The sequence below is a fragment of the Apodemus sylvaticus genome, chromosome 5 (assembly GCF_947179515.1).
Source record: "Apodemus sylvaticus chromosome 5, mApoSyl1.1, whole genome shotgun sequence".
Lineage (NCBI taxonomy): Eukaryota > Metazoa > Chordata > Mammalia > Rodentia > Muridae > Apodemus > Apodemus sylvaticus.
The window spans coordinates 53,591,607-53,652,974 of record NC_067476.1 but is presented as its reverse complement, the minus strand read 5'-3'; the positions used below and the strand labels follow the sequence as shown (position 1 = coordinate 53,652,974).

The 61,368-nt window shown below is 41.7% G+C and overlaps 2 protein-coding genes across 6 annotated transcripts; one reads left to right on the top strand and one right to left on the bottom strand.

Annotated features, from left to right (window-relative positions):
- Positions 1-1,135: 1,135 nt before the first annotated feature.
- Positions 1,136-22,553, bottom strand: Scrn3 (secernin 3). Of its 5 annotated transcripts, none has more exons than XM_052182704.1 (8): positions 22,468-22,552; positions 19,274-19,434; positions 17,311-17,492; positions 15,719-15,915; positions 12,564-12,773; positions 6,363-6,525; positions 5,148-5,322; positions 1,136-1,312 (listed from the first exon to the last, which is right to left on the bottom strand). In XM_052182704.1, exons 2-8 carry the CDS (start codon positions 19,430-19,432, stop codon positions 1,142-1,144), a joined length of 1,257 nt encoding a protein of 418 aa, XP_052038664.1. In that variant the 5' UTR covers positions 19,433-19,434; positions 22,468-22,552; the 3' UTR covers positions 1,136-1,141. The 5 variants fall into 5 exon arrangements, with proteins under 5 accessions (XP_052038664.1, XP_052038665.1, XP_052038667.1 ...); XM_052182705.1 differs by lacking the exon at positions 22,468-22,552 and adding an exon at positions 22,276-22,426; XM_052182707.1 differs by lacking the exon at positions 6,363-6,525 and having other exon boundaries at positions 22,468-22,553.
- A 66-nt stretch (positions 22,554-22,619) lies between these two features.
- Cir1 (corepressor interacting with RBPJ, CIR1) lies at positions 22,620-54,185 on the top strand. Its single transcript, XM_052182709.1, has 10 exons — positions 22,620-22,761; positions 24,551-24,645; positions 27,915-27,988; positions 28,416-28,426; positions 28,519-28,583; positions 28,932-28,980; positions 31,075-31,192; positions 50,546-50,652; positions 51,813-51,898; positions 53,155-54,185. The coding sequence occupies exons 1-10, from the start codon at positions 22,690-22,692 to the stop codon at positions 53,807-53,809; spliced, it is 1,332 nt and encodes a 443-aa protein (XP_052038669.1). The 5' UTR covers positions 22,620-22,689; the 3' UTR covers positions 53,810-54,185.
- Positions 54,186-61,368: the final 7,183 nt, after the last annotated feature.

Here is a 61,368-nt window from a genome sequence, read left to right as displayed (position 1 = left end):
CCCACATGATGGCTCACAGCCATCTATAACTCCAGTTCAAGAGGATCTCACACCAGGCGTGTGCTTACGTACAGACATACATGGAGGCAAAACACTCATAGACATAAAAAACAATTTGAAATTAGAGAAAAAAGTTCCAACTCCTTAGTAAGATAAAATAAATAAAAAGCACCAGATTAAAGAATGGGCCAAGATCTAGATACCACATCAAAGATAGTATACAAATGGAAAATAAGCATACAAAAAGAACCTTAACATCAAATGCCGTCTGGAACTGAAAAACAAAATGCAAGGCCATCGCTTCAATCCCTGTAACTTACATAGATGAGAAGCCACACTCAGAATCCAAATCCAGACACGCTGACCATTGGCCACAGTGCTGCAACAGGGTGTAGACGACAGTGCAGAGGTTTCTCACACACCCCATAGGATCTGAAGCACCTCAGTTCCATCCCACATGAGGTGAACGCTTAGAGCTACACAACAACTGGCAAGTGGCTGCTTACTCACAGTTGCCAGGAGGCTCTCTAGTAATGACACACCCAACTGAAAGCACGATTCACGTTAAAAGAAAGGAGCCATCGTGGCACACAGAGGCGTGGCGAAAGCTGTGCATGGAAGAATCCAGTCCCCCACAGACCTACTGTGAGGTAACTACCCCGCATTCTGGAAAAAGGAAAACTACCCAGATAACAAAAAGACCAATAGTTTTTGAGGGGACCAGGGAGAGAAAAAGCCAAGCAATTAGAGCCATAAGTTCGCTTGCAGTGCAGCCAAATCTTGACAAAGGTCACTTTTGAGTTTCATAAAAGGGCTTCTGCAGAATGTGTGTCAGTGTCAGCATAAATCTAGACATTTGTCTTGTTGAAGCTTGCTGATATTTGCCTAAAGCACAAAAAACGCACTTGACATACTTTCACTGCTTAGGAAAAAAAGCCTCGAGCTTTCTTAGTAATACATAATGAGAGCACAGCCCGTGCATCGTGTTTATGTTTCATGCTTTATGCAACCGAATACTAATTATCGTGCTTTATCAGACAAAATACCACTTAATACTATGAGAAAATAACCAGATCTCCTTGAAGTAGCTTTGCATCATTACTAGGGCAGTGAGGAAGATTTTTAACCACTTAAATGATCATTAAGAACTAATATTTGACTGATAAATTTTAATTTCATCTTTTACATATTGAGGAAAGAGATTAACAGTTTTCTCTACGTCAAGATGTCTGTTCTGGAGGATTGATTCAATCTCTTCAGACACTGCTCTTTCCAGCTTCCTCATGTTGTCCAATATTGTCTTGCCTTTTTCCTAATGAAAATAATAAAAGTCAATATGCATATATGAACCTAACAAAATCCAATCCCCTGGCAAGGTTTGTTCATTCTGTTTCTACTGGTTTTGGTTACTTTCCTATTCTGTAGATGCAAAAGGAATGAAAAAGAAATAAAAGAAAGAAAACAAAAAGGAATGGTTTTCTTTGGGGAAAAAATCATTTCTGTAGATTCAGTTAATGCAGAAATAACAAAACAGTTATTTTAGCTGAAAATTCAGGAACAATCACATGGTACCGATAAACAGGAAGCTTAGAACACGACAACTGAAAATTCACTTAGGGTATGAAGAAGTGTGCTAAAAATCAAGACTGAGATGCTTCTGTGGACTTAGAGCCTGTATATCTCAAGCCAATTCTATCAGGTAGGGGATGGGCCCGGAGGCCATCTCAGTGACAGACTATTTGCCCAGCATGCTTGAGGACCCGAGTTCAACACCTACCTCACACTGAGAAAACAGGTTATATATACCCAAGATAGTAAATAAATGAATGCCCTTCATACTAGGGAAACAAAAAGGTAATGTTCAAGAGGAAAAGTAAAAAGACATTTTCTTCTTGTTTCTGGGAAGTGGGAGTGTGTCCAGGCATCAGAGAAAGAAGCATTTTCCTATGTGTGCTGCTGGGGATTGAACCCAGGACCTTGGACATGCTAGGTGTCTTAGGGTTTCTATTCCTGCACAAACATCATGACCAAGAAGCAAGTTGGGGAGGAAAGGGTTTATTCAGCTTACAGTTCCACACTGCTGTTCATCACTAAAGGAAGTCAGGACTGCAACGAAGCAGGTCAGGAAGCAGGAGCTGATGCAGAGGCCATGGAGGGATGTTTGTTTCTTACTGGCTTGCTCCCCTGGCTTGCTCAACTTGCTCTCTTATAGAACCCAGGACTACCAGCCTAGGGATGGCACCACCCACAAGGGGCCCTCACGCCTTGATCCCTAATTGAGAAAATGCCTTACAGCTGGATTGCATGAAGGCATTTCCTCAAGGGAGGCTCCTTTCTAGTGATACCTCGAGCTTGTGCCAAGTTGACACAAAACCAGCCAGTACACTAGGTAAAGGCTCTACCTCTGAACCCATGTTTCCAACCTAAAAAGGAATAATTTTTAATAGTTGAAAAGCTATCAACTTTTGAGTCTAGAGGAAAGAACGAACACTATATGCAAGTGAGCACCATTTAGAACTTCTGAATAATTATGGGACAGAGTACCGCGAAACAGTGATTCCCAACATGAAGTTGCATGCAGTGCCCCTGCCCCGGAAGCACTGCATTTTGTAATAATAGGAGGAAAATAACTTTGTTAATAAACAATATTTAAGTAATTGATCACCTTCTTGGGAAACAGGCTGAAAATTCCTGCCTTCCTGATATATAAAACAGATTCAAGATGGATTTGAGAACTAAATGTTGTTACATTTTATTTATTTATTTGTGTTCGTGTGTGTGTGTGTGTGTGTGTGTGTGTGTGTGTGTATGAGTGAGCCTCCATACTTTGGAAGTCAGAGGGCAACTTGTAGGAGCCAGTTCTCTCCTTTGACCATGCAGGTACTGCTCAGCCATTTCAGCAGTCCTAGAGAATTAAATACTTAAAAAAAAAAAAAAAAGTACACATATTTGGGACAGTAAGATGGCCCAGTGAGTAAAGGGCTTGCTACCAAGTCTGATGACCTGAGTTCTATCCCCAGGACCTACATGATCAAAGGAGAGAACCAACTCCTGAAAACAGTCTTCTAAATTAACACACACACACACACACACACACACACACACACACACGCGCGCACTGTGGCATATGCATTGCTAATATATATCTATATCTACATATAGATATAGATATATACACATATATACATACATACATATATATGTGTATATATATATGTATATATTTATATACATATTAATAAACACTTAAAAACCATATATAACCAAGAGAAAAATATAGAAAATTAAATATAGAAAATTATTTTTTATGAAGCAAGGGAAGTATTTTGAAGAATGAAATCAAGATATTTTAAGAAAACAACAAATACAACTAACTAAAGAAAATGTTTTTGGCCAGGCAGTGGTGGCACACACCTTTAATTTCAGCACTTGGGAGGCAGAGGCAGGCAGATTTCTGAGTTTGAGGCCAGCCTGGTCTACAGAGTGTGTTCCAGGACAGCCAGGGCTATACAGAGAAACCCTGTCTCGAAACACCTAAATAAATAAATAAATAAATAAATAAATAAATAAATAAATAAAATGTTTTTGTCATAAATGTGTAATGTCAGCTGACATTAGAGACCGGTGACATGAGCTGGAACAGGGGCGACCAACTGTAGTCTCAGTAGTTGGAAGCTGAGGCATGAGGACCACTTAATCTCAAGGGTAGGCAATATGGCAAGAACCTGTCTTTAAATATATAGATGTGTGTGTGTGTGTGTGTGTGTGTGTGTGTGTGTGTGTGTGTGTATGTGTGAAGAGAGCAGCAATGTACTCATATACATAAAATAAATTAATAATTCTTTTTAAAAAATTTAACTTTTGATCTGTTCCACAAAATAAATTCATGTCTATTTCTGGAGATGCTATTTCAAGTGATATATTGCTTTTCTAAATTGCTTCAAGTTTTAAAATCATGAGGATCTATTATTATTATAACAACAACAATGAAAACAAACCACAAACCTAGCTGGGCGTGGTGGTACACACCTTCAATCTCAACACTCAGGAGGCAGAGGCAAGCAGATACCTGTGAGTACAAAGCCAGCCTTGTCTACACTGCAAATTCTGGGCTAGTCAGGAATATACAATGAGACCCTTTCTGAAAACTATAAGCCAAAGCCCAAACAAAAACCTCAGCTCCTTATTTCAAGTCTACAGAAACTGGCTGCTTTTTCTAGGTGTGTGTGCTTGTTGGCAGGACTGTGGGTGGGGACTTAGATGTGCCAGCTAAGCATGCCCTCCCTGGCTTCCAGCCCCTGGAATCACTGCAATTCTAATGTGGGGCTGTGGGATTAAGAACATTATAGAAAAGGCCAGGTAAGGCGCCCTTCAGAGACTTTGTAGTACTCAGTGTGGAAAGTATGCAGAGCAGATTAGGCAACTTTCCCAAGCCTCAGAATCTTTATCAGAATAATAAAATAATATTAATACCTTCCTCATAAAATGCTCATAAAGATTAAATGAGACATCCAAAACTATATATCACAAGTGGTCAGTAATTGTCAGCTATTATTACTACGTTCAAAATTTAAATTTTTCTAAAAGAGTCAACACACATACTCTTTGTTTTTGTTTTACAAGACATGGTCTCTCTCTCTCTCTGTAGACCAGGCTGGCCTCCAACTCACAGAGATCCACCTGCTTCTGCCTCCCAAGTGCTAGCACTAAAGGCGTGCGGCCCACATACATACTCTCTCTTTTTTCTTGTTTTTCTTATTTTTCTTTTTTCCCCTTTCCCTTCTCCTTCTTGCTCAGGCCTGGCTCACTCTAGCCCCTTCCCTGGTTTTTCGAGAAAGGGTTTTTCTGTGTAACCCTGGCTATCCTAGAACTCACTTCATAGACCAGGCTGTCCTTGAACTCAGAGATCCACCTGCCTCTACCTTCCAAGTGCTTGGATTAAAGAAGGTGTGTTCTACCCCACTGGCTTCATGCTCTTAAAGAAAGGAAAAGCTACATTGCCCCATCAGTCTGAGAGTAACTATTTCTAACCCTATTTTTTACATGAAGGACAAAAAGAAAGCTAACACTCCAAAATTCAAAATACGAATTGAATTACATCTTAAACTATTCTTAATGCTATAATAAACGCTATAACTTAACCATACCTTATTGTTACTTATCATTTCCAAGGCCTGTTGATGGTTTTGGTAGAGCAGGTGTCTTCTGTCAGGCTTGACATATGGCTTCTTTGCCTTTGGCCTTTTAAGTTCAAATGTTGGTGATTTCGTATCCAACAGTGGTGAAATATGTGGCACAAATATGAAAGGCTTAAAAACTGACCTAGAAGAAAGGGTCTTTGTTGAATTTGCATGTCAAAAGATAAAACAATTATTTTGTCTTTGTAGATTCCTTCTACTTGGGGCATCTACTAACAATGCTTGTGCTGTGATTGGCTCCTGCCACATTAGTTATTCTCAGGATCATCTCCCTTGTGCACGTAGGCAAGGAGACGATGCTTTACTTAGCTTTGTATTCCCAAAGGCCCACCAGTTGGTCCACACACTAAGAATATCAGAAAATGAAAAGTCTATCATTTGCCAGGGTAAAAGCAATCCCCAGTGTCACAGTGGTTATGACTTAATGGAAAAAATCAGCACCATGTTAATAATAGGAAAAACTGTAATGCTGGAAAAGAATAAAGATAAAATTGTTCCTAATGTAACATACATTAAACACTATAAGAGATTCTAATGACTTAAATCAAGACATGTGAAGGAAACCCTAAGGACACTTAACTAGGACCAATAATATTTTAAAGTGTGCAGTATGTGTTTTCTAAATAGGGTACATTAGCGTATCTGGTATAAGATCACTTAAGCTGTTCACTGTGTCTGAAATCAGTAAGAAACACGATCTACTTCTTTTCTTGACAATGTTAAATACACTTGTAGGGAAAGGGATAACCACACATGGCCAGGAGCCTTTTCTTCTCATAAAAATGACAATGATTATGCACACAGAGAAAGTGAAAATTAGAATCCAAACAGATAATATATTAAAAGCTATTGTTTTATTTATGTAAAGATTTACACTGAGGAACTGAGAGATAATTCGGTGGTAGTACTCTTGCAGAAGACTTGCATTCAATTCCCAGCACCTACCTTGGACAGCTCACAAACCCCTGTAAATCCAGCCCCAGGTAAGTCAATGCCTCGGGTCTCTGCACATTCATGACACACGCATGCACAATTTAAAATAATACATAAAACTTTCAAAAGACGTAATTGCTCATAAAAATCGTTCTGACAAAATCAGGCACACACTAATGATTGTACCCCGGACTATGACCTCTCAGTAGTTACAGTGTTGGAAGACTTTACCTCTCAGGGTGCGGAGTCCCCGTAAAGAGGTGAATGCAAGGAAGGCTGGGATCTTGAGGTAAGACAGAAACCATGCTTGCTGTGGTCAGGAATTCTCCCTTCATGTTAATGCCACTGGGTCTGTCTCGAAGAATTTCCATCATTGTTTCAAAAGTTATGTTTCCTGAGGAAATAATTTAAAAACCTACCAAATAATGCATATATTTTACAAGCATAAGCTTTTTTTCTGATAATAAGATACAATGATACATTGTATTGGTGTTGATTCTGCAGCATCAAGAGGGGGAGGGCAAGTGGTGAAGAGTATGTTCATTACTGATCTGTGTCTCGGCATTTATATCAGTCACAAAACCAAATGGCAGATTAGTCATGTATGTTACTGTGTCCCCATGTCTATCTAGCAAGAGCAAATTCCAGTGTGGAGGACATGATGTGATAAAGCTATGGACCCTGTTTAGGGACCTGGGGAGAGAGCTCAGTGGCTAAGAGCGCCTGTTGCTCTTGCTCTTTGTTAAAAAACAAACAAACAAAGAACAAAAAAAACACATTTATTTATTATATACAGTGTTCTGCCTGCATATATACCTACACACCAGAAGAGGGTGCCAGATCCCATTACAGATGGTTGTGAGCCACCAAGTGGTTGCTGGAAATTGAACTCAGAACCTCAGAACCATCTTTCCAGTCCCCACATTTGAGTTCTGTCTTTTTGTTTGTTTTTGCACAGAGTGTTTGCTTTCTTATACAGAGGATTTAAGGATCTTACGAACATAAATAAGATGCAGAGAGAGACTTGCACTTGGCTGAGGTGGCTCTGCTCTGTTCATTCTCTCCTGTGAAGACTGCAGAATTCTGGGATCTCAACTGGACACTTAGACCACTTTCCACTCCTGCCTCTCAGCTGATCCTCAAATAAAGATGTCTTAAGGCCCATGGCACTCGTGGGATCTCTGGTTTGCTTTTAAAGGCCTTGATAACTACTTTCTGATTAATTACACTGTGTTTCATAATGCCTTTCAATCAGAAATTGCTTTAAGAACCAATTGTATCATAGAAAGTCAGGTTCTGGGTTAGGGATGTATCTCAGTGTCTGGGAGGTACAGGGTCCTGGATTCACTATTCAAATGAAAGACTGAACAGGAAGAGAAAGGAAGGCCCGTGCACAGTACTAGAACATTCTCTCTTCATCGCTTTCGTCTGGTGGTTTAGGGGTGGTGATCCATGCCTTCAAGCAGTGGGCTTTCCTTCTCAGATCTCAAGGAGGTTCCCTTAGGAGAGCAATCGGTACTGGAGAGATGGCTTAGTGGTTAAGAGCACTGGCTGCTCTTCCAGAGGTCCTGAGTTCAATTCCCAGCAACCACATGGTGGCTCACAACCATCTGTAATGGAATCTGATGCCCTCTTCTGGTGTGTCTGAAGACAGTGAGAGTGTGCATAAAATGAATTAAAAAAAGGTTAAAAAAAAAAAAAAAAAAAAAAAAAAAAAAAAAAAAAGGAGAGCAGCCTAATGCCAGGGGTTTCTTTACAGCCAGCAGTAAGTTTTAACCCATTCCACCACTATGCCTCTCGTTTATCAAATATGTCAGCCTCCTGTTACCCTAAAGCAGTACTGGTTTCTTAGTAACAGACATGGTCAGTCTATAACAAGAATAGCTTTAAATTAATTTAAAAAATCCTCTCAAGAGCCACAGACTATTTAACAAACAAACAAACAAACAAACAAAAACCCATACCAGTAGCAAGTATGAGAGACCTCCTTTCAAGTTGTTGGGCAGGGCAGTACACGACTCCCAAAATAATACAGCCTATTGCTGCTGGCATTGGTTGCCTCCAGAAGTTGAAAATCAAGTTCCTAATGCCAGAGACAACACACATTTTGGACACAGGACTCGGCAGATTTGAGCTGGAACTAATTCAAAGGCTTCCTCCCTGAGGACAAGTGTTCAGAGCACCACAAGGTCCAATCAAGCTGCTGAGGGCATGAAGCAGTCAAATGAACGCTGGTATCCCAATACAGATGAAGGGTCACTGGCAAGCAACAACTGCTGAGCAAGCAGTCAGAAGTCCTCCCCAGCTATGATGCCCGTGAACCACAACGACCAGCATGGCCATATCCCTAAAAGTGTAGTAGTGGCACTTAACATCAGGATGGTAACCAACAGCTATCTAATCAGACTCAAAGCCTACTCAGCAGGAGGGAAATCGTGCCTGCTACTATAAATTTACCAAGCACATACTGCTGCTGAGGCAATGGATATTAGAGGACCCACTATCACCACTTCCTAAACTAGTATAAAGCCTAACCGCATGTTATATAGTTATATTTATACCCACAGATAAGTAAGAATTCCATCCCTCATCAAAAAAGATACTTTTTGCGGCAAGAGACCATTATAGAAAACTGCAACTAATCAAAATGGAGAGAACAACAGAACGTGGGGTGCCCAGCCTGAGTTGATACATCTAAAACACAGCTCTTACACCCAAGGCTCAGGATATATCACAAATGGGAGGGGGGAAGATTGTAGTCAGAGGACCAAGAAATCTGCTGTGCGACTGTGAACTTTATCTGTAACAGGGAAGCTATTCCGTGAAATATCAACAATATGGCTGCCGAAACACGACCTGAGCAATTCAAACGGATGCTGACATCCCAATATGGATGGAGAGTCACTGGCATGGCAATCAAGAACTGCTGAGAGAAAAAGAGGGGGTGGAGTGGAGTGGGGTGTTTGTGGGGATGGGGGTGGGATTAAATCTTCCCTGGGAATGAGCCCTAACTACTTATCCAATACTAAGTGGTCAGTCTTAGAAACACACATGCAGGTGACATCAAATGAGCTCAGCAGGCTGTAAATGTGTGTGTGTGTGTGTGTGTGTGTGTGTGGTAACAACAAAGGTACAGAGGAGGCCATAAACAGGAGGGTTAGGAGACAAATAAAATCATAAATGTATATATTTTGTTTCTCTTTGCTTGTTTTCAAGATAGCGTTATTTTCTGTGTAGCCCTTGCTATCCTGGAACTTGCTCTGTAGACCAGGCTGGCCTTGAACTCAGAGATCCACCTGCCTCTGCCTCTGGAGTCCTGAGATTAAAGGTGTGCACCAAAACCATCCAGCTATGGAATTATATTTTAATTACATTTTTAAAAAATTGAGAAAAGTAAAATATAATTTCTGCCATTAGATACACTAGGATATCTTATGTGGAAATGTTTATTGTCCTAAAGTTAGCTCTAAAGAAACAAATAACCGTTACATACCTATGACTGACTAACTAGAGGTTTTTCTTTCCTCAAAAAACCCTACAACAATTGGGCCTGGAAGCATATTATAATACAGTGTATGTGCTTACTAGACACCAGGCCCTGGATTAACTCAGAAAGGCAATCTAAAAGGTGATATCCCCCTCTTCCTCTTCTTTAATATGGGGTTCACAAGAGAAGTTCACAGCAAGTCTGTATCCAAATTATGATCTTTTGATGCTTCAATGAAAAGGAAAATTAACTTTCATATGGAAGAATTTAAAGTGCTGCTGATAAAGATACATGCTACCAGCCATTTTATATTAACATCAACAGATTTGATGTACATATACAGGCTCTACCTAGTTCCTTCATGGTATAGCATGATTCAAATTCAAAAAGTACCTTACTGAATTTACAAATAACTTGTTAGCGGAGCTTATCTTTCAGTAAATCTTGAATAACAGTGAGGAGAAAAGAGGGCCACATCTACACTGAGCCCTTGATATTAAACTCAACAATAAAGCAAAGCCCTACCATTCACACCTACCTATCAGGCACCAAGCTTCAACATCTAGTGAGATTTAAAACGATTCAGGTCTAAATTCCTATAAACGGCAAGTTTTAATAAAAAACAGTGTCAGAACTGTAACACTGTGATAATACAGGTATTATAAAAATGTTTTCAGGATTGGAAACCTACAATTCTCAAAATGAAAGGAGGGTTTACATGATCCCTTGAGTAGGACAGCTATAAGTAACCCACTAGCAAGCATTGGATAAGTACCGAGACCGAGGTGGCAGGTTCCGCAAAGTGAACGGAAACCGCAGGGTGCAATTTCACAGCAATTTCAACTGGCTACTTAGAATACACGCATGGATATAGACAGAATTTGATATACATGCAGCACACTTAATAGCCACCAGCTAGGAACGGATGGAAGGAAGGAGGTAGGCTCTTTATCTAGAAAAAAATCATAGCAAAATTTAAACATAATATGCTGGTAGACTATTTCATATGGGAACTATTGGAAAGACATTTATGCTTTAGGCAAAGCACTGAAAACTGGACGAGTTGTGCATTACACTTGAAAAACTGAAGTCTGTGTCACCTGTGTCCACTGCTATATTCAGGCATGCATTTAAGGTCTGCAATCATGGTCATCCTGTAGTTAAATATGACAATTATTTCAATGTAATAGCTTATTAATTTATACTATTCTGTGTGGTTGTCTTCCTTTTGTCTGGTTACCCTCAACCTTGGGATTATCAATGTTTTTGCCTCGATCACGTTTGCTGAGACAGTCTTACTACATCGCCCAGACTGGTATTGAATGTGTGTCTCAGCTCCCAAATGGTGAGTCCTCACACCTGGTTCATTCCTCTCCATTTTAATTATGTATTGCTGATCGCCTACTGTGTGAGGGTGGGTCGGTGTGCAGAAGCATGCGTGTACATGCACACCCAGATGGAGGTCAGAGGTCAACATCAAGTCTCTTCCTGTCTTCTTCTCCACCCCATGTTTAGAGACTGATTCAGCTAGACCGGTGGTTCTAATCTGTGGGTGGAGACTCCTGTGGGAGTCAACCAACCTTGCCACAGGGGTCGCCTAAGACAATCAGTCCTCTTTGGAAAGGATCGAGCAGTGTGCCTTGTTGGAGATGTCACACTAGGAGTGGGCTTTGAGGTTCCCAGGGTGTGTCTGTCCCTCTCTGTGTCTTTTCTCTCTCTCCTTCTCTTTTCTCTGTCTCTGTTTCTGTCTTTCTCTGCTTGCTACCTGGGGATTCTAATAAAGCTCTCAACTACTTCCCCAGTATCATGCCTGGCTGTATGCTGCTATGCTCCCACCATGATGATAATGGACTGACACCCTGAAACTGTAGGCAAATCCCCAATAAATGCCTTCTTTTACAAGGGCTGCCTTGATCACGGTGTCTCTTCACAGCAATAGAACACTGACTAAGACACATGGGCTGGGGAAGAGGCTCACTGGGGAGCACTTGCTGACAGCTGTGAGTTTGGATCCCAGAGGTGGCAACTCACACCTGTAACCCCAGTGCTGGGGTGCAGAGACAGGGTCTCGGGAGCTTGCTAGCCAGCTTCCCTCACTGAGGTGGTGAGCTCCAGGTTCAATGAGAGACTGTCTCAAAAACTCAGGGGGAGTGTAACTAAGGAAGACATTAAACATCAAACCTCAGGCCTCCAAATGCACAATCGTGGGTGTGCACGCCTAAACATGTACGTGTGCATATACAAAGCCACACACAAACGAAAGGGATAAAAACATATAAACAAACAAAAATACCACTGTTAAAAAATTATTGAAAAAGTAACAGTTTAGGGCGATGGTGGTGCACACCTTTAATCCCAGCACTTGGGAAGCAGAGGCAGGCATATTTCTGAGTTCGAGGCCAGCCTGGTCTACAGAGCGAGTTCCAGGACTATACAGAGAAACCCTGTCTTGAAAAACCAAAAAAAAGTAACAGTTTAGCTAGGTGCGGCACATGCCTTTAGTCCCAGCACCAGGAAGACAGAGGCACACAGTTCTCTATGAGTTGAAGGCCAGCCTGGTCTACACAGTGACTACTAGGCCAGTCAGGACTATATATATATATAAATATATATATATATATATATATATATATATATATATATATATTAAGACTCTAATTTTTATTTATTTATGTATTTATTTATTTTTTATTCATCTAACTCAAATTCTTTTTTTTTAAAAAAAAAAAAATAGGAAGTTTCTTGAGGATTGAGAATTTGAACTTAACCCTGAAAGGGATCAGTATTTTCTTACAATGATTTAATACTATACACGTATCAAAACAGCTTATACTATCCTAATATTTTGCTTTATTTAAATCATATTTTTACTAGGTATGAGATCATTCCCACATTAAATCTACACAAATTTCAATGTTTAAATTTTATCTAAATGCTAAACTTACCTTTGTGTTTATCCAGAAGCCTGTAGCCCTGACAGTATCTGCTTGGTGATGTCATCATGGCAGCCGTGTTGATATAAGAATAGGCCGCAGTAAAGTCAAACTCCTCTGTGCCGTCCCACCAGCCCCTCTGCTTAGCATAGTTTCTCATGTCTGGATGTTCCTTGTCAATCTTGGTTGTTATGGAAAACTGATTGGAAATATTACGAACTCCTATTTGTGAAGGATGGAAAGGAGAAGAAACGCTACCTTTAATATAAAGTATTATATTACAGTATGATTCTCGGCCACTATGGCAGCATAAGATTGGCCATGCACATTTACTGCAGATTCTAAACAATTAATTAATTTAAAATCAAGCTTTGAGATAACTGTGGACTCAGATGCAGTTATATGAAATAATCCAGAGAGATAGTATATGCTTCACTATTTCTACCCCATCACATTTTTAAAAATATAGATTATCACAACAAGAACATTGGTATTGAGAATGTCAAGAAAAAGAATCCTTGGACCATCCACCATCTTTCCCTTTCATAACAGAGCTGTGCACCTCCCAGTCCTAATAACTCATTAGCTCTAGGTATACTTGGTATATAAAACCACCCGTACATGAGAACGCATGCACACATACACACACACACACACTCGTGCACGCACACGCACTCGTGCACACACACACTCTTGTGCACTTGTGCACACACGTGCACACACTCGTGCGTGTACACATACATGCGCACATCTTGAGTTTATATATATTGGGTAAAGGCACATGCTACAAGCTGACCCATCTGAGTTCTATCCCCAGAGCCCACATGATGGAAAAAGAAAACTGATTCTCAAGGTTGTCCTCTGACCGCCACAACCGCCACAGCACATATGCCCACATACACACTTTTTTAAAAAAATGTTATATACGTAGAATTGTACAGTAAATAGCCTTCTGGCTTTAAAAAATTATTTAAAAAATTTTAAATGTCCATTTGTTTTCTCATGTGTCTGCATGTAGAGGTCACCCTTTCACCTTGTAGAGCATTCTGGGCATCACACAGGTTGTCCGGCTAGCAGCAAGCATCCTTACCTGCTGAGCTATCTTGCTGCCCTGCCTTCTGGCCTTTCAAACTCAGCCCAATTTTAGAAGACCCGTCGTGTTATCAGCAGTTCATTTGTATCTCATATGATGCATGACACTTTTTTATCATTTCAATACATGTATATAATGCTCAATGGCCAGATGCAGGTGGCTAGCAATCTATCAGAGATATATCGTTTCTGTGTTGGAGATACTCAAAGCAACAATCGAGTTCTTAAGAGGACTGAGAAAGCACTAGCAAGGCTATCTCAACAGGATGATCACACCCAGGAAGGCATTCGTTTTGCACGACCAGGTAAGACGTTTTTTCAATAGTATTTATATTCCTTTGCCTTTCAGGTAGAATGTTTAATAAAAGAAAAAGTGGTCATTGATATAATCAAGCCAATCAGTATAATAATAAAATGGATTAAATTTAATTTTATATATTTTATTAATACATAGAAAATGTCAAACTTAAAATATAAAAACAGCATTTCTAAAGCTGATGAAAATAGCTGGCAATAACCTGTCTTGAAAGGTAACGCTCAAATCTTACAGCACAGGCTCCCTGTGAAATCCTTCTGAACTCCTACAGAAGCTCACAATGACTTTCCTTCCTCTAATGTTCATAGCACCCCCAGGTCCACATCTTCACCCTGTTAGTTAACTATCCAGACAGGTTCTCCTGAGTCCACACGGACTCACACTCCGTGGAGTAGACAATGATCTTTAGCTTCTGCGATCCCTTCCTCCATCCCTCCCAGAGGGCAGGATCACAGCTGGGTACCACTGGTCTCAGTTTTACACACTGCTGGTGATCAAACCGGGACTTGTGTGTGCTAGACAAGCACACTACCAACTGGGCTAACCTCTGCTAGTATTTTTACAGGTATCTCTTATCTCCTTTGTAAAACTAGGAGATTCAAGATGTCAGTGCACAGGAAGCACGTGACTATATTTGCACACAGGGCTGCGCTCTGCAGAAGGAGGAATGGGGATGAAGACTTTCACTCGGCACACAAAGTGACTTTCTATCTCCGGATTTCTTCACTTGAAATTAAGAGGACTGGCTGTGGAGACAGCTTACTGGGCTATGTGAATTCAAATCCCAGGATTCAGGTCAAGTCAGGGATGATGGTACAGTCCCAGAGCTTCTGTGGTGAGACGGAATGCAAAGGTGGGAAAATCCCCAGAAGCACGTAGATCCCACAGTCAAGTACACTGCAGGGGCAGTAAACCACGGGGACCATGAGTCACCACAAGTTGTCCTCTGACCTCCACTTGTATGCAGTGGTCGTGCATGCCTCCCCCCATATACATACATGCACACATGTCACAAAGAAATACACGCACTGGGTGGTGGTGGTACATGCCTTTAATCCCAGCACTTGAGAGGCAGAGGCAGGAGGATTTCTGAGTTTGAGGCCAGCCTGGTCTACAAAGTGAGTTCCAGAACAGCCAGGGCTACACAGAGAAACAGAGAAACCCTGTCTGGGGGGGGGGGGGGGAGAAGAAAGAAAAGAAACACAGGCAGCAAGAAGAAATAAGACAAATATATGAGCACAAATGAATCACCTGGAGAAATCAATTCCAAAGCAATCAAATTGCATTTACTCAATGACATCCAATTCTAAACACTGACCCAAAGCCACCTATCCTTAGCCAAACTCCATTTCTTTACCTCTATATTTACTCATGACACAATTCTGGAATTGAGTCCATAGTTAGAAAAGGAAGAAGTAACAAGGAATGGTTAAAAAGAGAGAAAAAACAAAAACAAAAAACCCCAAAAATCAAAAAGAAACAAAAACACAAAACAAAACAAAAAAAATCCACCACCAGCAGCACCACTATAAGCAGCCACAGGCTGCTGGAGATAATGGTACCTGGTAACTTTTTGGACGAATGCTCACTGTGGTTCTCGTTCCCCCTCTGTTCTTTCCAATTTAACTTTGTTCTGCAGTTTACCCATTAATGTATGGATGATAAATCTCAAAAGGCAAGTGAATGTATTTTCTACAGTTACAGTAGATTTTATTAATTACAAAATTATATAATCTAAATTTCGAATAGTTGTTCTTACCTTGGACCTTTTCTGCTGCCCAGTACTTCCCTGAAGTCTCCAGAATCCAGGCTTCATTCCTATCAGCTATCAGGAAACTGTTGTAATAGCTCAATTCTTCACCTTCTGCACAGTTTCCACCTTGGCCATATTTTTCTAATAAGTCAACAATGACATCCAGAGCTTTCTCAGCTGTGTCAGCTCTTTCAAGGCCAAGCCTAAAATAAAAATGTTGAAGCTCTCGGATTAAAAATAATTTCCTTTATTCATCTTAACTTCATATTAAAAAACCACTGTTTTAACTATTCTCAAAATAAGAAAATGCAAGTTAAAAGTGTTGTGGGTGGGCCTGGTGCTGTTTGTATTTTGATGCTACCTCTGCTCTCCTGGATGGGGCTACACTTCTTGTGAACCAATCCCCTAATGATTAAAAAAGCCAATCACTGGGTGAGTAGGGAGGACTTCTGGGTTTCAGGGAGGAAGAGAGGAAGCAGGAGAGTTAGGTCGTAAGGACAAGATGTAGCTACGAGTCAAGACTTGCCACCAGAGGATTTAGATTCAACATGGCTTACAAGGTTAGGATTTGAGTTGCTGCGCCCAGCGACTGAGTTACCCTCATTTCTGACCTAAGTTTGTGTTGTGTTTTCCTTCGCATGGTGGCTCGTCTGGGTTCAAGGGAGAAAGGTATTGTGGCAAAGTGTGGGTTTGCCTGAGGTGCTCCACAAAGGCCATGGGGGTTTTGAAGCACAGAGCTGGCGAGGTAGCCACCCGTCAGTGGGAACTTAGCAAGCTGGGTGGAGATGTTTCAGGAGCTCCAGGTCAGAGAGTCTCCATGAGATAAGAACAGGTCGGCCATTGCCGCCAATGCATTGCTGGCCAGGTCTCCAGGGCAGAGAGTTGCCAGAGGGAACGTGTCAGTGCCATTTTAATATTTTCCACAACAAATAGGTAAAATAAAATCTGTAAAAGTCTTACTTCTAAAGGCATTTCCAGTCAATGAAAATGTTTTTGAAGTCAAGTTCCATCTTGGCAATTGCAAAGTTATTTTTATTTCTAAGACTGAGATATTCCTTTGTAAAACGAAGATATTAATCAACCAGGTGATAAAACAATTCAGGCATTTCTGATGTATAATTTCTAATTTGGCCCCTCTCTCCCAGTTAGTCATATGTATGGGTGTGCATGAGTGCTTGTAGGTGTCTGTATGGTACATATAGGAGTGTACGTGGGTGTGCATCTGCGGGTGTGCAGACCTGTAAGCAAGCATGCAGAAGCCAGAAGTCCGCCAGATCCCTCAATTGCGCTCCACCTTATTTTACAAGACAGCGTCTCTCAGCGGACTGGAACTTACCCATTAAGATAGAACAGCTGCCCAGCAAGCCTAGGAATCTGTGTGCTTCTGCTTCCCCCATGCTGGGGTTGTTACAGATGCACATGAGATGAAACTCAGTTTCTCATGCTTATGAAGTGAGGATTATGTGGACTGAGCCCTGCGCTTAGACTAATTAGTGACACTGAAGAGTCATTAAGTTTTGTGCTGGTGTGAAAATCGATGCAGGTTGGTATTTACCATTTTTCATGTCATCTACAGTGAGAAAGCAGAGAACTGTTACCTGACGAGGTCCATGCCCAAAAGTGCTTCCTCCTTAGAAATATCTTCCCTTCCCCACACAGCCTCGTTTCCAATGCAGACTCCATGCTCATTGGCACCCATTTCTGCCCCCCACAGCCAAGCCGGACGACTAAGGACAACAGCGTATGTTTCTGGAACTTGATCAACTTCTATATAAGTACACTGCAAAAAGAAAAAGCCATAACTATATAAACAAAAATGAAAAATGACCAAATCCCAGAATTTAAAACACCATTGGGAAGAGATGATCACTATGAGGGTAGGTAAAATAGTACATTAAAATTTTCCATAATAAAACTCTATGCAGAACTGACTCTATAGCATTTACCATTTAAGTATTTTATGAGTGTGTCCTATTATACCCTGCTAAGACAGGTCAGTTCCCAGGAGAAAATAAGACAGAGCTTCATTCAAAAAAGCAAAGACTTCCCCATTAACTAAGATACAACAAACATTAAGTGTTAAGGCCAGGAAGAGGATGAACAGAGCTGCTTTGGAAGCTTAGGAGTGGTGGCTACCAATCTTCAAATTGTTTCATGGAGAATGATTAATATGAGTTGAAGAGCAAGAAAGCAGTCCTTGAGTTCAATGTCTAGCCTGTCCTGACTAGTGACATATGTATTATAGGTACATGAGACCCCCAGTCAGGTGAGAATGGCCGGGGACCCACATTTCTGGTGTCAGTGACCCCAAGACATCTCTACTGCAGTGGAAAGAGTGAGAACCTGACCTACGTGACAGGCTAAATTTAAACATATGGATATAGAATACAAAAAGTCTTATATTTAATGTATATCAGTGTTAGAACATCAAGAATCCAAAAAGTTCATAACAATAGAAGATAATATAACCTTTAAGTTCCATGTAAATATACTCTTTAAACAGAAAATTTAAAGGAAATGTGGCTCAACTGCTAGAAATATGTGCCTACCATACAAGAGGCCATAGGTTTGATCCCCAACACTATGAAAAAGAAACAAAAACATGTTATTTATAAAACCTGGAATAGTTTTTCTAATCTATTTCAAGCAGAATCCTTTTGATCTGTCAACTGAAACCCCAGCTATAAATAAATAATTTTTGAGAGATTTACTTATTTTGCGAGTAGTTTGTTTGCACGTATTTCTGTGCACATATGCGCCTGGAGACCACAGAAGCCAGAAGCCAGCTTTGGATCTCATGCAACTGGAGTTATTGTGAACCACCACGTGGGTGCTGGGAATCACACCTGGGTCCCCTGCAGGAGCTGCAAGCACTCTTGACCACGGAGCCAACTCTCCATCCCATTGTTTAATCTGACCTAGATGTTCCTTCTCTGATGCCCCAGTCACTACTCCTACTTAAGGCCCCCATTTAAACCATCCTATGCTATTGTGAGTTTAGCTGCATCCATAGTCCATTTGTATATTCTTAGCATCTGTAAGATATTGCCCAGATTTTAATAAACTAATTTAAAAATCCCTTATCACATCCAACCTATATAACATATAGAAAGTATTCAAATATTTGATCAAAGAGACAGGTTTTATTATTTTAGCAGCTTCATCTAAATTACAGAAATAAAAGACCAGAAGTCTATGTTTGATTCAAATTATTTTCAACCTTAAATGCTTGAATTTTAACTTCAGTGGTCTTCTGTCAATTGGTAGCTAATGAAAGAAATAACCATTTATGGGGCTGGAGAAATTTCTCAATGCTTAAGAGCACTTGCTGCTTTTATAGAGGACCAGGGCTCAATTCATGACATCCACATGACAGCTCACAACTGTCTAGAACTGTAGTTCCAGGAGATCCAACACCCTCTCCTGGCCTTCTTGGGCACCAGGCACACACATGTGGTACCCAAGCACACATACAGTTAAAACAGTCATACATATAAAATAAAACTATCCATGCATATTTTGAACAGTAGATATTGCTAGCACAACATGTACTTCACCTACCTTGAGACCTTTTTTCAAATCATTATGAACTGCAGCTGGAAAATAAATTACTTCTTGTACTTCATCAAAGAGCCTGTCTGAATTTTTTCCAAAAATAACCCTATTCCCAACTGTTGCTGGAGGTAATGCCACAAAAGTGTCACAAGAAGAGGGTTCCATTTCTTAGAGAGAAAAAAAGTGAAAGCATATATAAGTTTCAAAATAAAAAGAGGAAACACTTTTAAGTACACATAAAACAAAGAGCTTTTCTCTGTGACCAAGGGATATGCACCTAAGAAAGGTGCATAGTAAAGTTTCAAATATCATATTATTTCTGTGCATTCCAGGGCAGTCAGGTGAAAACAGAAAGACCTGTCTTAAACAAATAAACCAGTAATATAAACTACAAAAGATAGACTATGATTTAGTAATTAACCATGTCCTACTATAATAACATGGCAGTAAGAGCTGCTTTCTTGTAGTCTATGCAAGGTTCCTCTGTAAACCTCTCTATTGAAACCTTCTTACTCCTCTCACTACGTCCACAGCTGCCGTTCATGTCATGGGCCACTGTCTGTGTATGCATGAGGCCTCTTACTGGACAGTGGGATCCTTGAGAGCTGCAGGACTTCTTGTTAGTTTTTCTATCAGTACTGAAAATATGTGAAGGTTGGGTGGTGGTGGCACACACCAGGAGTTGGGAGGCAGAGGCAGGTAGATCTCAAGTTGGAGGCCAGCCTGGTCTACAGAGTGAGTGCTAGGAACAGCCAGGGCTACATAGAGATACCCCTCCCCCAAACATAAGCCACAACAACAAAACCAACCAAAAAACCAAACCAAAAAACAAAAAGGAACTTATGTAAACAAACAAGTGTTCCCATATTGCTATGGAGAAAAATCTCCTTTGGCTTAAGGGAAAAATGCACACAGAAACTATAATATCGAAGACAGAAATTTTGAAGCAGACCCAGTACTTTGGAGAAATACAACAAAGATTCTCACAGTTGGAGGCAGAGGCAGGTGGATCTCTGAGTTTGAGGCCAGCCCTGTGTTCCAGGACAGCCAGGGGGTAGTGTCTCAAAAAACAAAACAAACAAAATCCCAACTTTAATGTGTTCAGGAAGTTCACATTTGTAACTTAGAAATCCTGATTGTAGAACTGACATATATGAATTCTCTTCATTTGTGATCTGGAAAATCTTAAATTCTAGTTTGTAGAACCATTCAAAATTTCCTGTTTTTATTTTGCTTTCAGAACAGGCATAGTTTGTTTCCTTCTTTTATTTATCTTTTTTAAGGTTTATTTTTACTATTTATATGTCTCTGTGTGTGTATCTGTTTACCATAAGAATCAGGATGCCCTAGAAGGCTAGAAGTGGGCCTCAAACACCCCCCCACACACACACAGAGCTGGAGTTAGAGGCTGTAAGGCATCATGCATGAGCACTTGTGTGTTAGGAACTGAACTCAAGTCTTTGGAGAAAGCAATGAACTATCTTAACCACTGAGCTCTCTGTCTAACCCAGTTTCCTTCTTTTATAAGAACCAAATCTACTGGGCAGTGGTGATGCACACCTGTAATCTCGAAAAAAAAAAACAAAAACAAAACAAAACAAAAACAAAAAAATGAAAAGAACCAAATCTTAGCAGGACAGCAGTGGCACATGCCTTTAATCCCAGCACTTGGGAGGCAGAGGCAGGTGGATTTTTTAGTTCGAGGCCAGCCTGGTCTACAGAGCAAGTTCCAGGACATCCGGGGCTATACAGAGAAACCCAGTCTCGGAAAAAAAATAATAAAAATAAAAAACAAAAACAAATACAAAGTTTTGCTGGGGGGTGGTGGTGCACACCTTGATCCTAGCACTTGGGAAGCAGAGGCAGACAGATCTCTGAGTTCCAGGACACCCTAGACTACACAGTGAGTTCCAGGACATCCAGGGCTACACAGAGAAACCCTGTCTTGAAAGCAAACAAGAAGAACCAATTCTTAGTATAGTTTTATATGGGAGCATTCTACTTTAAAACAAAATAAAAAATGTAATATAAATACAATAAATGTTTTGTTGGAAGGAAAGCAGAGCAGGCTATGGTAGCACACCCGTAATCTCAGGACCCGTAATCGCAGGATAAACTAGGGTTTAAGGCTAGCCTATGTTTCAAAATGAACAAAATGACTCAAGACACAAGTTCACCATGGGACGAGTAAAGGGTCTTCTCCATCTCAAAGACGGGAAGAGGAACTACTGTTTTTCTTTTGTGTCACCCCTTTAAAATTTTTTTGATCTCCTGCATACAGTGCTCCAAAGTTAGCTACCCCAATACATAACTTAGGCAGGCTATTAATTCTCCTTTTTTCCAGGCTCATCAGTATTAAAATAAATAAATAAATAAATAAATAAATAAACATTAAAAGACCACCTAGTAGGGCTGTTTCGAAGATTCGGTAAAACCCCGAAGGTGAAAACCCAGCTTGGTGGTGCACGCGTGTAACCCAAGCTTGAGCTCTACGTGGACCGTGTCACGAATAACACAAGATAAAAAACCTGGAACACAGCCAACCTGCAAACGAAAGCTATCATCTGTTGTACCTTGGCACATTCTTATCTTCGCTAGAGATGACTAAGCCTTGCCTACACGAACTGGGATAGCGGCAACAACTAAGAAACCAGCACCCGGGGAGAAAGCCCTTGGCCCTAACGTGCTCTCATCATTCACGATGTTTGCTGAACATATTTCTGCAAGGCTAGAAATAACCGAAGGAAGCTAGGTGCAATGATGCAGGCCTTTCATCCCCAGTACCGGGGAGGCAAAGGCAGGTGGATCTGTTAGTTCAAGGACAGCCATGGTGAAACGCTGTCTCAAAGATTATTAATATTAATAATATTAATAATTTTAATACATTAATTGGAAAGGAAGAGCTGTTCCTGAAGCGCTAACAGTCTATTCCCGTGCTTTTTGTAGCACCAATCTTCCGAGTCTCACAAACGTCCTACAGTTGGCGTGAGACTATCTCCATGACCTACATGGGAACTCCGCTGCAAAAGAAAAATTTTGCAACTGGAGTCAGCGTTGCCAGAAAGTGCTGGGCTCGAACTTCAATACGTCGCTTGCTCGGGCTGCCTGCGCTCGGAACGAAGCCGACGCAGCAGAGCCCGCCGCCGCTCGCGACTCTTGCCGAGAGCGAGCAACACGCAGAGGGGGCTCCCAGAGCTTACCTCAGCTGCGCACGCGCGGCCACCGGGTAAGCCGCGGCAGCTACAGGAAGCATCTGCCGGAAGAGATGAAGAGGGCGGCCCTAAGTGTCAAATCACGGAAGTAGTCACCTCTGACCTCGGAAGTTCTCGCCCATACTCGCCTAACAGTTCCGGTGACGCGCCCGGAGTTTGTTTACGTTCCTAGTAGATCCAGCGGTTGGCTTCTCCGTCTCAGACGCCAAGATGGGGAAGTCATTCGCCAATTTCATGTGTAAAAAGGACTTTCATCCTGCGTCCAAATCCAACATCAAGAAGGTGAGTCAAGGGATCCGGAGAGGGCAGCGATGTACTCAGCTCCCTGGGAGGGTCGATCCTCTACATGCCCTCCATGCTAACACAACAGACGACCTCCCAAGTCCGGCCTGTCAGTCAGTGTGGAGACCGACAGGGTCCATCTCCTACAGCCCCTGAGCTCTCCTCCTCTGGATCGAGACTCCTGCTTAACAGATCTTCTGAGAGAAACCCTTCCCTACTTTCACTCTCCATCCAGAAGTATGGTCTCTGGTGGCCGCGTTGAAGTTTAGCGTTTTAAATAATCACAGGTCAACCAGTTGCTGGACACAGAAGGGCCGTGACGAGAATTAAGCGCCAAAGAATGTCGACGGAGAGTGTCTGGGCTTTGAACTCAGACCAGGATTAATTAGTTCAGCACAGTCGCATATAGCCCCGAAGCCTCGCACAAAATAGTCAAGGATACACTCATTAGCCTCCTACCCTGTTAAGTGTCAGTTGCCCTAGTTTGTAAAAATTTTAAGGAAGACTAGATGAGATGATATGGGAAAAGACTAGAAACGCAAAATGAAGGCTTAGCACTGTGTGTTAGGAAAAGTACTCAAAAGTACACAAACTTGTGAGAATATATTACACTTTTAGTTGTTTCTAAATTAGTTGTGTTCCTGTATGTTACCATGCATCTAAAGAATGTATATATTAGCATACATGTGCATTAAGATATCTGTGGAAGAATGTACAAGAAATGCTAACACTGGTTATCTGACGATATAATTACTAAAGTTTTTAAGCCACTTTGGGGGTAGGGGGAACTTGTCAGATCTTTCTATCTCAGCCTTACTCCTTGACCCCAAAAGTCTTGTTTGGTTTCTTTTGTACGTACTCCTAATCCCCACTAGTCTATTTCTTCACATGTTTCATAGCCTCTTTTCTTGAGGTGGGATCTCCTGCAGTCTAAGCTGGCTTCAAGGGGAGGATGGCCCTGAACTTTTCATCATTCTGACTCTACCTCCCATATGCTGGGATTACAGGTGGAAGCCACTACACTCAACCTTCTTTTCTCCTAAGTCATAAAAGCAGTTTATAATATTGCAGAGGAATCATTGGGAGCACTTTGACAATGGAACTGTGTCTTATTTTTAATTTGGTTAATGGAATATAAGTTCTTGAGCAGTCAAGACTAATGAAAATAACAATCTATAGTAAGATACACGGTAATTTTTCTGTTTTGGTTGGGGTTTTCCTGTGTAGTTCTGGCTGGTCTGGAATACTTAGTAGTCCTACCTCAGCCTCTTGAATTCTGGGATTATGGACATGAGCCAACACGCCCAGCTAAACACAGTGAAAACAGCTACAGGGCAGGAGCCACCCTGGAAGAAGCCAGTGAGCTCTAACCACAATGCACAGGTCAAAGACACCAGGCCTTTCTTTTAACTGTTTGAGCATCCTTTCATTTCAGTGTATTAGATGTGTGTCTTTACAGAAGACCAGTGGGCTGGAGGGCTGTCAAAATTGCTAGTGGCTAAAGCACTTGTTGCACAAGTGTATTGCATCCACACCTTCCCTTGGTCATCCTAGCCTTTATGAGAAGAAGACAGGAGTTCCTCTGTGCAAGCTGGTAGCTGGGCTAGTAGAATTGTTGATCTCTACATTCAGTGAGAGACCTTGCCTCAATAAATGAAGGGGAGAGTGACTAAAGATAGTTTGTTTTAAACCCTGGATCCCACACTCACATACTTGCAAACACACACACACACAAATACTCCTTAATTTGAATCCAATTGTTAAATTATATTTTGCTTCATTAATATAGGTATGGATGGCAGAACAGAAAATATCATATGATAAAAAGAAACAAGAAGAATTAATGCAACAGTACCTTAAAGAACAAGAGTCATATGATAACAGGTAAGTTGGTGTTGCTTGTCATCCTGTAACCACCTCGTTATTTTTAGAATAATCAGTTATAGAGTCAGCCCCATAATTATCCATCCCAACTTGACCTTTTCTTCACATGAAATACAGCCTCATTCGACTCATCTAGCCTGGGAGCAAATCCTCCATGAGGCAGGGTTTCAGAGGTGATAAACATTGCATGTTCCCTACTTTAATAATTGAAATAAAAGGATGTTCAGGGCACTTAGAAGAGAAGCCAGGTATCTTTCACCTGTGTGTTTTGGGAGTCCACGGGCTTGATCTAGGCTAGTTCCTGCCTTTTGGCTACTTTCATTGTGTTTATGTTTGGTTAATTAATTGAGTAGTTGTATCTTGGGTCTCTAGACTGTACTCTGATGCAGCACTTATCTTTGGAACATTTACATTTGAAACTTGAGACATTCATCAGTTTCTGGATAATTGGGTTATACTATTAACATTGACATAGAGGTATCTGCTCAATGCTGTTTTCAGTTGCTTATCTTATGTGCTTAGGAGCAGAATTGCTGCATCTCTAGGTAATTCTTGGTTTAGCTTTTTAAGGAGCCACCAAACTTTTCCATAGTAACTGCTCTATAAATACATTTCTGACTATTAATGCAGAACATTTCCTTTTCCTACTTGCTTGGTATTTGTAATTTTATGATTTTCCCTTTTTTTTTAAATCCTTACTGTCACTGTTATTTTCTTGAGACAGGGTCTCACACAGCCTAAGCTGGGTTTGAACTCCCGATGTAGCTAAGGATGACCTAAAACTCTAGAGTCTCCTGCCTTGAATTCACAAATGCTCACATGTGCTATACTATACCTGGGTTATGTGCTGCTAGGAAGCAAACACAGGCCAGACCAGCACTCTCCCGACTGAGTTATCTTTCAGCCCATATATTAGTAACCAAGCTGATCAGTATGAAGTGGTAACTTGCAGTTTTGATTTGTATTTCTCAATGTCTAGTGTAACTAACCTTTTCACGTACTTGATTTAAAAATGTTGAATGGTGTTAAGACAAAATTCATAGATATTTAAAACACACCTAAATTTTTAAGTTTGTTTAGTGTTTGTAATCCATCACCATATCAACTTTTAAAACATTTTGTCACCTGAAGAAGAAATTGTATGCTCATTAGTAGCTGTTTAGTTAGGGTTTTATTGCTGTGAAGAGACGTGAGCAATGCAACTCTTAGAGAGGAGAATACTTAATTGGGGCTGGCTTACAGTGTCAGAGTCCATTATTGTCATTGTCATGGTGGGGAACATGGCAACGTGTAGGCAGACATGGTGCTGGAGAAGAAGCTGCAAGTTCTACATCTTGGTCAGAAAGAGTCTTGTGTACCCCATTGGGTGTGGCTTGAGCATCTAAGACCTCAAAGCCCACCTCCATAGTGACACACTTCCTCCATCTAGGCCACACCTACTCTAACAAGGCCATACCTCTTAATATCTTCACTCCCTGTGACCAAGCATTCAAAGGCATGACTATGGGGCCATTCCTATTCAAACCACCACAGGAGTCATTCCCCTTTTCCTAATTTAATCCCATTTCTGCCTCTTACAAATAATCACCATTTTACTTTATACCTATAAAAGTGTAGGGTTTAAAATTATGGACACATAAGGCAAAGTGTCTTTTGTGACTGGTTTGTTATTTTAATTTTTAAAATACATTTATGTGTGTGCGTGCGTGTGTGTGTGTGTGTGTGTGTGTGTGTGTGTGTGTGTGTGTAGTGGCATAAAAGGACTTTGGTCCACATGTGGAAGTCAGAGGACAACTCAGTGGAGAGCAGCTCCCTGTCTTCATGTGTAGGTCACAGGGATTGAACTCAGGTCAGCAAACCTGGGTGGTGGCAACTTTACCCACTGCGCCACGTTATAGCTCCTGATTTCTTTCCTTTAGCCTGTCTTGAAGATCATTTACCACTTAAATTAGTGCACATTCCTTTGGATTAAAATAATATTCTACAATAAAGATGTGTATTATGTTCTTCTGTTTGTTTTTTAACAGATTTTTTTTTTTGTATAGAATGCAATGGAGAAAAGAGAATTACACACAATAATGTAGTATATCCTTTGGATTGCCTTTTCCAAATACAAAGACATTCTATACTTTAGCTTTTTCTAATACTTACCTTGGAGTTTAGGGATTTATCTTTAACTCAGCATAGTCATCCTGTTTGCAGTGGATTTTTTTTCCTACAGAACCCAACAACATGCTGTACACAGAACCTATGGAAGGAGATTTCAGTAGCTACCAAAAAAAAAAAATCTAAGAACATTTGAGACTTTCATTGTATTGCTCTGATATAGAATTTTGTTTAACTTCATCTTTTTTTTCATATTAAAGAATTTGGTTCTCAAGGCTGGGAAGTTAACTCAGTTTGTAAAGTGTTTGTCATGCAGGCTTGAGGACCTGAGTTTAGATTCCCAGTCCCCACATAAAAATCCAGATGTATAGTAGGTGCCTTTGATCCCACTTCTCTAGAGGTAGAGGCAGGAAGATCCCTGGGCCCTGCTGGTTAACTGTTCTAGTCCAATCAGTGAACCCTAGGCTTATTGAGAGACCTTGTCTAAAAAATAATATGGAGGGCTGGCCAGATGGGTAAAGGCAGGTGTAGTCTCTGAGATCCATGTAGAGGCAGAGAACTGTTCCCACAGATCTGCCCATGACCTTCATGTACATGCAGACATGCTTCTACACACCACACACGGTTACTTAAGGTGAAGGGTTGAGGAAAGCACCTCACCTTAGTGTCAGGCCTCCACGTGCATGCACATTTACACACACACACACACACACCACAATTAAAAATACTAAAATAGCTGACCATGGTGGTGTACGCCTTTAATCCCAGCAGAAGCAGGTAGATCTCTGTGAGTTCGAGATTGGTCTACAACTTGAGTTCCCAGACAGCCAGAGCTACACAGAGAAACCCTGTCTCAAAAAGCAGGAAAGAAAAAAAAAACTAATAAAAAATTAAAGTTTTCTGCACCAAAATATCTGATAACATACAAGATTTCAAAACTATTTCAGCAGCAGTTCACAGTTTTGAAGAAAGTTCTGTTACAGTAGCCATATCATCCTTTTCCTTTCTTACTGAGAGAACTGGAGGGAGGAGCCTCAGGTTGACAACAAGTTTCTAATACTGTAGCACTGTTCAGGGTTTGTCTTAATTCTTCAGGGTTCCTTCCGAGAGATAATGTGCTGTCCTGTTCTTCTCGACTTAAACTTTTATGTTATTTTATTCAGATTGCTTATGGGAGATGAGCGTGTTAAGAATGGCCTGAATTTCATGTACGAGGCCCCACCAGGAGTTAAAAAAGGTACCTGTCTTATTTCCTTTGAGCTTTGATGTAATTACCTGTAAAGATCTAGAAGAGGGGACAGTATTTTCCAAGGTTATTTGTATTTTCTATTGCCGTTGCTCTGAGAATGTTGTTCCGAGCAATGTAAGATAAACAGTTCCTAATGTAGCGGCCTATGTCCTGGGGGATGCTCAATACCAACAGAGGCACAGTCGGCCCTTTCATATTGTAAACATATCTGTAGCCCTTATTAAAATACTCTTTCAAATGGAAAGTCTGTTCACTGCCAGTGAAAACATAAAAGCTTAAAAATTAAGAATTAACATGCCTGTTCTGAATGATATTCCAATGTTGTATTATATCGTTCAGTAAAAAATAGTAGACTTTTCTGCTGACATTTCTAACTTGTCCTGCTTCCCCCCTGTGCTTTGAATATGCAATCAAGAAAACAAAGAGGTAAAGTACTTTTCTCTGTTTGAATTGATTTATTATAGTTGATTGTGATTTTATGGACAATTGACAGATTTTTTTTTTCCTGACTGTTGTAGAAAGAAGAAACGGAAGGAGAGACAGAGTACAAGTTCGAATGGCAGAAAGGCGCTCCGAGGGAGAGGTAAGGCTGCTTTGTTATGGGGAAGCTCATGGCTGTCTGCGTCCTTGCCTCCTGCTTGATAAGGTTCACTCAGCAGGGCGAGAGACTAATGCGAAAGGGTGGTTTAATGACTTAGCTCGTGCACACAGTGTGCTTCATTCAAGCCTGGATTTATGTGCTTGCTCATTCTTTAAAGGGTATGTTATCAGACTGTACAGACACTTGATAATTGATGCTGGTTTTATATTTCATAGTAATAATACAGTTTATAATGTCTCTAAAACTATAACCTTTGTTCAGGTTAACTGTTAGTGAATTTGTTAAATTGTTCTTAATATTATAGTCATACATTTGTTTTGTACTTAACAGATATGCCAAAGATGACATGAACATCAGAGATCAGCCCTTTGGTATTCAGGCAAGTAACGTATTTATTCTTTAAGAATAATTTTTATTTGGTACATATATCTTTACATTATTTTCCAAAAAATGTTTGTATTAGAGTTCTCTAAAGAACAAAACTGATAGGATGAAACACACACACACACACACACACACACACACACACACACACACGAGAGGGATTTGTCATGCTAGCTTAGAGGATATGAGACAGGCAATGGCTGTCTCAGAATAGTCATTTGGTCCATGAGGCTGAACGTCTCTGCAGTCCTAGTCTGCAGTCCTGGAAGACTCTTGGAGAGCTGCTGGTCTTTCTTTAGTCTATGTTGGAATCTTGGAGAAGTTGGATTTAATACAAGTAGCAACAGGATAGAGGAACTTGAACTTGCCAGTGAGAGAGAGAGAGTGCCAACAGGCAAATCTCAAAGCTTCTTTCTTTAAATTCTTCTTATATGGGCTGTCACCAGGAGCTGTGCCCGGTGTAATAATCTGATAAGAATATTCCCCACAGGAGTGTCCAGCAGCTTGGGTTTGAGTTGATTGCGTATGTTGTGAGGTTACCGGCCAAGATTAGCATCACAGTGTTTAAGCTCAAAAAGAACTTTGTGGTTTATATTTATGTCAAGTGATAGGACTGAGAAGAAAACATGATGTATGATAGGCATGGAAGATGAGAATCAAGGTCTCTAGTGAAGGGATAATGGTGTGGTCACTACAGTTTTCAAGTAATTTAGAGAACTAACTCAAGGTCAGGAAAAGATGTTAAAAGTATTACTGATTTAGAAACAGTCATCTGTCACTCCAGGCTGATCCCTGTGAGAACCTGTGCCTTAGTCATATGTGCATTGTCTGGCAGCTTTCATGCGACACAAGAGCAGAGTGGAGTGGTTGCAAACAGACACAAACAACTTAAAATACCTTTTTTTACTTTATAGAATAAATTTGTTAACCACTGGCTTAGAAATGTGAATCTTCCAGGCTAGAGATAATAGCTCAATGAAAAAACACTTTCACATTATGTTATGAGGGCCTGGCTTCAATTTGGAGCAGGATAAAAAATAAAGAAAAGAAAAGAAAAGAAATGTAGCTGTGTGTGTGGCACTGGCCTATTTTTCCAAAGGTAGAGGCAAGGCTAGAAGATGGAAAACTCAGCCTGAGCTACCCTGTGTAAAAAAAAAAAAAGGAAGCCTGAGCTAATAGGCACTATGCAACAAGGGAGGGAGGAGGAATATTTAGGTGAATGTATTAAAATTAGGGAACCTAAAATTAAACCAGGACATAACCCTTTGTGATATTTTTACCATTTCTTTTTAAATGACATTTTTTGTTTTGTTTCCAATTTTTTATTAGATATTTTCTTTATTTACATTTCAAATGTAACCTTTTCTGGTTTCCCCTCCAAAAACCCCGTAACCATCCCCCTCCCCCTGCTCACCAACCACCCCACTCCTGCTTCCCTGTTCTGGCATTCCCTACACTGGGGCATCAAGCCTTCCCAGAACCAAGGGCCTCTCCTCTCATTGATGTCCAACAAGGCCATCCTCTGCTACACATGCAGCTGGAGCCAGGGGGTACTGGTTGGTTCATAGTGTTGTTCCTCCTACGGGGCTGCAAACCCCTCAGCTCCTTGGGTCCTTTCTCTAGCTCCTCATTGGAGACCCTGTGCGCAGTTCCTATTTGTCAAGCACTGACAGAGCCTCTCAGGGGACAGCTATATCAGGCTTCTGTCTTAAATGACATTTAAGACACACAGATAAACACAGATAGGATTCAGCTTAGATTTTAGACAAAATTTATAGTACAAGATTTTAGTATTTACATTGAATTACCTATCATAAATATAGAATTACTTTTCCTGGGAATCTTATTTTAAAGTAATTTAGCCAAATATGGTAGTGCATGTTTTAATCCCAATGCTCTGGAAGCATAAGTGATAGATCTCTATGAGTTCAAGGCCAGCCGGATGTACAAAGCAAGTTCTAGACCAGTTAGAGCTACATAATAAAGCCCTGTCTTCAAAGTGAAAAAGAAAAGAAGTGGGGTTGGGGACCTAAATGAGATGTTAGGCTGTTGGTATTTGAGAATCAAAATAGTGTTTATTATTTCTCAGGTTCGAAATGTAAGGTGTATTAAATGTCACAAGTGGGGCCACGTGAACACAGATCGAGAGTGCCCCTTGTTCGGTCTTTCTGGGATCAATGCAAGTTCAGTTCCTACTGATGGCTCAGGTAGGCACTAGACAAAAGTTATTTGTTCTAAAATTTTGTCAAACAAGGAAAGATAAAAATAACATTTGTATTTATGTGAACTCTCTTGTTGCTCTTAAGTTTAATTTACATTCCCAAATAGGATGACCGGAGCCAGAGGTGTAACTCAGCAGGAGAGGCTTTGTGTGCCAAGTGTGTGTGAGGGCTTGGGTCAGGCCTAGCATGCCACTTTCCTCCTCCCTGCAAAGGGATGAGAAGTGGGGAAGTCTTCAATGTCTGGGTTAAATTTGAAGTGTTCTAGAATAGAGTTTGATTTTTCTAGCTAAGTGTCTGTGAACTTTGTTTATTCTTTTGTTATTTTTTTTAAAGCAAGGTCTCATAAAAGCCAAGCTGGCCCCAAATGCCCTATGTGGCCAAATGTGACCTTGAAAGCGGGGTGTGTGTGTGTGTGTGTGTACATATGTACACATTTGTGTATATGAATGCAAATGTGTGGGTTCCAGGAGGGATGCAGGTCAGAGCGTACATGAGGATGTCAGAAGACACCCTCTCCTGTCGTCCAGCCTTGTCTACGTTGTTTATGACTAGATATCTTTGTTGTTGGATGCTGCTTACTCCAGGCTTGCAAGTCTGTAAGCATCCAGGCAGTCTCCTGCATCCTTTCTTGTGGTAGGAGGACTAGTGTCTTAGTTACTTTTCTATTCTTTGAATGGGTAATTCCCAATACCACGGGAACTTAGAGAAGAAACACTCTATGCGGGCCGTACCTTTCAGAGGTCAGAGGTTAGAATCTGTGACCATCATGTCAAGGAGTGTGGTCGCATCCAGAGTGCTATAGCAGTAGCTGAGAATGCGAGTCCTTATCTGCAGGTAGGACCGACAGCTCCTGAAGAGTTTTAACTTCAACTCCTCAAAAACTTCTTAGTATTTCATTGAAGGGCAACTCACACTAAATCATAGTGAACATAACCTACTCTCCTATGTAACATAAGACAGGTTACGTTACTACATGACTTTCAGCTCCTGGTGTTAAAAATAAGGGTAGCCCAGGTGTGGTAGCACACACCTTTAATCCCAGAACTAAGGAGGCAGAGACAAGTGAATCTCTGAGTGTCTGAGGTCAGCCTGGTTTACAAAGAGAGTTTCAAAGGCAACACAGAGAAACCCTGTCCCAAAAACAAACAAAAAAGGATAGTAGTCTAACTCTGATTTCCATCATTTTTAAAGCAGCTGAAAAACTACTTTTCCCTTTCTTTGTTCTCTTCTATATTTTAAAAGTGCTATATATCCAGTATTGGAGTAGTGGTAAAATAAACACTTTGATCTACAGCCTTTCTAGAGGCCATTTGAAAGTATAGATAAAAAAGCACTTTAAAAACAGGGCTAGGGAAATGTCTCAGTGGGAAAAACACAAGCTTTGTTGTTAAAGATTAGAAGCAACCCAGATGTTCCCAGTAAGGAGTTAGTAAACAGTTATCTAACATCTGTGCAGGCATGGTCATGGGGCTCCCTGAGAGAACAGGTGCTCTGCTTTATTAATTACTGATGTGCTGTGCAGTATTGAGGTAGTATTGGCTGTGTAGTATTGAGGTAGTATTGACATGTAAGTGTAGCCCAGAGTGGCCTCAAACTGTGGCAGTCCTCCTGCCTCAGTGTTAAGATTACAGGCTGAACTACCTACCATACTTGTTTTTTGAAAATTATTTTTTTAAATTTCTTTTCTATTAGATACTTACTTTATTTACATTTCAAATGTTATCCCCTTTCCTTGTTACCCCTCCGAAAAACCTCCTATCCCATCCCCCCTCCCCCTGCTTACCAACCCCCTTTTCCCACTTTCCTGACCTGGCATTTCCCCTATACTGTGAAGGCATCGAGCCTTCACAGGCCAGTGGCCTCTCCTCTCATTGATGTCTGAAGAGGCCATCCTCTGCTATATATGTGGCTGGAGCCATGGGTCCCTCCATGTGTACGCTTTGGTTGGTGGTTTAGTCCCTGGGAGCTCTGGGAGTACTGGTTGGAACACATTACTGTTCCTCCTATGGGGCTGCAAACCCCTTCAGCTCCTTGGGTCCTTTCTCTAGCTCCTCCCTATGCTCAGACCTTTGTTTGGCTGTGAGCCATGGGTAGAAAATTAATTCTTTTAAGGCTATAATTTTTTTGCTTTTTCAAATAATTTTGAACTATGTATTTAATATTGTACACATAAGCCAGTAAATTTTGTGTTTTGATTCATAGAAGATACATGTTCTGCCCATACATTCTGATAAAATCTTTAACATGCCACATGAGAACACAGACAATAGCTCCAACTTTCCAGTCTAGCCAGGAACACAGACCTGATTATCTCAATTTTCCTATGAGAGAAAGACTATTGGCCAAGGACGACCTTTTATAGGGATAAGCTTGACCAAAGTACAAAAGACCAAAAATAAAATGCAAGCATAAAGAATTTAATTTGGATCACTTTAGATGACTAGAGTCGGGTGTAAATGGCTCTCACAAAAAAATAGATTGGCTAGTCATGCTGCAGCCTGTATTTCCTAAACCTAATAGTCTAAAACAGCCATTCACAACTGGGGGTCAGGGGTGCGGTAACCCCTTTGGGAGTGGAATAAATCTTTCACAGGGGCCACCTAGATCCACTGGAAAACACAGATATTTACATTATGATTCATAACAATAGCAAAATTACATTTATGAAGTAGTAATGAAAATAATTTATGCTTGGGGGTCACCACAGCATTAGGAGCTGTATTAAAGGTCAAAGCCTTAGGAAGGTTGAGAACCCAAGGTCTAAGGAAGCGCGGACATAGTTTGTCTAAATATTTCCCGGAGCTGGAGAAGTGGCTCAGCAGTTCAGAACACTTACTGCTCTTACAAAAGACATGGGTTGAGCTCCCTGCACCCAGGGAGTGGCTCACAATCACCTATAACTTCCTGTCCATGGGAATCCAGAGCCGACTTCTGGCCTTCACTGTCTCTGTGTATAACGTGTGCTTGCAAAGAGACTACACTTAGGTACACGTGCACATGCACACATAGATGAACTTGTAAATATTTTAGTTTTAGCTTCCAAGCATCCTCAGTGAATGTTCCTAAGTGAGAGTGCCTAGAGGGCAGTCCTCTCTGCGTGCCCACCAGTGCTTGTGGTCTGGATATGGGACAGCTGTTGCAGGGAGAACTGACGTCTCAGCATAGTGTGTCTGTGTTCTGTGAGAAGGGAGTAGTTTGGAGGAAAATGAAAGATATATTGAAAAAGCTTTTTAAAAGGGGGTTGTATTTTCAGGATTTTTCACTTTCACTTGCCACATAATCTAAAACTAGGGAAATAGGCAAGATAAACTTTAGGTGTGTTTGGTGAGTTAAGGTATTCAGCTGACTGAATATGGACCATGAGTCTAATATAAAACCACATGCATGTCTGTTAGGACTGGAAGTATACAGAGTGAAAATAGTTGATATGTTAATTTGGTAAGATTACAGGTGATTTTTATTTTAATTAAATGTGTGGTTAATTAAAATTGTAAAAGAAGCTTAAAATTTGGGCCTCTCAGCATTGAATGTCATATGCTGGTGTTCAGAACAGTAATATTTTCCTTTATATTCCCATACTAAACTTACTTCCAAAATGATAGGAATGGCTAAAGAGAGCTCAGTTACTAGTGTGTTGTAAAGGCTGTGATCATAATTAGAAATAACTAACAGACTGAATTAATTCTTACTTCAGTCTTTATAGAAATACGATGTTAGGGAAATTTCCATTTGCAGTTTTTCCTTCTGAACTGACAAGATGAAAGTACAAGAATAAATACAAATAAATACATAGAGACTTTGAGTCTGTGTTTCACGTACACTAAGGTGGTCTGAAGGCACTAACTGATTAAATGAAGATAAAAATAGAGCAGAATCTTTGCCGTCTGTGCTCCGATTACATGAACTAATACAAGTTCGCAGTGGAGTTGACTAGGCAGGACCAGACTGATACCAGGTCCTGAGAAGCTGAGGCAGAAAGACTGAGCTGCATACTGAGACTCCGAAAGAATGTCCTGATCTGTACCTGATGCATTGTCAAGGTTGAGAACCATTTGCTTAAACCACATGTAAGAACAATTGAGACTCAGCATGATCATACTTATTTCTGTTTGCTTCAGTTGCAGAATTTATAAAAATCATCAATTTTTATCCTAAGGAAATAATCATGAATATGTCATTAAAGATATTTTATAGTGCAGAGCAAAAATGCCTAAATATGTGATAACAAGGTATTAAGTGAATAAGCGAGAGCATTATTACCATGGCTTACTTTACTCAACACTTAGGAGGGAAAGGTGATCAGATCTCTGTAAGTTTGGGATGTAAGCACGGGATGAAGAGTGAGACCCTGTCCAGATAAATAAATTATGATACAAAGATTTCTTAAGAATATGTATATTGTTTACAACATTTGGTCAAATAAAAAGATAGGTTATACTACATTAAGACCAGAGCTCAGAGGTAGACGCCTTGCCTGCAGTGTATGAGACCCTGGCTTTGAGCCCTAGCACCACAGCATGTGTAATTAATTACTTAATTAAGCAGTAGTTAAACTTGTGTTTCTTCTTCAGGTAGGCTTGGAGTGAAATGCATAATTCAGAAAAACTGTTGAGAAAAAAAATAGATCAAAATGTTAACATTGCTATTATTTGACTGATAGAATTGTCTAAGACACTTTGCCCCATATTTTTTCTTATCTCCAACAATAAAAATCTCCAACAATAAAAATAAATCACATTTCAAAAATTTTTAATGGATATTGTTTTAGAAGAATTAAAAATTATACATAGGGGATTGGGTATTTTAAATCACATTGCTCTATTAACAAACAGTGCCTTCAAAGTCTGACCTGAGTTTAATTCTAGCACTTAATGAAAGCTAACAGGAACTCTTAAAAGCTCCTCAAAACCAGAATCCAAACACTGCTGTATCAAATAGAAAGACAAACAATGGCTGTGTGTTCTGAATTTGAATGCAGTAAAAAATAAACTGACCAATTTCCTAATCCACTTGCTGATTCAAGATAAAAACGTCTTTTCATTTTAAAAAAAAATCACCTATTGAATAATGTCCCGCCAGTGAATGGAGATTATTTTTGCAATAAGGCAATTTCAGTGGATGTGGTTATCATGGGATAATCACACCCCTGGGGTACAGCCTTGTGCCTGTAATCTCCCAGGAGTGTAATTATTTCATGATAACCACACCCCCTGGTGTTACATTATTTCTATTATGAAATTCTTAGTATAGTATATAAAGTAACTTACTTTGATCACTGAAAACTGCAAGGTGCTGTTAGAATATTCCAGCTGTGAGGTTTACAGAGACCAGCTATAAGATTTACTTCTCCTTTACAGAGTTAAATTAGGCAATCAAAATGCTTCTTTGGGCTAAGCTGGTTTAGAATATCTTTTCTGCTGATAAGATCATCTTAAGTTTGTAAGTTTTCATCCACTCTAGACATATCAAAATTACCTTCAAAACTTGTAAGCTTCAGCAGTGAATGATGTCTTGTAGACCATCTCTCCTCGTACAGTGTAACTAAATGGGTAGCCCTTGTGCCTGTTCTATAGTGAGTAACTTTTGTTTCTCTCTAACAATATGTCATGTGGCCCAAGCCTGGCTTTACCTGATCTGTAGCCAAGAGTTACTTTGAACTCTGATCCTTCTACCTCCAGCTCCTGAGTGCTGTCCCTCCTAGTGCGTGCCTTCATGCATGCTGGGAAACTACTACTGAAGCTACCATATCCCCAGCCCTGACACCTTTAGTCTTACTAGTGACTCTTAACTTTTAACTTGTATTACAATTAAACTTCTTTTGAAAAAGTAGAGTAGTTTTTCATCATCTTTATTGAGCTATAATTTCAATTCTCTGGCTTTTAATAAATTTACATAAACAATTCAGTTCTATGACTTTTAATACATTTGCAAAGTTTTATATCTCTAGCAGTCAATTTTAGGGCATTTTCAGTACACCAAAAGAAACTTACCCTTTAGCTTTCCGTTCACCCTTTAGTTCCCAGGGAAAGCAGCCACTGGTCCCTGTTTAAAAATTTTTTTAATTTTGTTTTTCTTTCCCAGTCTTGATCCTGGAATGACAACTCTAAGGTTGATTATTTATTATTAAATACCTAGGCCATATCTTTAGCTCATTGCCTGATCATGTGGTGGCTAGTTATCCCTCTTTAGTCCCGGCCTATTTCTCTCAGCATCTCCAGGTTCATCTACCTCTTGCTTTATGTCTGTCTCTATGGTCCATCTCTTTTCTCTCTGTCTCCTTTTATTCTTTCACTATTTCCCAGAACCCTCTCTTCCTTCCAGTATCCCACCTCCTATTTCCTACATCAGCTCATTGGCCATCATCTTTTTTATTGACAGGTAATGCTTATAAGAGATTCTCTCTACAGATTTCATTTGTGTCTATAGACTTACCTGTTTTGGGATAGTTCACTCTTTGATGGAATCAAGTTTACTATTATGCTTAACACACAGTAGATGAATGGTTGTAATAATAAACCTTCTAATCCACCAAGAAATACATTTGTGTATAGTTAACTGTAAAGCAGTAGGTTAGGTTGTCTTCATGAAATAAAAGAATGAAATTCTATTTCTTAAATGCTTCCTTTTCCTAAGATTTTGCATCTCCTTGCTTGTTTGACTTTTAGGCTTCTGTCTTTAGGATGCAGATGTTAGCTCTGTGCAGTCACCGTGTAGAACCTGACACACTCTAAGGGGCTAATGCCAGCCTGCTTCAGCCTGCTTCTTAGCCACCCATCACACCCACCATTTGGCCTTTTACCAATTCTGAAAGTAATTGAATAATAAAGCTCTGGTAATGCCAGTCACTGGCTTTTAGTATTATGGATCAGTAAAATGCACCATTTAGAAATGTTCAGTTTTTGTAAATGTACTGTATGATCATACATGTTTTCCATTTTTAGCCTGATAATATGATTGGTGAGTGTCTTAGTCAGGGTTTCTATTCCTGTACAAACATCATGACCAAGAAGCAAGTTGGGGAGGAAAGGGTTTATTGAGCTTATACTTCTATGTTGCAGTTCATCACTAAAGGAAGTCAGGACTGGAACTCATGCAGGTCAGGAAGCAGGAGCTGATGTAGAGACCATGGAGGGATGTCTCTTACTGGCTTGCTTCCCTGGCTTGCTCAGCCTGCTCTCTTATAGAACCCAAGAATACCAGCCCAAAGGTGGAACCACCCACAAGGGGCCCTCCCCCCTTGATCACTAATTGAGAAAATGCCCCACAGTTGGATCTCATGGAGGCTCTTCCCCAACTGAAACTCCTTTCTCTGTGATAACTCCAGCCTATGTCAAGTTGACACTCAAAACCAGCCAATACAGTGAGTTACATTAATTAATTTTATACATTTGGTTTTTTAACAGATTGGATTCAAAACACACTGGGCAGTTCTGACCAACCTCAAACTTTGGATTCTCTTGCTTTGGCTCCCAAGTGCTGGGGCTACAGGTACATATAGCACACCCAGCTACAGTGCATAAGGCACACCAGCTACAGTGCATAAGGCACACCCAGCTACAGTGCATAAGGCACACCAGCTACAGTGCATAAGGCACACCCAGCTACAGTGCATAAGGCACACCCAGCTACAGTGCATAAGGCACACCAGCTACAGTGCATAAGGCACACCAGCTACAGTGCATAAGGCACACCCAGCTACAGTGCATAAGGCACACCAGCTACAGTGCATAAGGCACACCAGCTACAGTGCATAAAGCACACCAGCTACAGTGCATAAGGCACACCAGCTACAGTGCATAAGGCACACCAGCTACAGTGCATAAGGCACACCAGCTACAGTGCATAAGGCACACCAGCTACAGTGCATAAGGCACACCAGCTACAGTGCATAAGGCACACCAGCTACAGTGCATAAGGCACACCCAGCTACAGTGCATAAGGCACACCAGCTACAGTGCATAAGGCACACCAGCTACAGTGCATAAGGCACACCCAGCTACAGTGCATAAAGCACACCAGCTACAGTGCATAAGGCACACCCAGCTACAGTGCATAAGGCACACCAGCTACAGTGCATAAGGCACACCCAGCTACAGTGCATAAGGCACACCAGCTACAGTGCATAAGGCACACCAGCTACAGTGCATAAGGCACACCAGCTACAGTGCATAAGGCACACCAGCTACAGTGCATAAGGCACACCAGCTACAGTGCATAAGGCACACCCAGCTACAGTGCATAAGGCACACCAGCTACAGTGCATAAGGCACACCAGCTACAGTGCATAAGGTACACCCAGCTACAGTGCATAAGGCACACCCAGCTACAGTGCATAAGGCACACCAGCTACAGTGCATAAGGCACACCAGCTACAGTGCATAAGGCACACCAGCTACAGTGCATAAAGCACACCAGCTACAGTGCATAAAGCACACCAGCTACAGTGCATAAGGCACACCAGCTACAGTGCATAAAGCACACCAGCTACAGTGCATAAGGTACACCCAGCTACAGTGCATAAGGCACACCCAGCTACAGTGCATAAGGCACACCAGCTACAGTGCATAAGGCACACCAGCTACAGTGCATAAGGCACACCAGCTACAGTGCATAAGGCACACCCAGCTACAGTGCATAAGGCACACCAGCTACAGTGCATAAGGTACACCCAGCTACAGTGCATAAGGCACACCAGCTACAGTGCATAAGGCACACCCAGCTACAGTGCATAAAGCACACCAGCTACAGTGCATAAAGCACACCAGCTACAGTGCATAAGGTACACCCAGCTACAGTGCATAAGGCACACCCAGCTACAGTGCATAAGGCACACCAGCTACAGTGCATAAGGCACACCAGCTACAGTGCATAAGGCACACCAGCTACAGTGCATAAGGCACACCCAGCTACAGTGCATAAGGCACACCAGCTACAGTGCATAAGGCACACCCAGCTACAGTGCATAAAGCACACCAGCTACAGTGCATAAGGCACACCAGCTACAGTGCATAAGGCACACCAGCTACAGTGCATAAGGCACACCCAGCTACAGTGCATAAGGCACACCCAGCTACAGTGCATAAGGCACACCAGCTACAGTGCATAAGGCACACCCAGCTACAGTGCATAAGGCACACCAGCTACAGTGCATAAGGCACACCAGCTACAGTGCATAAGGCACACCCAGCTACAGTGCATAAGGCACACCCAGCTACAGTGCATAAGGCACACCAGCTACAGTGCATAAGGCACACCCAGCTACAGTGCATAAGGCACACCAGCTACAGTGCATAAGGCACACCAGCTACAGTGCATAAGGCACACCAGCTACAGTGCATAAGGCACACCCAGCTACAGTGCATAAGGCACACCAGCTACAGTGCATAAGGCACACCCAGCTACAGTGCATAAAGCACACCAGCTACAGTGCATAAGGCACACCAGCTACAGTGCATAAGGCACACCCAGCTACAGTGCATAAGGCACACCCAGCTACAGTGCATAAGGCACACCAGCTACAGTGCATAAGGCACACCCAGCTACAGTGCATAAAGCACACCCAGCTACAGTGCATAAAGCACACCAGCTACAGTGCATAAGGCACACCAGCTACAGTGCATAAGGTACACCCAGCTACAGTGCATAAGGCACACCAGCTACAGTGCATAAGGCACACCAGCTACAGTGCATAAGGCACACCCAGCTACATGAATTGATTTTCAGATGTTAAACCAACCTTACGTATCTGAATTAAACACCACTTTGTTATGATATAAATTGTTGGAATCATTTGCTAATACATCATTAAGGATTTATATATTTGTGTTCATGAGAAATACTGGCCTGCCACTTTTTGTTTGTTTTTATTCTTTTATATTCTCCTTTAGATGTTTGATAGATTTAGCTAGTACATAGATCTGGATCTGAAGCTTTTTATCTTCAAAGGTCACAATTATTATTTATCACATTTCTTTCTTTTTTTAAAATAAAAAGATTTATTTATTGTTATATGTAAGTACACTGTAGCTGTCTTCAGACAATGCAGAAGAGGCCATCAGCTCTGATTATGGATGGTTGTGAGCCACCATGTGGTTGCTGGGATTTGAACTCACTGAGCCATTTCTCCAGCCCTTCAAATTTCTTTAATTGTATGAGTGTTCTTAGATTTTTCTCTTCTGAGGTATTTGGTTCATTTTAAAACTCCATGACACAGAATTCTCTATCATGTTACTTTATTACTTTTGTAATACTCCTAGGATGAACAGTCATGTCCCTTCATTCTTTCCTGTTTTTTTGTTTGTTTGTTTTTGTTTGTTTGGTTTTGGTTTTTCAAGACAGGGTTGTTCTGTGTAGCCCTGGCTGTCCTGGAACTCACTCTGTATTGACCAGGCTGGCCTAAAACTCAGAAATCCGCCTGCTTCTGCCTCCCAAGTGCTGGGATTAAAGGCGTGCACCACCACCGTCCAGCTCATGATTTCCTGTTATTAGTTATGAAATCTCCTGGCTAGAGCTTTTTCAGTTTTAGTGGTCTTTCCAGAAAGTAGATTTCAGTGAGTGAATTTTTCTCTCCTATTTTCCTGTTTTCAATTTTATTTCTGACTGAGTGTAATTTGTTGTTCTTTAAGGCAAAGCATTTGTTCTTGGGTTGGGCTTTTTTGAGATGCTGCAGATCTCACCATGGCTTCAGCATGTATTAGCTAAGTACATTATCATTGAGCTATACCTCTAGAATTGATATAAACATACCTTCCTGTATCCATTCATTTTGTATGTGTGAGTATGCATGTATGTGGAGGTCAGAGGCCAGCTTGGGAGGCAAGGTTGGGAGGGAGCAGGTCAAATGGCTGCTATTATATGTATCCTGGAATGAACCTGGGTCTTTAGGCTTCAAGAGCCTTTACCCACTGAGCCATCTCACTGCCTTTTGGAATTATTTTTAAATCTATTTTATTTTCTCAAATGTGCATTCAATAGTATAGTCATTTCTCTAAGCATGTGTCTTACTGTATCCTGTGACTTTTGACAAATTTTATTGCATTGGTTTGGGTATTTTGGTGTTTTTCTCTATGTAGTGATTTCTGGAACTAACTACCCAAGTTAGGTCAGAACGTCTCAAAAAGACTGCCTTGATCTAAGACAGCAGGTTCTTCAGGATTGGGAGTTCTCAGACTGCCCAGAACCACTGCCAGTCAGGAGCCCTGCGGCAGCCCAGGCTCACTGACTCACTGAACTCTGGAAGCACTCTCCTGAGAACTGTAGGTTCTAACAGAAAGTATCCACTGAAGCGGGACAGTGACCGAAGCGCCATATAGCATAAGGCTCGACCACGCACAGGACATCTGCTGTGCTTCCTGCAGCAAGGCCCCGCCTGTGTACTGAGAAAGAATGCTGTGTTGCACGTGGGAGTTCAGTTTTATAGATTAGATCATGCACCATGGCTGAACTCGAGCCCCTCCCCATCTTTGCCACAGCTCTGTGACCACTGGGCTCAAAGCCCAGCCCTGGATCACGTCGCTTGTCTTTCTGACATGTCCAGCCACCGTCCTTAGCCTGAGTTATCCTGGCTCACCTTAGTAACATAGACTGTCCTATCAGCCGTGGTTGGTTGGTTGGTTTTCTTAAGCTATTATTTATGGAGTTGAGTCTCTCGTTTCACCTTATGTGGGTCCCACTGGTCAAACTCAGATTGTCAAACTTTCACAGCAAAAGTTGCCAACATTGAATCAATCTTACCAGCCCAGATAACTATTTTTTGTATAGCTGACAGATTTCAAATATGGAGACACTTTCTCCAACTGGAGATGAAAGCCAGCCAAATTCTTTTAATAGACAGCTGTTATGTTTTTATTTTCCTTAATTCAAAATACTTTTTTACTCTCTCCTATAACTTCCTTGCTGTGTGTTGTTTAGAAGTATGTTTCTTTACCTCCAAATATTGTTCTGCTGTTCTATTACAGATTTATACTTTAAATTTTGTGATCTGGGAATAGGCCTTGTATAGTTTCTTTTTTTTTTTCGAGACAGTGTTTCTCTGTGTAGCCCTGGCTGTCCTAGAACTCACTCTGTAGACCAGGCAGGCCTCAAACTCAGAAATTCACCTGCCTTTGCCTCACATTGCTGGGATTAAAGGCTGTGCCACTACTGCCCGGCTCTTGTACAGTTTCCATCCCTTTTCATTTGTTCAGCTGTGTGTCCCAGAATATTTACTGTTTGGTAAATACCGTAGATTGGTGTTCACATCTCTCTCTTACTGGATAACGCCTGTACGTGTCAGCTAATCTGCTGCATGGATCAGTTCACTGTTCTTCCTGATTTTCTGCCTGCTGGATCCATCAACTGGTAGAAGGATGTCAAAGCCTCTAAAAGTAAGAGTGGCTTTGCCCATTTCTAAAAAAAAAAAAAAAAAAAAAACATGTCTATTAGTTTTCCCTCACATTTTTTGATACTCTGTCATTAGGTGTGTACATACTTCAAATTGTCAGGTCTTTTTGGAGAATTGCTCCTTTGCCATTATCATGCCACTCTTCACCCTGAATGACTGTCCTTGCTGTGGTGTTTGAATAAGAATGTCCCCATAGGCTCATATACTTGAGTGCACTGTCACCAGGGAGCAGCACTACTTGAGAAGGATTAGGGGGTGTGGCTTTTTGGGAGGAGGTGTGGCACTGGGAGTGAGTTTTGAGGTTTCAAAAGCCTAAGCCTGGCCCCGTGTCTTTCTCTTTGTGCTGCCTGTGGATCTGGATGTAGAACTCTTTTTTTTTTTTTTGGTTTTTTGGATTTGATTTTTTTGAGACAGGGTTTCTATGTGTAGCCCTGGCTGTCCTGGAACTCACTCTGTAGACCAGGCTGGCCTCGAACTCAGAAATCTTCCTGCCTCTGCCTCCCAGAGTGCTGGGATTACAGGCGTGTGCCACTACTGCCTGGCTAGAATGTGGAACTCTTAGCTACGTCTCCAGTTCCATGTCTGCCTTCATGCCATCATGCATCACTGTTATCCATAATAATATGGACTAAACCTCTGAAACTATGAGGAAGCCCAGATTAAACACTTTCTTTTATAAGAATTGCCATGGTCAAAGTCTCTCTTCACAGCACTAGTAACCTTAACTAAGGAACTTGCTTTGAACTCTGTAAGTGCCCAATTAGTGTTGATATTCTAGCTTTCTTGGTTACTGTCAGCATGCCCCTTTCTCCATCCTCCTCTCTGAAACCTACTTTTAATATATCTTATAAGTCTAGAATATATTAATGTATCCTATGAGTCTAGCCCCAAACAAATTCTTCATTCATCTACTTGACCTGAGGTTTTCACTTCTCAGTGAATTTTGAATTCTTTGTTGGTAGCTTTTTCTTTCAACACTTTAAGTCAGCCTCTTTCCCCATCTCCTCCTTCCCGCTCCCTCCCCTTCCCATACTGAAGATGAGACCCAAAGCTTCCAGTCTTTGTGTGCTCGGCATGCTCTCCGCCATAGCCCCACCCCAGCCCCTCTGCTTTCATCTCCCTTTACATGGTTTTTTTTTCCATGTTATAGTTTCTTTTTATTTAGACTTATTTATCCTATTTCATGAATATTTTGCCTGCATATATACTTATTTACCTCATGTGTGCCTGGTGGTCATATGATGGGTATTGGATCCCCTGGTACTGAAGTTAAATGTGTTTGAAAGTCACCACATGCTGGAAACCAAACCCAGGTCCTCTACAAGAGCAAGTGTGCTTAACCCCTGAGCCAGCCCTCTAGCCCCTAAACTGTTTTTTAAGGTGATTTTTTGAAAGTCTACTGATGCCAGCAAATTCCTTATGGTCTTATTCTATCAATGAATGTCTCTGCTTTTTGTTAAAGGCATGTCTGATACTAATGGAGGATACAACTCTCATAATCTCAAAGGGTGTTTGAATCTCAGATCACAATCATAAGTCTCTGTGTATGTGCATGTACACACATGGTTGAGCCCCACAGATCCTTTTGTCTCCCTCCTGGTGCTGTGATTACAGACATACAGCACCACACCTCAGCTTTTTAACTGAGTCCTGGAGATCTGAACTCAAATCCTCATGCTTGCCTGCAAGCACTTTATTGACTAAGCTGCCTCCCGGCCTTGTAAGTCTCATTTCTATAACCTCTTAATTCATCCCATCTAGTACTGTCAAGTAAAGGAAATGAGTTTGTGGTTATCCAGGTAAAAGAATGAAATGTAGTTTATTTTGTAAATACTAATTCTTCTGCCCAAATCAAACTTGGTAAAGATGTGAACCTTCATCGTGTTCTACACGGAATGCTCTGCTTTTACCCTTTCCTAAACCTCTCAAGTCTGAAAAGGATCCTGAGCTTTTAGTTTTATCCTGGGAAGTATTTTTTTCTGAAATAGGGCCTGTATCTTAACATGTTTCTACCCCCATTGCCTTTTTCAGTATACATGCTTAACAGGTAAAAGTTTATTTAGCAAGAATGTGAATGGAAAATTTCATTAACCATTCAGAACATCTTCTAAATATATTTTATAATAAGAAGTTGTTCTTTTCCTGTGAACTAATTTTCTCAAAAATATAAACTTGAAGATAGAAACAGGACTCTCCTAAAGTCTTAGTAAGACATACCTTAAAAATCATTTTCTATGTTGTGTCTGAAGTTCAAATTCTCCATGCAGCACTCCCCGTATAGAAAATATTTAATGTATAGATACAGTTTGGAATCTGTAGTACCACCATTCCATAATCACTCTTGACTAAATGTAGTGTTAGAAGATGTTTTCTGATCAGGGTCTCACTGTGTAGTCCTGGCTGACCTGGAACTTGCTATGTAGACCAAGGTGGCCTCTAGCTCACAGAGATCTGCCTGCCTCTCCCTCTTAAGTGCTAGCATTAAGGCGTGCACCCCACACCCAGCCTCTTACAGCTGTCTAAGGTTAAAATGCACTGCTCTTCAGTGTCGGGCTTGAGTTGGGTAGATGTGTGCACCTGCTAACTACATCCTCAACAAGACAGACCATTGCTTTCGTCCTAGAAAATGCCTGGCTGACTTTCCAGTTGGCTTCCTCCCGTAGCACTGACTTCTAACTCTCTTTGATCTTGAACTTCATGTACTTTCTCCTCCCCTCCCCCAGGCTGGCTGATGTGTAGCCATGGATGACCTTAATTGATCTGTTTCTCCAGTATCCCAAATGATGCTATTACAGGCACACACCACCATGTCCAGTTTATGGGTTGCTAGGGATCAGAACACAGGCTTCATATGTGCCAAGCAGGACTATACCAATAGACCTCACTGCATTGTTTCTGAGGCTCACAGACAACCAGAGCGTTTGTATTCCTGCAATTAATTTAAAGTGAATAGCAAGTTCTGATGCTTGATGGTCTCCCAATGCAGAGGAGTCTGACACTCCCTTCAGCATAGGAGCTAGCTTTATTGCATCTCCGCTTTACATGCACTTACATTGGAAACATAAATAATAAAAATATAATCAAATATGTTCTAGATCTTTATATTGATTCTATAAGGCAAGGTTGTTTTTAACAAACAGTAATTTTGACTAGCATACAATAAAAATAGTTTCATATTTCTTTGCCTTTGTATTTTTCAACCACATGAGTGTTTAATTTTCCTTTATATTCTTTGTCTTAATAGAGACTGATAGCTTTCTTCAGCATGAACCTTGGGGTGAGGGCAGTAAGGAGCCCTATTGTCTCCAGCTTCCTCTAAAATGAACTGGCAGTGTGTCAGGAAAATCCTGAGGATGGCACAGCTTAGTACAGTTCAGTACAGTTGATTCTTGCATAACCTTTAGAAAAATCATACATAGAACATCCCCGTCTTTATAAATAAACATCACCCACACACATTATTAATAGCCTTGTTCACTTTTCCCTGGGACTTACCCTCCATGTTCCTGCTGCAGTCCCTGCTTTTTAAATTGTTATTGTTGAAGTTAAAATACAGAATAGTGAGGTTCATTAGGACACGTTTGTAATATGTGCCATTATACCTTGTTTTTGTTTAAATGTTGTCTCCTTTTGGTCTTTTTTTCTCCTTTTTTTGGTTTCTTTTAAGATAAGGTTTCTCAAATGTAAATAAAAAAATATATCGATAAAAAAAAAAAAGATAAGGTTTCTCTGTATCTAACTGTCCTTGGAACTCTGTAGACCAGGCTAGCCTTGAACTTGGAGATCCATCTGCTTCTATCTCCCAAATTGCTGGGATTAAAGGTATGCACCATCACACCTGGCTTCCATTTTAGTCTTTTTAAAAAGGTAACTTTGATAAGCTTTCTAGATACTTTTTCAGTTTGCATATATGATGCCTGCATATTCATGTATGTATTGTGTTCATGCCTGGTTCCCATGGAGCCCAGGAGGGGATATCAGATCCCATGGCTTTGTTGTTAAAAGCCTGTTGTAAGGCTCCGTGTGGATTCTGGGAACCACATTCTCTGCAAGAGCAGCAAGTACGCTTAATGGCTGAGCCATCTCTCCAGCCCTCTATAAGCTTTCTTAAAAGCAAAATTGTTACGGTACAGTAAGAAATTGGATGTAAGTATGAGATATTTTCTGATAATTCCCACTAGCTAGCTCTCTCTTGACTAGTATAGTTTAACTAGTGTCCCCGTATGCCCTTGTGTGGAGTAAAGGGAAGCACAGTGATTCCCTAGATGCACACAGTCAGTATCACCTTAGGAAAGGACAGAAAAATATCCAGGTGCCTGTGACCCCAGAATTTGGGAGGTAGGAGCCAGGGGGACAGGAGTTCTAGGTCATTCTCAGCTACACAGCAGGTTCAAGACCAGCCTAGGCTACATAAGGTCCTGTCTCAATGCCCTTGCAACCCTCTCCCAAAAAAGATTCTGCTTCATGGAAGTTGTGGTACTACAGCCCTAGTTAATGGGATGAATTGGAGAAAGGAAAGAAGTGAGTGCTGCCAGTGCAGACACTGTGGCAATGCCGTATGTGAACATACTTGTTGAACAGTCTCTTTTATCTGTGTCTGTTTTGCCAGGGCTGATAGCTCACAGCATCCAGAGCTGTAGTGTTGAAACCCGATCCAGAGAATGGTCAAGGAGAGAACCCTATGTATACAAACATAGGTTTATATGTTTCTTATATATACACACACATGCATGCATGTTTATTGTTTCTGTTTTGACTTTTCAAAGAGCTAGAGTTACTTTTGTCAGCATAATTCTACATAGCCTCTGTCACAGTGACATGGAAAGTATAAAAATGTCTTGCTAAATATATCTTAATTAAACCTGCCTTGTCACATCTTCTAAACCAAGAACTTGAAACCTCAAGCTTTTGACGGTAGGAAATTTAAGTATAAAAATACTGGAAGAACACTTGCCTCTGGGCTGGCAAGCTATGCAGTGGCAAAGTGCTTGGTTAGCAAGTCCATTTCAGTCCCCAGTACAGAAATGACTGGCACCATCCAGACGCCACTGAAGCTGGTGACCTGAGCTTGATCCCTGAAGCCACTCGGTGGGAAGAGAGGCCCACCTCTCACAGTTGTCCTCCGACACCACACCCATACACACCTCTACATGATTTAAGTACATTCTTCTAAGCACCTTTATAATTTTGAAGACTATCATAAGATAGTTGAGAGCAGGTGGGTGCTGTTGACAGTGAGGACTTTTGTTGGGCGAGGGACTGAGCACTGTTCTTACCAGTCCTGGAAGGGCAAGCTAAAACAGGAATGTTTGTTTCATAATCGTACTTCTGTCACACAAGAAAAATCACTTTCAAGTAGTTAAAATTACTATAAAGACATTGTTTCTAAAATATTAAAATTATCCATCCTGCAATGAAGATAATTAAAAATTTAAAGTAACTTCTTATGCTAAGAAGAGCCAGGCTCCTAATCCCTATCGTGTTTGCCTCTGTGTGTGCTTCTGGGGACCCAGCCCAGAACCCCATTCAGGCTGGGCGGGTGTTCTAGCCCTGAGCGCCAGGATGTGTGTTTTCTGGGTTTGTCTGATGTCAATTAAAGTTGACAAGAAAATAGAATTTTAATAATAATGCCCATTTATGCTTTCTATAATTATGTTCCTACAGCCGAGACTGGAAAAACAACCAGAGTGGGTTCTGTTTCTTATTTAAAGCTGTTAGTTGTATGAGTGCTTTTATGCCATTCAGAGGCATTTAATACCTAAAATTCAAATTTTATTTAAGGTTTTATCAATGCTAGCAAGCAAATTAAATAAAACAATCCCTAGAACTTAGTTCTAACCCCCACACTCCAGCCCCATGTGCCTCACCCCAAGAACAGAGCAGCAGGTGTCCAGTTCCTTCTTGGTGATCTTAAAGGAACAGGAGGCCTGTGACAGGAAGGGGTAGCCTGTGCCTAAACTTTTCTCATCAAAACTGCTACTGACAAGGGACTGGAACCTTTGCCGAGCAACATGCAGCTGAGCACTGAAGGAAGAGGCCAGAGAGCAGGCCGGAGAGCAGTCCGGAGAGCAGGCCGGGAGAGGAGGGGAGACCATCTGACCAACAAACTGGAACTCTGTCTCTCGGGGCTTTTTCTGTCCATCTTCTCCTGTGAGGTGTTTGCCAGCAGCAGCTCTCCCCACAGTGTAGTTATATCATAGACGTGTCATCTGAGGCCATGTGTTGTCACCTAGTTTGTGACCTGCTTGGGAAGCAAAATGAGATGAGAAAGGTAGGGAGGAAAGAGCCTCTCCTACCATGGGTCCCAAGTCTTTGGAAAAAGAGCCAACCTTTAAGTTTTTAAAAATATTTCATTAGTGTGTATTATGAGGCCAAAAAGCAGCTCAATTTCTAGCTTGGGATATTGTTGCACAAGTGAAAATAGCCTGTAGAAAATATAAAATACACACACTGAGAGCTAGCCTGAAATGGTTTGTCACTACCCTAGTCACTTCAAGTCTCAAATTCCAGGTACATATATAAATGTAATTAATAACTGAGTGTTTGAGTGTGTGTGTGTGTGGTATTGGTAATACAAACACATGGTAGTTTTTTTCAATATTGATATTTGATTTTTTTCAATTCTTACTGAGAATAAAAGGTAAAAGTTTAATTGTAGTTTTTCATTATTTTGCTTCAATTTTATACTAAAAACTTCTAAGTGGACATTTCAATATGACAGAGTTACATAAGCCAAGCATCTCCATGCACATAAGGAAAAATGCAATTATTTTCTATTCTGAGTCTCCAGACTGCTGTTTTAGAAAATCATATCTGATTATTTGCTCAGCAGAAGATTATTGAGTTGATTTAGCTGTGATTTTACTTAACAAAGCTTCAACTGCATTCCTACTGTGGAGTCCAAAAAAGGTAGAGAGATATAAATGATACATTCAAACTGTGATTTTTGTGAACAGGGCCGTCAATGCACCCCTCGGAGCTAATAGCGGAGATGAGAAACAGTGGGTTTGCACTGAAACGAAATGTACTGGGGAGAAACTTGACCGCAAGTGATCCGTCGCAGGTAATGATCTTTGTATCAGTAAGCTGAAAATGTCTGCAAATCTGAATGTGATTGCTTGTGAATTGCTACTTAATGTTTTCCAATATGCATATATCCATAGGAAAGTAAGAGCAAAGAAAATGCTTTAAATGTATTTTGATTTTGCTTCTTTATTACTTTAACCTAAGTGAGAAACTGTTTATAAGCCTATATTTTAATAAATGAAATAGCTCCTTTGGGTTTATGTGGATAAAATGTCTAACTGAACTGGTGATAGGATTGTTTGTTCCTTCCTGCTAACACACCCTTGAAATGGCGTTAAAGGAGCCAATAGAAAAGAACTCTATAAACAGTTCCCTAAGCATTATAGAAAATCCTTACTTAGTAAACTGTTCACAAATTCAGAAAGTTAAGAGTTTTTAAACTTATTGCATTGTATGCATGTAAGAGCCTGTGCATTGTATATGTGTACCTGTATGACCATGCTGTGTGTGTGTGTGTGTGTGTGTGTATGTGTATACACGTGTGTGCGCACACGCGCACGCAAATTAAGAGGAAAACTTGGAGAAGTCGGTTCTCTCTACCATGTGGTCATCAGGCTTGCTGGCAAGTGCCCTTATACACTGAGCATCTCACTGGCCCTGGTTTGAGTATTAAAGGCTATTTTATTGCATATTTGATAATAAATAACTGTAATTGTAAAGTTTAAAGTCCCTGATATTTTGATCTAAGTTTCATGGCCTTTAGATTTTTGTGTCTGTGCTGCTGGGCTGCGCCCAGTGCTGTGTGCATGTTAGGCATGTTATTATGGAGCCGTAGATGCTTCAAGGTGCTCTCAGTTTATATTTCATTAAACTAAAGATGCTGTGTTTGGTCAGCAAGTGTTTGTGAGTGCTGAAGAGAGAACAGAAGCTTACTGTAAAGCTTCTGTCTGTATTTATCTTTTACTTCCTGAAAGTGTCCAAGAATTGCAAAGCCATTATAAACCTTGCAACCCGCCTCTGAGGTAGAACATGCCTGCTTAACTCTTCTAACCCCCCGCCCCCCCCCCACTTCCCAGTCCAAGTACCATACCATCTCTGGTATGTCTCTAACACAAAACTCTAAGTTACAAGTGTTTTCTTTTCATCTAATAACTAACTCATCTAAAATTTAGCAATTGGATGTTTTTGTTGACTCAGGACTATGTCGCAAGTGACGGTGAAGAAGACCCTGAAGTCGAGTTCTTAAAGTCGCTCACCACCAAACAGAAGCAGAAGCTGCTCAGGTACTGGGAGTGTGTGGGGTAGATGTGGTCCCTGGGCTCCGCACTCAGCTCTCGCTCAGAGAGCCCAGGTGATGCCTGACTTGTGCATTACATGGATGGACTGATTCCTCAGCTGTAGTAATACAAAGTTTGTCTTTTCAATAATAAGAAAATTAGTGTTTGTGTCCTCAGATTATACTACTAAACTATTGTAGCTTCAGAGTGTTTAATTTGAAAGTAGATTTTATTTGTAGCTTTTCCTTTTCTTAATAATCTGTATATATCTCGGCACACCGCTTGTTCTTGGAAAATATTTTTACTGCTTTTTTCTTTTTTTTTAATTTTGTGAAGTTTTATGAGGAATACTGACAGAATGTTTAAATTTACAATAACATTTAAGTTGTTAAACACACTCCACCTGGGCTAAAGAATTCAAGAATTATGTACTGAGTCCAATAGAGGGCGCTCACCATGTTTCAGGAGATGGGAAATGGTGTGCAGAGCCCAGTGTAGACTGGAGTTTCACAGTAACTCAGCTCCCATCTAAACAGTTTATCTTCTAGACTGAAAGGTCACACAGCAGGGGAGTTGCTCTGTTTCTAAAACTAGATAGTTGATGAGAACTAGTGGGTAATTATTTTATATAATAAAACATCAAAGTATATCCTAAATCAAAACTTATAGATAATTCTTAGTTTTGGTAATTAATGTTGTTCTGGTTTGGTTTGGTTTTGATTTTTCAAGACAGGATTTCTCTCTAGCCCTGGTTTTCTTGGTACTCAGTCTGTAGACCAGGCTGACTTTGAACTCATAGAGATCTATCTGCCTCTGCCTCCCGAGCGCGCCACCACTGCTGGGCAGTGATGTTAATATGTCTGCACTTAAAACATACATTCAAGACTGACCGTGCATAGGTCCAATTAATGCTACACATCTTTCCCAGGTTTTCTTTACATCAGAGAACCATTTTATTTAGAATGCTAAATAATTTCATGCTCTGACTCAATATGAATGTGTTATCAAAAGGATAAGTGATTCCCACTGAAGTATAGTTAGGACGTTGGCTTAATTTAAATTCTATTCAATGTCTACATGCCTGAATAATTTAAAAGGAAGAAAATGGTTTATCATTAAATAAAGTAAATAATGTGTTTAGATGTAGACACCATTTTTAGTACCATCTAAGAAGATGTCTGTAGATATTTAGTAGCATCTAACTGCTGTCTGTTGGCAGTTTCTCTTTTGTTGATGAAAGAACTATTTCTTTCCAACTACAGGAAATTGGATAGACTTGAAAAGAAAAAAAAGAAAAAGAAAAATGATAAGAAAAAGAAGAAGTTACAGAAGAGCAAAAATAAGCATAAGAAACGTAAAAACAAATCTCCTTCCTCCTCTTCCTCCTCCTCCTCTTCTTCTTCCTCCTCTTCCTCCTCCTCCCCTTCCTCAGAGACATCAGATAGCAGCAGTGAGAGTGATAACAAAGAGAAGAAAAGAGAGAAAGAGAAGAGGAAGAAAAAGAAGAAAACCAAATGTTCTGGAAGTAAATCCAGTGACTATAAGGAGGGCACGTCTAAGAACATGCTTTATGAAGAACTTTCTAGCAGCCATGGTGACAGGGAAAAGGCTCAGGAAAAACTAAGGTTTCAAAAACAAGAGAGTTCTGGGGAGAATAGCACACGAGTCCATTCTGCTTCTGAAAGGAAGTCCAGAAGCCACCGGCACAGCCCAGAGAAGAAAGGGTCTGAGAGGAACGGGGGAGTCCGAAGTCGTGGCCGGGCTGAGAGCAGCAGGCGAAGCCGAAGCAGGAGTCCGTGCAGTCAGCAGCACAGGGAGGAGAGGGGCCGGCCGCACCGGAGCCCTAGTGAGGAGCGGAGGGGGAGAAAGGGCGGCAGAAGCCATGAAGGCGACCGCAGAAGAGAGCATGCGCGTTGAGCACGGAGGCGCTCAAGGGCGCACAGCAGGCTTCAGAGCTGCAGAGCAACCTGGGCATCCAGAACAGCTTTAGCAAGGGCTACCGTGTGCACTGTTAGCTAATAAAAACCTCAGTTCACTTTCCATCTCGCTGAACTGTTGTTTCAAGTATTAAAGCACCTTTGTGCCACAAGCTTAAGTCTGCAGAATTTGCAGGGAATTTATTTAGGATACATATAGAAGTGGTTTTTGTTTTGTTTTTTTGTTGTGGTGTGGTGGTAGTGGTTTTCTTGTTGGTAGTTGTTCTTCTGCCTTGTACCAGATTTAAAATATGTAAGTAATTCTGTGAATTTGTTGTTGTTCTGAAACACCATTAAAACAGTGATAGAATCTTGAATGATTATCAATTCAAATTTGTTGTTTTAAGATTTGAATATGCTTGAAGCAAAATGTAATTATTGTTGAAATTGACTAGGGTGACTAAAACACTAGATATTGATCAGCATTCTTTAAAAGTATGATGCAAATTTATAATAGGATGTCCTGTTATTTGACCATGTCGATATACAAAGTCACTTAAACTCAACAGTTGTGAAAATCAGAATTCTGACTTGGGTCTCACTAGGATAAAATGAAGGCATGAGTAGAATTGTCTTCCTTCTGAAAATCCTTGTTGCCCAGTCTTGGTGTCTGACCCCCTTTCTAACAAAGACGACTCCCATGTTTCCACGCCCTGGAGTCCGTCTGACACGAACTGTATCCTCTTGGGCAGGACCCTGGTGAGTGTGGCAGATCCACCCGAGGGACCCAGAACTGTCTCCCCATTGAAGATCAACTGGTTGTCAACCATAATTTTATCTGCACCTGTAATGTAGCACATTCATGGCTCCCAGGGGTTAGAAATGGGTATCTCTTTGGGGCGCAGACTGAGTGTTACTCTGCCTCCCCTCCCACATTAGCCTTTCTGGTTGACATTACAAGGTTTTTCTTCAGGAGATGAAACATTTTTATTACAAACAGAAATAATGTAAACTAGATATATTGTATTTAAAGGTCTATAGGTCTGTGTTGGGAGTGGAGGGCTTCCTCTTTGAGACAGGGTCTTACCATCACTATGTAGTCCTTGCCAGCCTAAAACTCACTATGTGGACCAAGCCAACAAATAAAGTGGTGTTGTTTTTTTTTTAAAAAACTTAGCTATACATTTTGCTATATGTTCCAAAGGATTGGTAAAAAAGAAAACTACAGAAAATTTCAATAAAAATTGCAGATAATGCACAACTAATTTTTTTCATAGTGAATGTATTTTTTTTTTAATCAGGGTTGTTTGGTTTTTTTAAGCATCTCTTGTCTAGTACAAAAATGATTCCAATGGCCATAACAATTTCCAAGTTCTGTAAGAAAGTAAATTTGGAAGGAGTTAAAACTATTCCATATCTGATACTTGTCTGTGCACATAGACAGATGTCCTGTGGTGTAGCTGCATCGAGGATGTAAATAGTCCTTTGATTATGCATATGAAGGAAACTGGAGAGGAGCTGAACTCCTTCCCACATCCTCTACGATCTCGGCACACCTCGGATCCTGCTCCTTCACTTAGAAAAGCTTGCATTTGAAATTGATAAAGGCTAATTTACACTGAGTTCATCAGTGTTGCTGTGATTATTTCCTGCCATACACCTTTTTAGACTTTATAATTTTTTGTAATGTCAAAACCTATGCAATACTTACTGCCTTAAAAGAGGGCTCCAAACCAATATAGTGTTCATGAAGAAAAACATTGAAATGCATCCTATAATTAAGAATGAATTAAAGAAATACATTTTCTTTAATTCATTCAATTTTTTTTGACTTTCACCAAAATGTGATGCCACCCTCAACTTTATAAGGTAGCCCCTAAGGTTTTTATTTTAATCTTTGATATAGTCCTTCCTGTTGAGAATATTAAACCATAAGGGAATAATTTTAAAAGGTCTAATCTTACCCACCCAATTCTGAGAGCGATTTCCCAGTGGTCCCAGATCATGTGCATCTGCAGTTTAGGTTTTGGCCTTGGCCACCCACAGATGCTAGACAACCACAATGGGCCTGTTCTAACTTACAGACGGAAGGGTAGGCATTCTCACACACAAAAACATGAGGCAACCGCCTTCCCGAAGCTCACTGTGTCTGCATGCGCTGGGATACTGAGGGACGAGACTGAGCACGATCTATAAAATACTGGGCTTCTAGTTAAGTAGCCAAAGAAGAATCCTCTAAATTCAAGAATCCAAAAGAAACTCCACAAATCCAGACATGAAATATATCATTCTTCTAACCCTTAATAGAGAAAACCTTTTAAATAAGTCTGGGTACACGTCGACCTTTTTCCCCTCAGTGTGGACCTATATGCAAAGATATTGAACAAATTTTGAATTTTAGGGACATGCTCCAATTCTCCCTAGCTAGCCTCTGTTTAACGCAACACTGACGTAAGAATTCCTGTAGGAGGCACTGTCGATTTACAAATGACCAGGAAAAAGCTCGTTACTAGGTTGGGGTTTGTTTATCTGGATGTCTACATAGTAAATTAGTCATAATTTCTTTTAATAATTGCCCAAATAGGCAGAGGTTGCTGCAGCATAGCATAGCGGCAGGAAGGCTCACCTCGCAGCGTGAAGTGGATCCTGCCTTAATCATGCAGTTGCAATATGGAGAAAGCTTTTTTATCTGTAAGGTTGTGGAGAGATCTTTCTTCCAGATTCTTCCATGAGGCCACGGGATCCGATCAGTACCGCTGCTGGAGCAGGCGTTTCTCGATTTCAATCACAAAATTTAGATCCGCACAGGCTATTTTGTGCTTCTGACTTCTAAAGGCCAAGATGCTGGTGGAGGCCTCTCACGACCTCCACAACCTGTGCTTAAGACTGAGGAGCAGCCTAAAAAAATACTTTCAATCTTATTTGGGTTTTCTGAGAAGATACATTTTACTAGTTACCACTTCCTGACAAGTGATACCAGCCTTTGCAGCAGGGTCAGACCTGAAAGTGCCCGGAGAACTGAGCGCTTCCCTGACTTACAGTTTCTACTCACTACCCAGTTCCTAAGGCAGAAAAGGGAGCAGATAGATGATTCTCATCACCTTCCTTCCGTCCTCACTTCACCTCACACTTAGCACCCCAGAGCCCCACAGTGTACCTAATACTGCAGAAAAGTGCATACCGAGACGCGATGGTCTGATTGCAATAGATTTGACCGAACTGCCCACCAGTCGCCTACCGGCGACTGAAGACGTGGAAAACCTCTGGCCGTTTCTTGCCTTGGCTGCGGCTTTCGGGATGCCGAGGCCTTCGGAACCGATCAGAACTCCACTTGAAAGGTTATCACACAGAACCCAAAGGAAGCAGAAGGCCAAGGGAGCAAGATAGGCTGAGTCCTGATCAGGTGTCGCCAGGCCATCACAGATGCCAAGGCACCCCGCATTCTCTGGGATCTTGCCGGGGTTCTCACCTGACAACTAGGGAACACAGCACACGGAGAGAAGCTGTGAATTTGAGGGCGCACAACCCCCCAACTTCCTGTCCACAGCGTTAGAGGTCAGCTTAGCTTTTTGCATGGGTCCCCTGGCGCTGGCCCGCGGCGGCCCAAACCCAGCCAGAAGAGCAGGCCCCTCCGAGAGGCTGCGGGCCAAGGCAGCTAGCTGCTCGGCGCCCCGGAGGGCCTGGCCCTTGCCGCCCTGTCTCCTGCTGAAGCTTGCCCGGCCTCCCTCGCGTGTCCCCTGCGCGGGTCGCAGGGTGCACTCGCCCGCCTTGGCTTGGAAGGCGAGAGAATTTTTCGGCTCGCTGGGGCTCCACAGGTGAAGACCGCGCTTCGGGAAGCCAATGCCAATACTCTGTCGCTCCTGGCGCAAAAGAAGAAAATGCCAACTCTCCTAGCAATCGACAAAAAGAAAGCGGGCTGAGGGAGTCACACCCTATCCCCGCATTTCTTTCATCAATGAATCACCCCTTAAGTGGCAAGATGCCTGCGAAACAATGCAAAATCCCCAGTGAATTTCCGAAGAAAAAGAAGGCTACCGTCTGGGGAAAACTACAGCTCAAACGTGAAGCTTTCCCGGATCCTGGCCAACTAACTCTGGAGGAATGTGTCCCCATGGACATTTAGAAATCTTAACTCGAGTTCCAAACACCGTACATATTTATACCAATAATATATAGGGAGGCAAGTCTGTATGTATTTACCTCATACATATTTCTATAAACTCCAGCGTCTGGAAAGGGTGGGGGGTAAATAGCACTGAACGGTTAAAATTATGGAGAAGGGATAATAACTGATTACTAATTTGAAAGTAAATAAACAGGTGACTTTTTCAGATCAAATTCCTCCTTGGATCGTTACAATAAATATCTCTGAAGGAAGCGCTCTATTTATGTTGTCATTGATTAATTCTTCACTACCTCATTTGATTTCGATTTAGAACGATTTGATTCTAATTTAATTAGCATGTAATTTGGATGTACATAATTACTGTAATTATGACATTCAGGTAAGGCAGCTTTAGGCTGAAAGGCAATTTCAAATTTTCTAGCAACCTACTTTGTACTGGGAAATGGACAAGGACTTTGCGCCCTGCTATCCAAGTAGTAATTAGCACATCTTTGAAATAGGCAGTGCGGCGGGGTTTGTATTAAAACAGCAAATACAAACTCAGCCGAGTACCCGCTACAAAGGTGGCTGTTGAGTTCTCAGAAGCAAGCTGCATTTTCCTGGCTTGAGTTTGGGGAGCCGGGCACCCCGGAGCCTCATTTCCTTTCTTACAGCTTCGGGAAACTGTTTCTTTCCTCCTCCGGCGGGCGCCGGGGTTGGAAGGTGTCGCTTTTTAAATTAAAATACAATAACTGCTGAAGGGGGGAGGGGAGAAAGTCGCTACAAGCTGTCTAAGGCTTGTGGGTGGGGGAGGGGTAGTGGACTAGGAAGAGGAGGGAAGGGGGCGGCGGGAGGCAGGGCGATGCACAGAGAAGAGAAAATTGGCCAACGCCCCCAACTGTTATCTCATTTCAGATTTGGGTTTCGAAAAGGCGAGGACAAAAGGGGTGGGTCTCTTCTGGGAGGGGGTGAGCACCCGACGGGAGGGCCTGGGGCGAGGGCTCTGGGGGCTCCTGGTCGCCCTCTGGGGCCCCGCCGAGCTGCCCCGCCTCGGCTGCCCAGATGCCCGCTGCGCTCCACTCGGGCTGCAGTCGCCCCCCAGAGCACGGAGATCCTGCCCAGGTCTGTTGAGGTGCTCGGTGGGTCCAGGCTGGCCATAGCTGTGAGACTCTGGCTCTCTCTTCTATCCTAGGGGTTCTGGGAACCTGAGGGGGTCTTGGTGACCTGGTGGAGTTCCCGCCCGTCCTGGGGAGTCCAAGCAGACCCCACGGTCCCGCAGCCCTGGATCCCAGGACGCTGGGTGCAAGGCAAGCTGTGCCCACCTCAGGATCTCTATCCAGGGTGCACGTCGCTGCCGCTCCGACAGCGCTTAGCTTTTTTCATCAAGGAGTGCTGGAAGACCCTGAAATCGCCTAGGAGAGAATGCTAAATGAGACAATGAAAGAGAGCTGGGTCCAGGGCCAAGCGGGGTGGTAGTCTGTTTTGCTTGGATTTTTTCAGTGTGTTCCAGAAATTATTTTCTTCCTTTGGAGCCATTGCTAGGCAATGTCCCCTCAAAACAGTCCTTGTCCCCAGCTAAAACACAAAACCTCGCTTTTCTTTGCCGGATTCCCTGGGCTGTCGGAGTTCGCGACAGAAGCAGGTCTCCAAGCGCTAAAAGCCCAGCGCCAGGTCTACAGCGCGGACTCCTACGCGGGAGCTCTAGATGGCGCCAGAGAGCCGCATTCGCCGTATGCCTCTTGGGGGAATCAAGAGCTACTGTCAAACATAAAAGCAAATCAGAGTTTTCAGTTTTTTTAATGTGTTAAGAATGTTATTCCTTAAGAAAATTTGTAGCTAAATTATTCTCACTTAAAATAAACACTTAGTATACCAATTACACAAATGGGCGGGATTTATGTGAGATTTACTTCATCTGCATTTTTGTAGTGGAAGAGAGCCTTGGTGAATACAGATAATAGATGCAAATAAGATTAGAGTTAAAATAAATAAAGTTTCCATGTGAATAAAAAGAAATTCAATTTTACACGACTGGTGACGATTTGACTGAATGTCCAGACACGCGGTTCAGGTGCACAATCTAATCTCATCCAAATGTTTTCAAACGTTCTTGAGGAAAGGAAAAAAAAATTCTACTCCTTTTTCCTCATCAGGTAGGAAGGACCTGGTGGGTCCTCCAAAGAGTGGAGGTAAATTATGCCAAGAAAGAAAAATGCTTGTGGAGGGCGTGAATTGGGGCCGGGTAGGCACAGGCCCAGCAAACTCAGTCGTGGTTCATCTACTGCGCGGGAGCTGGAAACAAGAAATCCCTGGAAACTCGCTGAAACGAAATTGCAATTTCCTCTCACCCCGGCGGGGGCGGGACTCCCGGACCCTGATCTCAGCCCTGGCTTCACAAAACCCACTTCCTGGCGGCAGCCCTCATTCCCAGCGTGGATTCCCCATCTGCTCTACCGGGGATCCAGTTAGGCCCAAGCCGCGGGAATGCGGAGGTGGCCCCGGGGAGGCGCACCCCTGCCTCAACTGGAGAGCCGGCTGGTATCCTAGCTCACCGACCTCGCCTCCGGTGCACGCTCTCCTCCATTTGTTCGTCTTAGTCGGTCACCACCTCCTGAGGTCAAGGTCTCCCCGGGATGCCTGGAGCTGGGGGTGGGGGGAGTGGGGCTGGCGTGTTTCCCCTGGTGGGTTTCCGACAAGAGCACGGGACCGGGTCCCTCTTGACCCAGCTTGGAACCCAAGATGTCTGGCTGGACACTGGGGTCTGGGCTGCCGCCCGCGGTTCCCCGGAGCCGCGGTGATGGACGTTGGCTGACCCGCGGGGCAGAGGCAGCGCACAGAGGCCTTGATCACTGGCCTGCGGAGGGAGCCCCTCCGGGAGCGAGACCTGCACAGCCAGGCCCTTTGATCTGCCTTTATTATCAACAAGAAACAAAGCTGCCTGGGACCGACGTCCCGGCGCCCTCAGTCCTCAGGAACCCCCAGCACGCACTCACCTCCGCACCTCCAGCCTGCACAGCCCAGACGCGCGGGACACCCTATGGGCCTCAGAGCCTCTGCCCGAAAGCCCCAGAATAAGCGGACTCTGCCAGCCTCTCCCCAAGACCAGACTCAAACCCGAGGACGCCTTGGGGCTGGGGGTGCGGGGAGTCCCAGGCAGGAATGGATGAGCCGGGAGAGAAAATGAGCAAAGAGAAAAACTAAAGGAAGAACAGAGGAAAAGGGGAAGAAACCACTGAACCTCGCGTTGCAGACTCCCCGCTGAGAACCTTCCGGCTGTTTGCTCGCTGCCTTGCTATTTAGCCCTTCAGAGCAGTTTTTGTTGACTGTTAATACCAATAATTTATTCTTTCCAAAGAATCAAAATCTTCATTCAAGTTTCCAAGGGCAGTAATAAATAAAAATAAAAAGGGAAAATTTATTGATGCTGACTTTCCTTGCAGTTTCTATTGTGTGAG

Excerpts from the sequence above, each read along its gene's own strand:
- Scrn3 (XM_052182704.1), bottom strand. The coding sequence starts at position 19,432 with ATGGAACCCTCTTCTTGTGACACTTTTGTGGCATTACCTCCAGCAACA. Across the intron at positions 15,916-17,310 it reads TTGGGCATGGACCTCGTCAG|GCTTGGCCTTGAAAGAGCTG; the intron begins GTAACAGTTCTC and ends TTTTTATTTTAG. Across the intron at positions 1,313-5,147 it reads AAATGATAAGTAACAATAAG|GAAAAAGGCAAGACAATATT; the intron begins GTATGGTTAAGT and ends TATTTTCATTAG.
- Cir1 (XM_052182709.1), top strand. The coding sequence starts at position 22,690 with ATGGGGAAGTCATTCGCCAATTTCATGTGTAAAAAGGACTTTCATCCT. Across the intron at positions 28,981-31,074 it reads ATCAGCCCTTTGGTATTCAG|GTTCGAAATGTAAGGTGTAT; the intron begins GCAAGTAACGTA and ends ATTATTTCTCAG. Across the intron at positions 51,899-53,154 it reads CAGAAGCAGAAGCTGCTCAG|GAAATTGGATAGACTTGAAA; the intron begins GTACTGGGAGTG and ends TTCCAACTACAG.